Source organism: Sciurus vulgaris (genome assembly GCF_902686455.1).
Source record: "Sciurus vulgaris genome assembly, contig: HiC_scaffold_286_arrow_ctg1, whole genome shotgun sequence".
NCBI lineage: Eukaryota > Metazoa > Chordata > Mammalia > Rodentia > Sciuridae > Sciurus > Sciurus vulgaris.
Genome location: NW_027632766.1, coordinates 1 through 72,089, shown reverse-complemented (window position 1 = coordinate 72,089; position 72,089 = coordinate 1). Strand labels below are relative to the sequence as shown.

The 72,089-nt window shown below is 42.1% G+C and overlaps 1 long non-coding RNA gene across 2 annotated transcripts; it reads left to right on the top strand.

Annotated features, from left to right (window-relative positions):
• The first annotated feature begins 26,777 nt into the window (after positions 1-26,777).
• LOC306652559 lies at positions 26,778-56,933 on the top strand. 2 transcript variants are annotated; one of them, XR_013761453.1, is made up of 6 exons: positions 26,778-27,089; positions 27,710-27,826; positions 30,784-30,880; positions 33,652-33,759; positions 35,113-35,257; positions 56,477-56,933. It is a non-coding gene; the product is annotated as an uncharacterized lncRNA (long non-coding RNA). The 2 variants fall into 2 exon arrangements; XR_013761452.1 differs by lacking the exons at positions 33,652-33,759; positions 35,113-35,257.
• Positions 56,934-72,089: the final 15,156 nt, after the last annotated feature.

Sequence of the window (72,089 nt, the reverse complement as noted above, 5' to 3'; positions counted from 1 at the left end):
AGAGTGCAGAGCACAGAGCACAGAGAACATACACAGAGCCCAGAGCAATGAGCACAAAGCACAGAGACAGAGCCCAGAGCACAGAACACAGAGACCAGAGCACAGAGACCAGAGCATAGAGCACAAGCACAGAGACAAGTCCAGGGTTCAGAGACAAAGACTAGAGCCAGAGCCCAGAGCAAAGAGCCCAGAGAACAAAGCACAGAGCACAGAGACCAAAGCACAGATCACAGAACCCAGAGCACAGAGCACAGATCACAGAGCACAGGACAGAGAGCACAGAACCAGGGCCCAGACTGCAGAGTGCAGAGTGCAGAGTGCAGAGCCCAGAGAACAGTGCACAGAGTACTTAGCCAGAGCACAGAGCACAGAGCATGGTGCACAACGCACAGACCCAGAGTACAGATAGAGATTACAGAGCCAGAGCCCAGAGCCCAGAGACCAGAGACCAGAGCCCAGAGCCCAGAGCATAGAGCACAGATCACAGGGACCCCAAGCCAGAGCACAGAACACAGAGCACAGTCCCAGAGTACCAACACAGAACACAGAGCCCAGAGCCCAGAGCTTAGAGACAGAACAGAGTAGAGAAAGAGTGCACACAGCACAGAGCATAGTAACCAGAGAACAGAGCTTAAATCACAGAGCCCAGAGCCCAGAGCACAGAGCCATAGCCCAGAGCCAGAGCCCAGAGCACAGAGACCAGAGCATAGTGCCCAGAGCACAGGGTGAAGAGCACAGTGCACAGCCCTCAGAGCACATAGACAGAGCACAGAATACAGAGTGCAGAGCCCAGAGCATAGAGCACAGAGCCAAGTCTCAGAGCACATAGCACAGAGACAGAGCCCAGAGCCAGAGCCCAGAGCCCAGAGCACACAACAGAGAGCACAGAGCACAGTGTGCAGAGAACAGTACACAGAGCATGGAGCACAGAGCACAGAGCCAGAGTCCAGATCCAGAGCCCAAGGCACAGAGCACCAAGACAGAGCCTAGAGCACAGAACCCAGAGCATAGTGTGTAGAGCACAGACCAGAGAGCAGACAGCCAGTTCACAGAGCAAAGATTGCACAGCACAGAGAGCAGAGTGTAGAGCACAGATCACAGAGCCAGAGCACTGATCCAGAAACCAGAGTGCTCAGTGGACAGGTCAGAGCCAGATCACATAGCCAGAGCACAGAGCACAGAGAACAGAGCACAGTGCTCAGAGCACAGAACCAAGACCCAGTGTAAAGAGACAGAGCACAGAGCCCAGAACCAGAGTATTGAGACAGATTCCAGAGCTAAACCCCACAGCCCAGAGGCCAGAGCACAGAGCATAGAGCACAGAGCATACAGCAAAGAGCACAGAACAGAGCCATAGTCCAGAACCAGAGCCCAGAGTGCAGAGTGCAGAGCACAGAGTATAGAGTTCAGAGCCAGAACCCAGAGACAAAGCCCAGGGCCCATAGCCAGAGCACAGAGCACAGAACTGAGAACACAGAGTGCAGAGCACAGAGCACAGAGCAGGAGCCCAGAGTCAGAGTACAAGGACAGACCCCCAGAGCCAGAGCCCAGTGCACACATCACAGATCAAAGAGCACAGAGCACAGACCCAGACTACAGAGACAGAGTACAGAGCACAGAGACCAAAGATCAGAGCCCAGAGCACAGAGCAGAGAGTGCAGAGCCCAGAGTCCAGAGCCCAGAGATCAGAACACAGAGCACACAGCCCAGAGTGCAGAGTGCTGAGCACAGAGCATGGAGACAGAGAACAGAGCTTAGAATACAGAGGACAGGGTAGAGAACCAGAGCCCACAGTGCAGTAAACAAAGCATAGAGCCCAGAGCCCAGAACATAGAGCCCAGAGCCCAGAGTGCAGAGCACAGAGCGTAGAGCACGGAGCATAGAGCACAGAGCCATAGCCCAGAGCCAGAGCCCAGAGCCAGAGCCCAGAGTGCATAGTGCAGAGCACAGAGCACAGAGCTCAGAGTCAGAACACAGAGACAAAGCCCAGGACCCATAACCAGAGCACAGAGCACAGAACTGAGAACACAGAAAACAGAGAACAGAGCACAGAGCAGGAATCGAGTCAGAGCCCATAGCACAAATTGCAGAGCACAGAGCACAGAACACAGATGTAGAGCACAGAGCACAGAGCACAGAACCTAAACTTAGAGAACAAAGAGAGAGGACAGAGCTGGGCACAGGTAGGATGACACCCTTAAATTTGGAAAGAAAGGATTTCTTGGACCATGCATTGAGTGGGCGTTGGGTGAAGGGAGACCAGAGTCCAGTGGGTTGCTGGGCTCCCTGACTGCAGCAGCACTGTCCAGTGCCTCTCTATTTCTTGGTGAAGTTCCCCAAGCTGCAGCGCAACATCTGTACTCAGGAAGGTTCTACTTTCTGCACCACAGGTGCCCTTCCAGGGCTCCAGCCAGGCCTGCTCCCTACACTCCACCCAGGGCTCCTGCCTGGATCCTCCCATGGTGCCCATCCTTTCCACATGTGGGCACCAGCCAGACCTGGGAAGAGGTGCCAGACATGCAGAGCGTGAAGTGCACATTGTGAACACTGCAAAGAATCCACGCTGTGGCCAGTCCACATGGGGCTGGAGATGTGGGGCCTGAATGGGGTCTCAGGAAGGAGGAAGCTTGATCTGGTCAACCCCCTCCCATTGCCATGCTTCACTAGCCCTGTTCCCCTCCTGCAGGCCCTGGCAAGAGGATGCCTCTGCCCAGAACTGAGGACTGTCCTGTGAGGGGTACATCAGTTCACCCTCACTGTTCAAAAATGTATGATGCAATGTCTTGGAAGCTGTGAGGCTTAGGTGCCTGAAGCTGACCCTAAAGGGAGTCCATGTCTGTTGGGCAAGAAATGTGTGCAAGGCTCATGCAAAATCCTTGGGCAGAGACAGACGAGCACTGTGCACTCATGAAGGAACTGAATGAAGTCCCTGTATCTATTCAAGAAATCATTAATACAATATGGTGTCAAGGACTGGCTCCTGGAAGCCTGTTATAATTATGTTAAGGTGTCAGTTGCTGTTATTCGGAGTTCAAACAAATGGTGTGTTTCAGGACAGTGAGGGGTATCAGCCCAACTGAAATTGTTATAGGATATTTGGACAGAGACAGGAGACACCAGGGATGGAAGCAGGAAGCATTGTTCATATGTGTTAGCCTTGGCTCAGTGGATTCTTATCCAAAGGCTGGGACTTTGGCAGAAGGAACATAGCCTTGTATAATTTTGTTAGTTTCCTTTTAATACTAGTTCTCTGTCTCCTGTATGAAGTAACTGACATTCCCTGTTGAGCATTCTATTTGTATACTAAGACTAGCAGCAATGTTCCAACTGAGACGTGGAAGGATCACATCAATACTGATAGTGCCATCTTATCTTCTTCTTTACTATGAGAAAATCTCTACCCAAAATAAGTTAGTTATGCAGATATACATTACTTAAGTCACATAATTATACCTTAAATACCCCTGGGAAATATAATTTCATTAATGGATGTTTGTTTGCTTTTTGCTTCTCTTCACTTTCTTTTCATAAGAGAACTTTTTTCTGGTCTTCTATCTTTAGGCTTATTTTCAAGGAATGGAAAGAGAAAAGAGAAAGACAGAATTGGGATGAGTCAGATCAGGTCAATCACTGACCCATCCTACTGCTGGAGTCACCCTGACTTAGTGAAGGAAGGTGGGGAATCAGTATATGTAAATTTCTCACTCAGAAGGAAAACCTTCCTGGGAAGCCTGGACACTTGGTTGCATTAACCACCAATGAATTTAGAAGCTAAAGCATCCAAGGACCCACATTATTAATTTGAAATGAGCTCAACACATTTTATTATTCTGATTCATCAAAATAAAATCAGTTACTTATTTGTTTGCCATTTACTCAAAATATAAAATATTCCTAGGCCAGTGGTTACTGATTATAAACGTTTTGTTTGACCCACCCATCCTGTCTCTGAGCCCATGTGAAAACACTTCCCACAGGCCCTGCACCTTTAACTTCCTTTGACTGTGGCCTCCAAAGCCTGCATTCAACTCCTGTTTTTAGGTGTTGGGGGAGGGAGGTGTTGTGTTATTTATTTTGGCCCCATACTCCAGGGCTCAGGGGATCTTCCTGCCTTTGGTACTGAGGGTACACTCAGCAGAGAATTGAAGAACAGGGCACAAATGTAACAAACAAGCAGCATGTTTATTGCAAAGCAAAGATTACAAAGTAACAGACTCCTGCCAAGAGCGCAGTAGTCAACAGAAAAATTAGTGACTTGTTCTCTTCAGAGGCTTCTTCCTTTTTCTATCACCTGCCCCTCCACACTCCCCATATTATCACTCACTGATACCATCAAGCCCATGTGTTCTAGTCAGCTTGTTCACTGTTGTGACTATATAATCTGAGCATCACAATTATAGAGGAGGAAAGGCTTATTTGAGAGCTCATGGCTCCATAGAAGGCCAGCTTCATTCCTCAGGGCCCAAGGTGAGGCTGAACATCATGGAGGAGTGTGGCAGAGGGAAGCAGCTTGTATCATCAGGAAGCAGAGAGAGACTGTACTCTCCAGATACAAATCACATACCCCATAGCCATGCCCCAATTCCCACCTGATCCAGCCACACCTTACCACATCCCATAAGGGAGGAATTCACTGATTGGGTTAAGACTCTCACAACCCAATCACTTCTCCTCTGAATCTTTCTGCATTGTCTCAAATGTGAGCTTTTGGGGGACACCTCACATCCAAACCATAACACCATGCATCTTGGTCTTTCTCTTGGATTCCCCTTTCATGTCCACAAGCACTTCTGTCAGCTAGGCAGTTGACTTCTTGGTGAACCATCTTTGCTCTTGCTGTCTGGACCTGAACCTGCCCCTGCCTTCCTCCTTCACCATCCTGCCCTGGCTGCACATGCAATTCTAAATCTCCCTCACGTCTGCCCTTGAGCCAGCAACTGCCCAGGGATGGCCTTGCACCCTGAGTCACTGTAATGTATAAAGCTGCTCTCCTGCCCATCAGGTGCAGTCATTTTCCCTGCCTCCCAACCATTTGTCAATCTGTGAACATCCTAGCTAGCTATTGGTTCATCAGTCAGCTTGCAAGTATCCTTCTCTGATATTGGTTCCCTGTTAGCCCAGCAGAATTCAACTGTTTTACTATAGCTTCCCCGCCATCATTTCCATTTGTCTTCTGTCTGTCCTACTCACTTTTCTCTATCCTCCTGGCTTTCCACTCTCTCTAGCATGCAGCCTTTGTTTTCCTTTCTCTTTTCCTCTCATTTTCTCTCTTACCCTGCAGGGAGACACTCTATTTGCTTAATAAAGTCCCTTATGTTATTTCCCATATCCAGTGTGGTTCCGTGGAAATTTCCTTACATCTGGTGCCGTGACTTGGGATGGGTCCTTCCACTGTCTTGAGTGGAACCTCATCTAGCCCCCAGTGCCCCTGGATATAGCTCCACCTTCCATTCTGACCAGTAGCTCTGCTCTGCATTTATCACCAGACTTCAGGTTGGTGAGTAGGCTGGTTCCCCTAGGCCAATTTATACCCTTGAGGAGGCTGAGGGGTGGGGGTAACTCCAGCCACAACTTTTATAGTTACGGCTTCCCCCTATCATCGGTCTTATCTGCCAGGTGGATTCCTGATTTTATGGTGGAGATTCTCTCAGGGTGAGGCTCATCTCGCGCTCGTGCATTCACCCTCGAAAACCCTGATATCAGGTCCTCAACTCTTCTTGGCTTTTGCCTGACCCACATGGATGTTTGTGTGATGACAGCATCTATGTGCCGCCTTCTCGTCTCCAGTCGACTACCCTGTGGCCTCGAGACGCCAGGGCAAAGAGTCGGCTGTATCAGTCCCCACCATGGAATCTGGGTCCTCCAAACTGGCAGACTCAACCCTGGGAACCCTTTGCCCAACCCCAGGTACTTAAAGCCACCAAATCCGTTTGTGTAATGGCACACAGCTTCTGTGAGCCAAGTGAGCAGATGGAAAGGGATTTTTTATCTTCAAATCTCTTCTTTCTTGTTTCTTGGCTCTTCCTGCAGGCTCAAGCGCCTCCAGACCCTGCTTCTCTGTCTTCCCCTGCTCCCCCATGTAATATAAGCAGCCCCATTTGACAAGTAGCGGGGGATAATTGTTTAACAATTTTCTTCATCCAAACCTAAATTAATTACTAACCAGGAAAAAGAGTTAAAAGGACCTAAGCATCAAGTTTCTGCTAGAACATTTTAGCCCCTTTCAGATTCCTATCTCAGTCAAGGCTTACATTGAAATGTAAATGGAGGAAGGAGGAGTGGGAGATCAGTCTCAAACCCAAAGAAAAAAAGTGTCCATTTTAAATTTCTCCTGGGCTACAACTCAGAATACTTTTCTCCCTTTCACCTTTCTGTTCTTCTCATTTTCTCATGCTTTAATTAATAACCATTATCATTTTTCTTCTAGCACTTTTGTTTTTCTTAAATGCTATATTTTTGAGCTCACAATTTTGATCCTACATACCTAGGTTAATGATTTTTGATCAGTTCTTTTTATCAAACTCTAGAGTTATTTTAGAACATCTGCTACATTGCAATGGAGAAAAGTATTACAACGTCTTTGCTTTTGTGTTAAATATGTGTGCATAAAAATTAAAATTTTAAAAATGGATCCAAATATTTTTAATTCATGTGATTTAAGGAGGTTCAATTTAAATTGGGTAAACTAATAGAAGTAAAATGTCCTTAAAATTAACTCACAAGTCTCTAGGTGGTCAAACTAATAAAATGTTGATATTTATAAAATGTCTAACATCAATTTTTCTAGGACCTTTCTTCAACAGGAAAGAGACAGCAAATACTGTTGGTACACTTGTATGATATCTTGGTTTTTCTACAATAAGGTGAGTGAATTAGAGTCAACATGTATGGGATTACTCAAATGTGTTTGACACATTTGACATCTGATTAATTTATAAAGTTATTCCATGGAGTAACATACTTAAAGACATTATTCTTTGTATATTAAATGTGTTCATATTTTCCAGGTATACAAGCCTTTAAAGCAGAAAATTTATCAAGTTGCTATTCTCCAAATTAAACTTGTCTGTAATGGTAAACCTATCATTTAATGTTCTATTATAGGACCTGTCATCAATAGGGTATATGTAAAATTTGTTAAAGTTATTGAGAGCCTGATTTGTTTAAAGGTTAAGCATGAAAGCATTTTACCACTTTGCCACACAAAATGATACAATATTAAATTGTGTTAATTTATGTTCGTATAGACTCAGGAGTCAATATATGTAAACTTCTTAAAATGACATTTAAGAAAGAGTGTAATGCGCAGTAGCAAAAATGGGACAACAGTGACTGAAATTGGGGTCTCAGATGACCTCATGGCTGTGGCATGCCTGGTGCCTGGGAGTGCTCCTGTGCAGGGGCATGAGATGCCTAACTGCTGTGGCAGTACATTGATCTCAGGCACACAGCTCTTGGGCAGGAAGGAGTTCTTTTGCTAGATAACCAGTGTTTCATCAGCTCCCTTCTCTGGTTCCTGCCCACCTACAGTAACTTTGGAACCTAACATTGCACATATATTAAGATTGCTGACATAACTCTTTTAGATCCACATTTCCATCAAAGAACAGAGCTCCATCTGATCTCAGCTTAATCTTCAAAATCTGTGTTTATAACCCTTTATTTTCTAATACTCCTTTGCCCCTCACTGAAAAGCCCCACGCTACCTGAGATAAGGCTCTGCCTCACAACCCTGCTACACATTACAATGGCTCTGAAGTAAGCCTGACTTTAACTCATTTAAAGTTGTGTTCAAAAGTTTGATGTTTGTTGTAAAGATTCCTGTGATCTCAAATGGGAACTCAGCCAAAATTCAAGATAGCTATTGCACAAACTGAATAACTGTTGGTTATTCCATTTTGTATTTTCCTTGTAAACTCTAATTGTTGCCTGATCAATATTTTGCAGAAGTATTGCTTCAAGAGTGAACACCATAAATTAACTTGGAATAGTAAGCCATTACCTATAGAACAGATAATGTAAACCCCAATTAGATAAAAGGGGGTAAATAACTGTAAAGTCATAGACATTGAAGTTAAAGCCCAGTACTCTTACTTTATGACTGGTGAGACTGACTTGCTTGATGGTTAAGATCAAACTTAGAGAATGAGATTAAATACAGAGGTCAAGAAAAGTCCATATTTGGGTCTTGCCCTCAAAGTCAGCCTGAACCCAGGGAACGAGGACTTCTCTAAGGAGGTTTGCAACTCTGGGTCATACAACCTCCTGAGCAAGGAGATTGATGAGGCCACTAGAGGAAAAGCCACTTAGTGCACCTGCTGCAGAGGAGGGTCAAGGAAAAAGGGAGACATCCCTGGTGCTTTCAAGGAAAGCCACCTCATCGAGGAGACCCTGCCTAAACCATGGCAATAATGGAGCTAAGAAGCTGCTCTTAAGTTCTCTATGAGTAACCCCTGTGGAAACTCAGCTGACTCTTTAACGGACAGGAACAGATCACTTTGACCAACTTGATCTTAAACACCTAGCAAAACAGTTAAAACCAAAATATAGCCATTCTTAGGCATTTAAAAGAAATAATACTTATGTACACTTGTGTTAGCCCACTAGAATAAAGACTAAAAACTACAAAAAAGAGATTCTTAGGCAAATGTGCCTGATAAAACTGCCAGAGTCAGAAGTTTTTAGTCAGTTTAAGGCCTACAAACACAGGTAGGCTTATAATCTATGTTTGCTAGTATCTCTACTAAATGTTGTTTTTACATTCCTGATAACCTAGACAATGTTAAAGTTCCCAAATAAAAGCCTTATCCTCTCCAACCTTTGCTAGGCCTTGTTATGGGAACAACTTCTCAGTTCTTCCACCCCCTGGTGAGGAATTATTGGCTTCTGTCATCTTTATGACATTCATTGGCATGTTCCAGAATCTGCGACATTTATATTGTATCAATCTCATTTCAGTACTCATGTCTTTTTGTTCTTCTTTCATAGAAGCACCCATCCCCAATGCCTGTACAACCTGCTCTTCCCAACCGGACTTCTACCATGAACCCCTCAATTGACCCAATTTCTAAAAAGGGAACTCCAAACTGCTTGCTCCATGCTGCCCCCTTCCAGCTTGAAGAAGCCAGATCGGTCATCACCCCCTTTCCCTACAGCAGTGAAGGAGTTCCTAGAATTAGAGGGGTAAATTAAGTCAGAATTGGGGACAGGCAGTTAGCGTAGAAATAGGGGATCAGTCAAATCGAGGAAATGAATTCCATGAAAGCCATCTGCCTTTGGAAGTCTGGAAGGAGAATGAACTTTTTACATCTCACCTGCAAAACCAACCCCAGTCACTTAGGCAGGAAGGAGAGAGAAGGCTTCAAAAAGAACTGGAGAGCAAAAGATTTTCTTATAAAAAAAGAAATGGGGGAATGTAATGTATAAAGCTGCTCTCCTGCCCATCAGGTGCAGTCATTTTCCCCACCTCCCAACCATTTGTCAATCTGTGAACATCCTAGCTAGCTATTGGTTCATCAGTCAGCTTGCAAGTATCCTTCTCCAATATTGGTCCCCAGTTAGCCCAGTGGAATTCAACTGTTTTACTGTAGCTTCCCCGCCATCATTTCCATTCCTCTGTCCTACTCACTTTTCTCTATCCTCCTGGCTTTCCACTCTCTCTAGTGCATGTCCTTTCTTTTCCTTTCTCTTTTCCTCTCATTTTCTCTCTTACCCTGCAGGGAGACACTCTGTTTGCTTAATAAACTCTCTTATGTGATTTCCCATGTCCGTCATGGTTCTGTGGAAATTTCCTTACAGTCACTACCATGGGCCTGGCAAGGAGCATCCAGGAGGGTGCCAAGGCACACTTATCACTGCACCACAGCATCCAGCTCATTAGTCCTGCAAACTGAGTCATACCCATGGGCCTGGGGAGGTGCAGCTCCCTTTATCTCTTTGGGGCTTTAGCTCTGAGGACATTTTTCAGGAAATTCTGGGGAACAGGAGAAATAGACTTAAAAAGTGCGGAGGCAGGGAACACCAGGAGGCCTGCTGTTGCACCCTGGAGTAGCCATTCCTGCCTGTCTTGTCTTCTCCCCAGTTGTGGGAGCCAATCAGGTCCTTTGGACTGAATCCGTTCCTGCTGAGTTTTGAACTGATGAGGCAGTTGGCCAGGGCCCTTTTCTTTCTGTCTTTGGCCCCTGGGAACCCAGGGGAAGCAGGAGTTTCTATGAGAGTGCCTCATGCCACAATCCCTACCCCTTCCACTCCAGTCTACCTTTAATAACCCTGAAGACCAGGGAAGCTCTCCTGGTACCCAGTTGCCCATCTGGTTCACCCTTCCCCAGCGTCTGAGGTGTGGCCTGTTCAGTGACCACACTGAAACAATATTCTCTTGGGCACATGGTATGCACTCATTGAGAGCTCTGGGAGGCTAGGACCTGTCTGGTTTTCTTGGGGATGTACCCAGCCTCACATATCACTCGGGGAACCTTGAGCCTCTCAGAGACACCAGTCAGAATGAAGAGGTGTCCTGCAGGGGAGCTGGTGCAGGGCCTAGGTGCAGCGTGTAGCTTCTCAGGCAAGACTGGCCACTCCAGTACCTGCAGCCATACAGCCCTTCCTCCAGACCTTGTGCAGGCACCACTCCACCTCAGTCACCTTGTTCTTGTGCAGGTTCTGGTGCTGATTGTACTGAGTCTGCTGCTTTCTCCAATATGTGGCTGAGCGATTCTCCTACTTGTGTGGCTGCACCCAGTGCTTCCCCTTGTGTTTCAGGGCCTACAGGTGCAGGCACACATTGCTGCAGATCATCACACAGTACATCTTGCTCAGCCAGGTGGTCCACTTCATCTTGGTCTCCAGATCCTGGACCTGCCCTGCATCCTGCTCCCCATGCAGCTCTTTCAGTGGGCCTTTCTGTGACTGCTGGCACTCCAGCACTTGCAGGAAGTTCTGGAGTGTCACAGTTGTGAGGTTCCCTTCATCTTCTGCTACTTCTCTTCCCTGCAGTTGGTCTTGCTGGCCAGTGCTGCCTCACACACCTCCACCTTAATGAAGATGAGCACCAGCTCCATGGCTCCATGCAGGCCACCTCCAGGGAAGCCTGACTGCTTCCTCTATCTTTGTTGCCTTCTCTGTCCCACCAGGACCTCTTTGGTCCAGCTCCTGCTTTCTCCTTTGCCTTTTATCCAGAAGAACAGTGGACAGCTTCTTAGGGCTGCCCTGGTCCCTGCCCTGCTGGGTCTTTTCCTGTAGCACTGTTCCTGGGCCTCCAGGGCAAAGAGAGTCTGGCTCTGCCATCCCACTTCCTCTTAGATTGCTGCTGGCTTCTTGGCCCCAGAAGTCATTGAAGTCTTCTCCCCAAGGGGGTTGGCCTTGCTCCCAACCTTCTGTTCCTTTATTTTTTTAATGTGGTGCTCAGGCTCAAACCCATGACCTCATGCATGCTAGGCGAGTGCTGTACCACTGAGCCAAAACTCCAGCCCAAGCCTTCTGTTCCTCTTCTCGGAATTTTTTTTCCTTTGCTTTTCTGGGGCCCAGACTCCTCTGGACCTTGAATATTCACAGCTTGTGTGTGCCAGTGACATTGGCCAGGGCAGGTTGCAGGTCATCCTGACCAGATCCCATAGTTTGGCATCTGGGTGGTCTCCCAACAGGACCCTGCAGTGGCATAACTCATGGGTCTGCTTTTGAAAAATGTCTACATAGAACTTTGGTGCATTGTTTAGTGTGCTTTGTTTGTTTGTTTCTTGTTTTTCCTGTGGAAATGTTTAAATTCCTTAGAGATTCTGGGCATAATGAAAAGCTTACAAATATCTTTCCTCCTTTTGGAGATTGTCTCTTGACTCAATTGATTATTTTCTTGTATATTCAGAGGATTTTAATTAGATATGAACGCATTTGTCAGTTTTGGTTGATGTGCTGTTGAGGTTGTATCGAATAAATCACAGACTGGTTTTCTAAAGTGAGTTCTATACTGGGTAATCCACTCTGCAAGCAACAGTCAACCTAAGGAGAGACCTTCACCTTTCTTCTGGGCAGAGCTTCCCCATGAGCATGGTCTGAGGTAGGCTGTGGAGACAGGCCCAGATATAATCATCTATTTCTATGGAAGAAGAATGGAGATGGCGCTTCTAGTGCTCCACTGTGGAGGTGAGCCATGAGTCCCCAGACTGGAATCAGCCCCCTCAAACTGTCCACCTATGTCCTGGTTATCTTGATGCAACTGGGTGGATAGGATCTTAGGACCCATTGGTGATGGAATTGAAATTGGTTCAGGTCAATGGACCTGCCCTAGGCTGTCCTAGCTCCCTCCTCCCATGACCCACCCTCTCAGGCCCCAGATCCTGGACTCTGTGCAGATTGAACCCCTGCTACCATCCTTGGTCTGACACCTCAAAACCATATCAGCCCTATGGAAGTTGTAACTAAGTGTCCATACTAATAATTATGTGGCCCATCACTGCACACTGCAATTCAAAGGTATCACTCCAGCTTCCATAGAAATATCACCTGAAATGAAACTTGTCATTTTTTCATTCTTCTTTCTAGGCAGGGCCATCTGGATAAAACAAATTATGGAGTTAAAATAATTTATTGTTCAGAAACCTTTATAGAAAGATTGTTAAAATGATCTGTCTTTCAGTGTTAGGAGGTGATTGCTTTTTCATCTGACTTTTTCTCTTACTGGCAGGGTTTTTTAGGTACCCTGGTTCCTGTGTTAGCAACAGCTGTCATGTCAGGGCCTCATGCCCAGTTCTGCAGTAGTGTACAGGAATCATTGTTACCCTGATACAACTCCTTCCTGTTCCTCATGTTCACCCAGCTTCTTCCATAGCTGCCCATTGGTCTCCTTCCTCATCTTGATTGGTTGGCAATGGCTTCATTGATGGTAAGTTTCATCAAATAATATTTGCAAGTAGAAAGATGTAGAAACCTAAGTGGGACATGAGAACAGGCTTTTGTTCCATAATTGGCAGAACATACAACCATTTTGGGAACCCATTCTTCTTCAATGCTTCCCAAATCCCAAACCAGAGACCATGGTGAAGATGCAGGTGAGGCTTGTGGGGTCATGATTTCAGGCAAAACCTGAAAATCCCTGTCAGTGCATAGTATGGAGTAGATGGGAGCTCCATGAAGATACCATACCACCAAGAATAGCAAAGGCAGTCAGGAACCTGCTGAGGCCTCCAGGCCCTGCAGAGAACAACACCCCTCCTGCATCCCTGAGTATTTTCTGGATAGTTCAGGGAAACCCACAGAGGAGCAGGACCAAGATTAGGCTGTCACACACTGCACTGTGAAGCAGCCCAGTGAAAATGAGGAGCAGCCTTAGCTTTGACTGCTTTAATTGGTGACTAATTTGCTACATAATTCCACTAGACTGTGGGAGCTGGAATGTGCTGTCCATCTGAAGCAGCCACAACTATGCTCATTGAGGAGTCTGGCCTGAGGGCCAGGTGGGACCAGCAACCACACACCAGCCAAAGGGCTACCTTGAGTTCTGATAATAGGCTGTCAGAAATCCTATCTGTGGATTCCGTGGCATTGCTGGAGTTTCTCCTCAATCCTAACTCACAGCTGATGTGCCAGTGATAGCCTAGTTCGGGAGGTCCGGGGGAAAGGCCTGGAGAGAGCCAGATATGAACACTTGGAACAGACTGGACATTCTACGTTTTCCAGGAAGTGAGGGTGGCACATGGGACAAGTGTGAGATCCAAGACAGGAGTAGGAGGACCCTTCTATTGAATGGGGTTTCTTCCTTGGAGGGGTGAGGGCAATGGTGTCACCTACACACAGTCACCGGGTACACATTTGAGGTGGTGGTGAAGGAAAATCCATTTATTGTGTACAAAGCATTTGGTTACATAGACTATGCAGCTGCTTACGTGAGGGGAGGCTCCTTCTGCATCAACCAATGAAAAGGTCATTGACTCTGCTTATAGCAGATGTTCCCAAGGCTACAGGCAAGAAACACAAGTCCACTGGATGGCATTCCATTCCAGGCTGAGTGGTGGGCCTTTGCTCACACTGTGGACTCAGTGACTGCTGCCAAGTATGCCTGTGGGACATGACCTACACCATTCTCCATGGCACTCCTGTGTCCTGGCCACACAGCCTCCTGTGCTGCAACTGGGATTTCTTCTTCTCACAGCCTTCCAGTGCCTTCAGCTCCTCACACCAGAGAGGTGGCCCATTCACAGGGGCATTGCTAGGAAGGTAGGCATAAAGGTCTTGGGGTTCCAGTGCCCTGGAGCTTGTGTGGCTCCACAGTCTTGAGTGGCTACACAGTCCTTGCAGAGACCTCAGACATGTTTCTCCAGAGAGATGCCTGGGCTGGGAATGGCTACATCCCCTTGAGAGGAGCAAATCATCCATGGGGTATGACTCACCACTGATAAAGAGAACAGTGTTCCAGAATTAACCACCCTGTGGCCTGTAAGTCACCTTGTCACCTCCTTCCACAAGCTATGTGCTGCCCGAGACACTGAATCAGGATCTCTGAAGGTAAGTGGATATTTGTCTTTGTAAAGTTCCCCAGGTGATGCTGATGTACAGTAACACTGGAGCTCTAAGGACTTATTCCACATCTGGGAAGTGGGCCAGGAAGGTGACTCACCAAGGCCAATGGAGCCAGGTCTGGATCCTAAGCCTTCCAGGTGCCTGTCCAATCTTACATTACCCCCAGTGACTGTCAGTCTTCTGGGACAAGGTTGCCCCACCCACCCCAAGCTCCCTGGGCTTCCATCCTCACCAGGCCACAGGTGCTGAACTGTCCTGTGTGCCCATGGGTGCCTGCTGTCTAACCTGCTTTGCATGGGAGAAAAGTGTTCATCACTCTGGTTTCATAATTGGATGATAGGCCTACAATGCTGTAGCCCACAGTTCTTGAACAAGGCTGAGGGCCCCCCACAGGCTCTGGAGAAACAGAGAAGTCAAGTTTCTTCCAGGGTAGAAGATGACATGGAAGTCTCATGGAAGAAATCTACTTTGGAAGCAGGCAGGTGGGCATGCAGCCAGTTTTTGCATATGAGTGTTGGATCCTGGCCTTGCTGGACTTTTACTCACCTGTGAAATAAGGCTCCCAGTTGGCAGGGGTGATCACTTGAGTTAACAGATGGGAAGGCACCTGCTCTGTTATGATAGGTAGAATATTGCCTGTATGATAGTCAGGGGAGTTTAGGTTGCTGCTGTAACAAACACTCCCCAGCTCTCCACACACCAAGGCTTCATTTATCCCACATATTAGATGTTGGAGTAGGGATTTTAAGTGGGGTTGGTTGATAGTTGACCCTGAGAGTCAAGCTGCAGAGTCTCCATCACCAATGGAGCATCAGGTTTCAGGTTCACAGTGATAGGCAAGAGAATGTTGGAGAACCACTCACCATCTCTGAAGTGTTCTCCCCAGAAGTAACACATCATGCCATTCACATGTGTCAGCTATAGCAAGTCAAAGGACATATCTGACTTTGAGGGCAAGTTTTCAGAAGATGAGAATGAGAGGCCTCGGTGATAATGACCAACATGTACATGATGTAAGGACTTAGCATCATCAGAGTGGCAGAGATACATTGGCAAACAGGACTGACAAGAAGCCAGGTTCTCCTTGGTCACACCATGCAGCCACCAATGGGTAGTTCTCTACAGAATGACCATGCCTTCTGAGTCCTTGACCTCTCTCTGGATGGCCACTGAAAAAGGAGATTTCCAGTGGGCAAGAAAGACATCTGAGCAAATGCACTGCTGTCAAATCTTCCTGCTGGAGGACAGTTCCTTCTCTCAGGTTCATACCTCCTGCCATATTGCTAAGTGGCTTACACATGTCAGCAGTAGTACTTACATAAGCAGTGGGATTTCAGGTATGACACATGGAAGGCATCTCACTCCTCAGCATTGCCTTTGACTTCAGTTGTGGGTTCACATCCTGGTTCCTGTGGTCACCCACAGTGAGCCCCTATTTCAGCCAAGCTCTGCAGAGGCTCTCCAGCATGCTCACAGGGACCTGGATGAGGAATCTCAGGTCTGCAGTAGCTTCTGGGACAGGAGGTCTACTGAAACTCTGACACACTGCAATAAAGTCAGAGGGCCCCATGGGAGGGGAGAGATCCAACAGCAAAAGCTCTCTGGTTCATACAAGGTTCTTCCTTATGAATCTACACCAGAGCTGGAAGTTCCTTAGTTCCTTAGTTCCTGAGGGCACCAGAGAGAGGGCTGGGCCTTGGCACATCCAACTTGGGTTTCATTCTGTCTCTACCAGTGACCGTGATGGGCATTCAGGAAAATAACTTCTTAGGGTCTCAATGGCCAGAAAGAAATGTGATCCTACTGTTGTGAACAGAGCTGATGAGAGCTTTCCTGTCTTGTCACTTGGAGTACTGGAAGAAATCTTGGATTCCAGGTCACATTCACATATCTCTTGAGGAGCTATGCAACAGGAACCAAGAAACTGCACTTCTGCTTATGGTCCTGGAGATAATGGTGTTTTGGAACCAGACTCCAAGTTTTGGAGAAGCTTTGCTCTAAAATTGTAGGATTTCCATTGAACGTTCACAAATTGATCAGAAAGAGCACTTGTATTTTCAAGATCAGCCTGCTAAGTGGCAGACTCCTTGCAATTCAATTGAGATCACTGTTCTAAGGGCAAAATTAAATCCAGGGAAAAGGAAAATGCTAATATTGGCTGGAGTGAAAAATTTAGAGTGTAATCTGCACAGCAAAATGCTGCATGGACTGCTATCTGCTCCCCACAGACCCCTGGAGAGGGGCTGGAGGGACGACCTCCAGATCCAGACATACTGGTGATATGACTTTTGCTTTCCACTGCTCCCTTATTGGTTGGCAGATTCCACTTTTCTCAATAGGGATGACAGGACTGTGACCTCCTCAGAGTTGTGCAGCTACTGAACAGAGGGAGATTCGAAGTGAGGTATTTCTGGTGTTTGCCTTTATCCTGTTTATCGGGTGACACACTGCTTTATGTTAAAGAAGCCCATGAACATGCATCTGCATTCTCCTGCAGGCTCAGCAGCAGTGGAGTAGAAAATGAAACAAGAAACTGCATAAAAAAGAGAAAAAATTGGAGCAATAAAAGTAGAATATTTGGAGAAAGAAAAATTAAAAAAGAATCATATGAAGAGGATCATTGGACTTCTGGGTTGCCATGGATCCAGACTTGGTGCAGCAGAACACTTAGATGGGGGAGGTAGTGACTTTGATTTGGGACTTAAAATCCCCTTTACTCCCCAAAATCAGGGACTAATCTGAGGTTAAGAGTGCATCTTTTCAATGCATAAGTATAGATGAATGATGGGTTTCAGGCAAAGCCTGACAGACCACTGTGTTCTATCAAGGAAAACAGACAGAGACAGAGGATGCATCCATACTGTGGAATTTCAGGACACAGTACACTGTCAGAATGAGCACAGTGAACTTCTCACAGCACCTTAGTGAAAGGCAGAAGTCCCATGGCCTAGGAGACTTCCTGTCACCCCAAGCACAGGTTAGACACTTCTCCAGAGACAGGCTGATCTGTGAGGTACATGCTAAACATTTGAGATGTATTCTGAGGTTGGAAGCAAACTGACCTCAGGCCAGTGTCCTCAACCCATTTCTTCCCTCCACTCTGTGCTTGCATCCCACAGGGGCAGAACCCTTCTGTTGAGCAGTCACAGGTTCAGCGAACCTGAGAACATGACACATCCTACAGCTACCTGCAGCACCTCTGTGTGACTGCTCACCTCTACAGTGCTGTCAGTAAACATCCTCACCCATACAAGTTACTTTCATTTAGTGGACAACATCTGGGAGCCCTACAGGTCTGGGGTCAATGACTTCAGCAGATGGGGTCCATGATCCCTTGAGAGGGGCCCACAGGGAATGAGTCTTTCACCTTTTGTCCTCTGATAGGAGAAGGTTTTCCCTGCTTTTGATCCATCCCTCTGCCCAGGGATTATGCTCAGAAGATTGTCATCACAAGATGCTTCTTCAAGTTTGAACATGGAATTGGAGACACATCTATTTCTCCCATTCCTACTGAAGTTTTCTTTCTCAAGTAGTTATTGAACTTCTACCATAATTAGTACCCTACACCACCAAGAAGTGTGGGTCCTCAGGAGCCACAAATGATCAGGGGAGAAGGAGGACTACCAGGCAAATGTCATTCAGCATGCTAAGCAGAGAGGGGACAGGATGCTGTGCAGACTTAGGGCAGTGTTCCCTGCACTTGATCAGTTGGGCTGTGTGTGGGCTGTGTGAAGGACTTTTAGAAGAAGGGCAGAGCAAAGTGGGGAGAGTGGGGAGAGGAGTATTCCAAAGGACACCATGGGAGAAGCCCAGGGGCCTGCTGCATGATGGAGGAATTCCAGGGGCTCAGCTGTAAGAATGGAGGGTGGGTGTTGGAGGGTGGGGCAGGAGCAAGGCAAGAGTCTCAGAAGACTGGGTCACACTCTGAGTATAAATCCTTAGGGTGAGTCAAGGTAATTACAGGCATTTGCTGAGTTGCTTGCCCATCACAGGGAGTGTAAGAAGGTCCACCTGGATCACTGGGTCCTAGGTGAACATCAGGTTGCCCTGTTCCTAGGTTCAGGAAGGTCTGACTGAGGACAGCCCTGGAGATGGGCTTCAGTCGTGATTCACATTCTCCTTCAAGGGTCGTGAGCAATGAGGTACCATGACTTAACTATGAGAAAATAATACAGAACCAGAAGTAGATCCTACATAGCAAGAAGGGGTACAGATCACTTTGGAGCTCTGCACAACCACAGGATTAAAACCCCAGTTGTAGTGTACCTAGAGGCTCTTCTGGGATGAAGGGGGCACCATGGCCAGCCTGCCATGGGAGGTTCTATTCTGACACAGGGGATGGTAGCCCAGAAGCTGGTCTGAAGTGAAAATAGGCACACCCCACACTTGGGTTACTGTCATGGCCATGGGCAGCCCTGGACCCTTTCCCCTGAAGCTGATCCCCACAGCTCAATTTGGGAGCACAGCTGTGCCACACCCTATGTTTCACCAAACATCACTAGCATACTGGCTGGGTCTAAACCTAAAGACTTAAAAACTGTCTCATTTTCTCCAGAAAATAAACTTTTTTTGAGGCTGTGCTGGGCCTTATACAGACCTTTGTCTCATGCCTATGGTAGAGCCTATTGATGGTGGAAGATGAGTAGATGTGGGTGGTACTAGGAAGGAAGCAGGAAGGCAAGGAGGAATGGAGCAGGGAAAGCAAGAAGGCAGGAGGGACAGGAAATTGCCTGGTGGCCAGCTGTAGGCATCAATATGATCCACGATGCTGAAAAACTACATACACACTAAATGTGCAAAGGAGAGAAAAGTGAAATGCATCCTGGTTCGTCCACCATGAGCAAAATTTCAGAACAGAGGAAGCCAATGAAAAAGCTTATGAAAGATATGGAAAAAATTAAAATATAACCATATTTCATGATAAGATGGACTATAGCCATCTCTGCTGCAGGCCACATGCTCACTACACTGCACTGAGGATTCTGGGTAGTGTGGTCCATCTCTCCTTTACTGTTCTCACACAGAGGTTCCTGCAAACTCGGACCACATGCTCATAAGGCACCCCTGAAGATTGTGGCCAGTGTAAACCATTCTTCCTGGGCAAATATTGCCCAGAAAATCCATGGATCTGCATGGCCCATACCCCTAGATAACCCTGATGCTTATAGTGTAGCCTATTTTTTCTGCTCCAGGAAGCTGCAGGACATGGTCTTACCAGGTACACTGAGGATTCTGGGTAGTGTCCCATTTTTCCTGAGACCTTCACTCAGAAGTTCTAGGGAGCTGTAGACCAGATGCTCACCACACACCCCTGAGGATTCTGGGAAATGTAAGCCATCCTTACTTTTCAGCCTCACCCAGAGGATGCTGGGAACTTCAGGACAGATGCTCACCAGGAACCCAAAGCATTCTGGTTATTGCAAACCTCACCCAGGTGCTACTGGGAGCTGAAGGCCACATGATCACCACACACCCCTGAAGATTCTACATTGTGAAACCAAATCATCTTGGCAACCCTCAACAAGAGTTTTCTAGGAACTGCAGTTCACATTCTTACCTGGAAGATTTAGGATTTTGGGTATTACAGTTAATTCTTCCTTTGCAATCATAATCCATGGATTCTGGAATCTGCAGGGAACATACTAGCCATACACTCCCAAGGATTCTGTGTACTGCAACCCATTCCTCCTGTGGGGTCCTCATGTAAAGGCTTCTGGGAGCTACAGGCCACATGCTCATAAGGTACCACTTAGGATTGTGGGCAGTGTAACCCATCCTTCCTCAGCAAGCCTCACTCAGAAGATCAAGGGAGCTGCAGGCCACATACCCCCCACAATCCCATATGTTTCTGGGTAATGCACCCTATACTTTATCTGTAGCCCTCACCCAGATGCTCTTGGGACCAGAAATCCTCATGTTCCCAAGGCACCCTGAAGTTTCTGTATAGTGCAGACCATCCTTCCTTTGTAGGCCTCGCCTGTAGACTCCAAAGAGTTCTGCACATCATCATGATTTAAACAAGATTTAAATTCTTCTGACATTAATCAATAAAGTATCTTTAAATAGAAGAATTTATGATTAGCTAGAACATCAAAAATAACTTTACATGGATATAATAGTTATAACTATTTAAATGAAATTACATAACCAGCAAAATAGGTTTCTTAATAAAACACAGTTTAAAAATTGGTATTTATAATTTTATTGGAACTGTGCAAAGTTAACCTAAGGAAGTCAGCCAAGGGAGCAGACCTGGAATCCTCCCAATATGCCTTGGAGAGCTAGGCATGGAGTTGAGTGGATGATGTTGTCAATGAGATTTATGCAAATGAGATAGCCAGGGGTGTAAACTACTTTTGGGGAAAATGAGGATGATAAAGACACTGAGAAAATTGGTGTAACTAGGGAAATATTTAGGGCCAGGAGTGGCTCTATTTTTGAGTCTCTATATGTTTATGAATATTCATGTGTTTGTATTTTGAGGATTGAAGATATTGGAGCATATTCATTATTTGGATGACAATACCAACTTTATTTAGGACCACAGGAAACCAAAAGTTACTGCTGGTGGGGAAATTCTGCAATTCTTTATTTTTGAAGATACCTGCAGTTTTTGAGAACAGTGTTGAGAAATATAAATGTGAGACAAGCATGTTTTAAAATACATATTTCCTGAAGTTCATGGGGCCTTGGTACTACAGGAAGGGGACCACCCTTCCCTTGGCCTGTACTCTTGAAGCTCACAAAGAAGCAGCCTTTTCTCTTTGGTCCATTGTCTCAATACTAGCCCTGTCGAAGCCACAATCTTCTCTTGTGACCACTGTAGTCACATCCTCTCTGGTTCACCTGCTTTCCCTCTAGAGTGTCCTCCAGCTCCCACTTTTCTACTGAGAAGCCGGGAAAGGCAAACCCCATCTGGGCTTTGCCCCACTTGAAGCCATTCTATGACTTTCTATTGCAGTCAGAATAAAATGTGAAGTGCTGGCGAGAGTAACAGATGGGACCTAACTCCCCAGCATCTTTTCTATTGTCCTCATCTCACTTCAAAGTTCTCCTCAGAGATGCTTTCTGTGGCCATCTGGACTAAAATAGAACCCTGCCTAGTTCCTACCATCCCTGTCACCTTACCCTGTTTTACTGTCTTCACAGCTTCAATGATCACATCTTGTGCCCCTGTGCTATCTCCCCAATGAAAATTAATTGTCAACCTAAAATGCAAGGTCCTATTTGCTACAGTCATCTTAGTACCAAGAACTGTTCCCAGCACACTGTAAATGCTCAATAAATACTGCTAAGTTAATATTCTTTCACTTTTCAATGCCTTCTCTAGCTAGTGTTCCATGTCCTCAGTCCTACGGTTTTACAAGAAATGCTCTCATTTAATAACCATGGTTTGTGGGGCAGGGTGTCAACATAACTGTAGCAAATTTGAAATGGATAAAACTTAGTTTCTGGCAGGCATGCAAAATATGCAAACTTAAGGGGAGTTTTATTAGGCAAAGTGGAACATCCCTTTGCTAACTGGGCTGTTCACCTTGTCTCAAATGGACAAGTGCAACATTAGCTTTGCTTTTGAAAGATGAACTAACTTAAGGGACACACTGATGCAGAGTGGAAGAATCCTTCAGGAAACCAGAAAGACATTCCCTTGAGAGTGAGATGTCCTTTATGTTTTTTTCTTTTTTGTATGTGGAATTGAACCCAGGATGCTTTACCACTGAGCCACATCCCCAGCCATTTTTTACATTTTATTTGGAGACAGCATCTCACTGAGTTGCTTAGCACCTTGCTAAGTTGTTGAGTCTGGCTTTGAATTCATCATCCTCCTGCCTCAGCTTCCCATGTCACTAGAGTTACAGGTGCACACAACTGCATCCTCGAAGATGTCTTGTTTGATCCATAGTTGCACAGTAAATTGCAGCCTGTGACTCTTCCTTTATACTAGTGACAGTGAGTTTCAGAACATTGCTAATTGCAAGTACAATATTGGCAAGTTAATTTGACCACAGATCTTAGATCAAACCTTCCAATACACTTTATAGGTAATAAAGATCATATTTAGACTTCCATCTCTTTGACTTCTTATTAGTTCTCATATGACCTTGTACTTAGGAGAAGTAGGTGTTATTTTTTGACCCTCCACCATAAATCCCCAACAGATGTATGAGTCAGTTGGATACACAGGACTTTTAGATAGGTCCCTATTGATTGCTTTATTTTCAAATATGATTCTTCATCATTATGGCTACAGTCTGACAACATTAAGCCAGTCAAACAGCAAGACTTTTAAAAGAAATATCTAAAGTACATTTTGCAACACTGATATGTGACTTTGTTTCAGGTACTCATTTCTAAATACCCTAAATACACTTTTAGCTTGGAGGTGGAACCTCCCAGGTGGAGTGGGACCATGTTCACAGAACCTGGAAGCATACTTCTCCATTTCTGACTCAGCTACTGAAATCACTCTTGTTGACTCTTCTCAAGCCAAAGGAAGACTTCCTTTGTCCATGTCAGTGCTGTGTCTGAAGCACCTGTTTGTATCCCAAAGGGAAGCAGGAAGCAGTTAAAATCATTCAGGCAGGCGTGGCCCAGTGGTAGAACATCTGTCTGTATGCATGAGACCCTGAGTTCCACTACAAGCACTGAAAAAAATATGCTCTTCCTTATAACCAGGAAAGATGATATTCTACTTTATTTCTTTTTCCCTGAATAAATTTTAGAAGAAGTTATCCCAAAAGATGTTTTATATTTTTATTAAAATTACATCTTAGAAAAGTTGATTGTTGCAGCAACAGTTTGATGTAACAATTGCTTCAAACACAAACTGAGAAGCTGTTAGAACATGATGTTAGACTGATGTTTTTCCTAATATTTAAAAATAAAATCTTTACATCTTGAGAAGAAATTTATAGTAGTTTTATGGCACTCCTAAGTTACCACCAAAGAAATGGTACATTTTCTAAAGAAAGAAGTAATATAAATGGATAATCCTAGCATATTTTTATAATTAAAAAGAGGGAGATTTTTTTACAGCAGATACTTCAAAAGATCACCTGCTTCATCATTAGTCTCTCCCATTACAGTCAGAAATAACTGACAGAATATAATAAGACAAAATGAAAAGCCTTCTGCTGCACTGACAAACTTATCTATCTATTCTGTGGTATGCTGGTAATGTTAAACTGACCCTCCAAAAAAGGAGGCAGGACCTTATTTATGGCATTCTTCAGTTTTTGTGTTGCAGATAAAATCAATATGGCTAATTTCAGGTGATCAATGCATTAAACAACAAGCTTGCAAAAACCTGAGGATTGAGTCATGAGCTTTCCCAAGCTGTGGCTAGATGGATCAAGCACACTACTGCACTTAGCTTTTACCTTCTTCTTTACTTCCTCATTTTGTCAGAGTGACATTTGTTGGAGTGACAATTTGTCCAGATTAAACAATTTAAAATGATATTTCTCAGCCATCCTTGCAAACAGTAAAGACCACAGAAGTGTTTTCACCCAAGAGTTGTAGGCAGATGTTGTAGTAGTGGTCAACGCTTGCCCCAGGTGGTGATGGTGAGTGGCATCTTCCTCCCAGGAGTTTCAGGCCATTCACTTCTTTTGGCCTTGTCCTTTCCTTTCTTCTCTCTGGAATGCAGATAGGATGACTGAAGCTGCAGCAGGCATTTTATAATCAACATTGAGGTAGAAGATAAGAGGATTGCAGAGACCTTGGCCCTAAAACCTTTGCATTATCTCACCACCTCAGGAATTCTTATTTCTGACCTTCTTTTTATAAGAGATTAAATAAGTTCCTATTTTGGTTAATCAGTGTTATTTAGGTTCTGTGTGAATTGCAGCCAAAATCAGTCCTTCAATGTGGGAAATTTGACAATGGATGTATGTCTAGTGGAGAGAATTTGCTAACAGAAGTAAAACAATTGAAGTTTTTTTTTTTTTTCTGGAAATCATGTCATCACTTTCAAAAACTGACTACTCCATTAATTATTCTGTTGGTATGAATTTACCTAAGATATTTGACTTGGAAATAGAAATTTTATTCTCAGCACAGCACCACAAACATTCAAAGAAAAGAATATCACTAACCTTTGTGACACATACAAGATGCCAGGTGTCACATCCAGTACTTTCTAGGCACCAGCATACTTGCTATGTGACCTTGGTGAAGTCGCATAACATGTTGGTGCTTCCATTTCTGCATCTTTAGAGAAAATAGTGTCTATCTCATGGTGTTTTTATCAGTGTATATTAATTACACAGAATAGTGGGTTTCATTGTGGCATATTTGTACTTGTATATAACATACTTTGATTATATTAATTCCCTCCCAATGACTCTCCCTTAGTCTCCTCTCCCCTTCCCTAGGCCCTCCAAGTTTTCTAATCCCTCATTGGATTGTTTGAAGGATAAAGAGGTTAATAACATATGCATAAGGCTCAAAACAATTACTCACAAATTGCAAACCCAAGTATTAGATAATATCATCACCTCCACTATCATCATCATCCCATAGAAGACCTAATTCAATAAGCACTGCTATCATCTAACAATGAGGATGATGGTGTATACCTTGTTGGAAGGTTCTGAGACTATAAGCAGAAGATACCTCTCAAGTGTTAGCATTGTTACAACTATATAATGCCAATTTATACCTTTTCTCTCATTAGGATCCAATCAAGGATCATATACTGCATTTAGTTATATCTTCCTTTTTTCCTTTAACAGCTTTGTTGAGATAAAATTCACATGCCATATGATCCACTCATTTAAGGCATAAAATGCAATGACTATACACACAAAGTTGTGCAATCACTACTGGAAACTGATTTTAGAATAAAACCTTTGGCTATCATCCCCAGGTTGCTCAATTCCAAATTACTTTCTATTTCAGTAGTTTAGTCTCCTCTAGATATTAGAAATAAATGAAGCAAACAAAATGTGGTCTTTAATGTTTACTTTCTTTCACTTGCAACTAAACATTTATGGTAATTATTCAAGATTCCATTCTAGCTTTCAGAAACTGGCCATAAAAAAAGTTGATTCTTAGACAAACATCTTTTCAGTGTCTATGTAATTCAGGTAGACAGAAGTTTATTTATGTTCTGAAGGCATTTGTGACATCTAAAAGGTTGTAAAAATTGGACCAAACAACTAGAGTATGAACTGCTATCTCTTTGTGGCTTCTGTCATTATTTGAAGCAGCAGGGCCCTACTCAAACCATTGAATCCTGAGTTGAAAATGTGTTGAGAACAGGGTGATATCTGTGCAGCTAACTGTCTTAAGCACCAGGATGCAGGCAGTTGCAACTGCACCCTCAAGAGCCAATACAGCGCAAACAGGACTGCTGGGCCCCCATGCTTATCGAGGTTGTTAAGAGACATTTGTCTGAGGAATGTGCAGCTGCCTAGAAACCTTATCTGTCAAGGACAGGGGGGCCTAACTCCAACTCATCTCCTGCATAGTTCACCCCTTCCCTCCTCCCTTCCTCCTCTAGGACCGTTCAGTTCTGGTGGGACTCAATGAGAATCAAATAGATTGGCAGGACCCAAGCAGAGGAGGACTAATGTTTAGCTGTTCAAATGTTAACCAGTTAAAAAGAACACTGTAAAACTGTTTGCCTTTCATTATAAAAGCCTGCTGAACAAAGGCTCAGGGCCTCTTAGCAACACTGGTTACCGAGTGCTCAGAGGACCAGGCTTGGGCTTGCTAATAAATGATTCTTTGTTGCTTGCATTGATCGTGGTCTCTGGTGGTCTTTGTGGGGTCTTGAGCCGCTGGGCACAACAAATGCATCTATGAACTCGGGGTTTGCTATAGTTAATAGGCTATCCAATTCTGGACACAAGCAACTTTTGGGGCTGCAAATTTTTGTGGAGAGAATGAGGGGAAATGAAAACTAGACATAAAAGGGGAGAGAGAAAATGTGACCTGCATTCTAAGGAAGATCAGTGCTCAAGGTGGATGTGATGTGTTAATGACCATGTCATAAATAAACACACAGCACAGCGAGCCTGATTTGCACAAACTGCATCAAACCTGCTCCACCCGGACTAGAGTCGCGGCTGGGAAAGCCAGAAAGCCAGAGTGCTTTTGCTACCCCTTGGAAGGAGCTGATCATGAGCATGGGCCTGGGAACTGGGGGAGTTGGCTCCTGCTGCTCCCCTGCGCTGTCCGCTGGGCGCGGAATTTGGAGAGGATCCCTGGTCCAGCGACCTGCAGCACGCGCAAGTGCGCAAGTGAAGGAGCAGTGGGCAGCTCCTACTCCCAGACGCCTGGCAACCAGATCAATCCAGGCTCTGGACCCCGGCCCGGAGGAAAGAGAGACTCAGCGGCTGATCCTGAGTCCAGGCGAGGGGAGGGACCCCGCTTGCCCGACCACTCCAGCGTCTGCCCTGACGGGGCGCCTCCAAGCCGGTAAAAGTGAAAGGACCCGAACCCTGCTTTCCCCTGCGAGCGTCCCAGCAGTCTGCTCCGCGGTCTAGGCCTCCCAGCGCCAGGTCTCCCCTAGGACGGTCGTGGGCTGCGCGGGAGGGGCGCTCCCCTATGAAGACGCCTCCAGGCTGCTCCAGGTACAGACCTGCCAGCTCGCCTCCCCTCCTGCCCCGCCGCCAGCTCCCTGCGCCACTATGTCGGTTTGCAACCCCCTCCCGGTCCATGTCTCTCTTTCCCTTTCTGCAGCCCGACCTAGGCCCGCGCTGTCTATGGCCTGTGGTGTCCCGCGCTGGTCCGTGGACCCTCGCGCGGGGGTGGGAGGACCTCCGCAGGCACTGCCCTTTCCGCCCAGGCCAAGCGGTGTGCCCAGGAGGGGAAAGCCTGGTGCCCTGGTCCTGGGTGTCCTGCGCGGGTTCCCTTCCGTGCCCACCGGCCTCTTTGGGGTCCATGTCCTGGAAAGCACGCACTGAAATTCTCGATTTATCCAAAGGGTTGGCGGCGGCGTGCAATACGCCCCTCTTCCACCGACAACCCCCAGTATCTCCTAGTCCTCTCATCCCTTCCCATTACCAGATTCCTTGGTCTCACTGCACCTGTGTCCATGAGTTCCTTTACTCTTCGTCCTTCTTAGTGTTTCTCAGGTTGTTTCTGGAAGAAGGCGGGGCGGTGGGTGTGAGAGTCCTATGGGGACATGCTTTTCTGGTTGCTGAATGCCTGTGCAGGCTTAAAGGGAGCACATTTCTTTGATGTTCTTCAGGGAGGCAGCAGGAACCGATGCCCACCAGATCTCAAAACTACTGCCCGCACGCGATTTTGAAAAATACTCCCTGGAGATAACCAGCGAGATGCCATCTCTGGAGAAAGCATCCTTTTCGTGAGTACTGACAGCCTGCCCTTTCTCTTTCCTTGGTTCCCCCCAAAGTATGGAATGATAGAAAAGGTGCATAATTTCTCTTCTGTCTTCCTGTTGCAGAAGCTCTCAGTGGCCGAATCACAGAATGCCCTTTTTTCTGAAAGAACATCTTTTGCTCAAATTGCATAGGTTGGATAAGGTACTCACACCTCAGGAACATCAGGAGAAAACTTCCTGGCCCAGGTTGATTTAACCTGTTGTTTATTACTGCAACCCAACGTTGTATTGGTGGCAGATGAGCTGTATTGGAACGAGTGTTTTTTAAAAAGAATCAAGGCAAATCCTGTGTTCACTGCCCAGCATTTTCAATGAGTGTAAATGTTTTTGCATTAGCGTTGCTCTGATGTAGGTGCCAGGCTTAAATATGATGTACTGATCAAAGAGTTTGTCCTCCACTCTCCCTCATTACCATTTGCAGTTATTTGGTATGTATGTGCAGGTGTACCATTCAGTATAATAGTGCAATTCTTAGGAAACTGTAACTAGGATCTTGAAAGGTGATTTTCTGGAGATGGTGATGCCAAAGTATCCAGAGGGCCTAGACAGGATCAGATTTCTTCTGAGGGTAGGGATTTGTCCTTGATTTAGTTTTGACCCCTATTACCATAGGTATGTAACCAAATGCATTTTTCCTTTTGCATTTTCCTTTCCTTGCAGAGCTGATGATCTTTGTGTTTTAGAGAAATGACAGTTTTTAGGCAATTAACAAGGTTAACCTCTTAGACCTCTTGAGACTTAAGTAATTTTTTTTCCTGCTAAGTTCATTAAAGAATTAGAGGAAGTAAGTCTCATTTTTCAAGCAATATTTACTACATTTTTAGTTAAAAATAAAAATTCAGTTTCTAATTTTTATTTTTAGCAATTCTGGGTTCAAGATAAAATTTAATAACTTGGTAGACTGGAAAAAAGCTGCAGTAGCCTACATAATTAAGTCCAAGTTGTATGTGTATAAAAGATCTCATTTGTGTAGTCTTACAAGGCTAATGGAGGCACCCTGAAGTATTATAAATAATGTAAGTTGTGTATGAAGTAGGGTCTACAGAGATGGCAGAGAAAATATCATTACCAGTCTTTTCAATTTGCTTGAGATCTTAACTGATTTACAGCACTGAAGTGGTACAGAGTGATACATCAGGTTGACATGGGGTCAGCCTGTGAAGCTGTATGATGTCAGCTTATTAGTTCAGTTATCATAATTAAACCACATTACAGGGGCAACTAAGCAGGAGTCTGGCATTATACTTCAGACATGGGTGGTCCATTTATTTTGTTCATAATGAGAAGGCCAAGATAGCCAAGAACACTAGTGTTTCTAAAGGAGGGAAAGACTTACAGAACTATGAATTTCTGAGGTAAAAATTGAAGACAAATGCAGATATGTTCAGTGTGCATTGATCAAGTAGCTTTCCACTTGGTGGTATAGAAACAAGTGCTTTGGTGCTGGCCCTTTGCAGATCTGGTCTGTGTATTGAATCATGCTTTACATGAGCTTGAATTTAACTTGGCTTTAGGGTCCTTTTACAGTATCAAAGGACCACATATTCTTTATCTCTGATCCTTCCATTAGCACTGAGTTTGCACTGTATTGATGCATGAGTTGACATGTTATTTCTCTAACTCATCAGTGACCAGATCTCTGTTAAACACAAAGATATTTGCATTGAACACATGAGCAATTTTGGAAAAGAATATCCTTGCTTTTGCTCAAATTACTTAGGTTTCTTTTTTAGTTTATGGATCATCTGTGGCCATGTAGTCTAGTAAAGTAGCCCCATAGTCACATATGGTTATTTGTTTAAATGAATTATAATTAAATTTAAATTTTTTCTCAGCACTGCCAATATTTTAAGTGCTAAATAGCCACACGTGACATGTGGCTTCTATATTGAGCAGTGTGTATATAGGATAGTTCCATCATCATAGAAAGGTCTAGATAGTGCTTCCTGAGAACCTTCCCTTCTCTTCTCACTTGTCTCCTATAGCTACTAGTGAATTTGGGAGGTTGAAGGAGACAGACATATATTGGTTATTTTAAGTGCTCTAGTTAACACATAGTTTGGAAGTGACAGTTGAAGCTATTGGATAAAATGAGATTGACTTTCCTGTAGATCTTATTTGTCATTAATGTCATGGATTCTAATTGGATTTACAGCATGGGATAAGAGAAATAATGGTACTTTGTTTACAGAATTTTTACCAAGTGCCATGCCAGGCATTATTTTTAATAGTTTTTAGCCTCAAAACTTCTCCTAAGGACTATTGTCACATTTTACAGATAAACTGAGGACAGAGTGGTATGTTGTCTTCCCTCAGGCTCATAAATAGTGAGTGATTATGATTTATTATCTTAGCTGGGATCCAGACAAGGCAGCCTGACTCCAGACCCACATCCTTAGCTGAGCTTTTGGTTTGCATCTAGAGCACCCAGTTAGGCATTGTATGGCGGTGCTTTACTGTGCCAGTGTAGACAGTGTACAAAAGACAGTGTAAAAAGTCTTACTTTTTAGGCCTCTAGACTTATTTTCCCTCTTGTTCTTTTTTGGGGCTGTCTTCTATTTGTCCCCTTGTAAATGTATAAAAGGGAATAGTAATTTTAATATTTATCTAAGGAACACATAATTTGAAGAAAATCTGACATAGAAGTAATGCATTTCAAAGCCCAGTTAGTTTTTCCTTTCACCTTTTCTCTATAATTCCTGCCACTTTTCTTGAGTTTTATTGTATAATCACAAGGTAATGGGTACTTATGAAGAAAGTTCTAGTAGTTCAGTTTATCTCATTGACATTACCCTGTTTTTCCTGAGTGGTTAAACATGCATTGTGAGGTAAGACTAGTTCATTGCAAATTCCTTGGGGATTTTTTTGGTAAATGTTTGAGTATTCTTTTGTTCAATGTCTTACCTTTCACTTGTTCTCAGCTTTTTGAATGGAGTGGTGGACCATTTAAGAATCTGATAAAATCAAGAGTCCTGTATCTTCTCTTCCATCCTCCCATCCAAAAATGTCCATGTCCTGGTGAGTTTGTGTATATACTTATGCAACCCCAGGGCATGATCCTTCAGGTGAAGTACATCCTTGGGACTGTCTTGCCAGGTGCTTTCATAAAAAATGACTCATGACTGCCTATTTAGAAATGTTTAATGTTTAACATTGCTCTAAAGACTTTCTAATCCAGATGGCTCATGTTGAGATGATCAGTGTGAGGCTGAGAGAAGATGATCTGCTGGTCTAAAGTTACCCCCATAGTGTTTGCAAGCAGAGAAGCCAACCCTGGATCCTCCTAGTGTTGTTAAGCATTCTTTATTTTTATTATAATTATTATAATTATTATTATTTACATGATAGTAGAGTATATTTTGAAATATTATATATACATAGAATAACTTGTTCCAATTAGGATTCCATGATTGCAGTTGTGCATGATTTTGGTTTGCATCTAATGCACCCAGGCAGGCATTGTGTGGTTACCTTGGTGGTGTATTTATATATGAGGACAGGGTGTTCCTCTTGTTTGTTTTTCCCTTCCACACTCCCTACATTTCTGAGGCTTTGGACTGAGCATGTCCAGTAGAGCTTGGGCCAAGAGAGGGGAGATGAGTTTTTATTTGGCATCATACTGACAGTTTATATCTTTTGTTTGAGCTAAATAGAAATCAAGTCTGACAGAGAGATACTTGTGTCTCCATGTTGAAATTGATATTTTTCTTTCATTCTAGAAATGGAGAAGAAAAACCCTATGTCTAATTTAATCAATGGGACCTTATTAGAAAATGAGAGTTCCAAGATTGTACAAAATTCAGATTAAACTAGACAGTTCTGACATAGGGATACATGAAACTCCTGCAGACTCCCCAAAGCAGATCACATTCTTCACCAAAAGCTGAAGTTTGGGTCTTTAGAGAAGGGCTAGGGGGCACTAGGGAGAGAGTTGGAAATGTGTGAGAAGAATAAGGATAATTTAATTGTAAAATGGTAGAGAACATTGGTATGAAGTCATAAAGCAACTGTGAGGTAGAAGTGCTCTGGTACTTCTCTGTATATAGCTTTAATTGTTGGTATGATGATGGCAGGGTATTCTTTGGAAACAGGGGCATTGCCTCTGGGCCTCAAACTGAAAGCTCTTGACTCTGCATCTGCCTTTTCTGCTGTTATCTGGTAGACAAATACTCAGTCTGATGAGGTGATCTCTTATTTGATTTGAGGGAAAAATACCTAAAGTATGTATATGTATATATATATATATTTTTTTTTTCTTTTTTTGCGTTACTGGGGATTGAACTCAGGGCCTTGTGCTTGCAAAGCAAGCACTCTACCAACTGAGCTATCTCCCCAGCCCCTCTAAAGTATTTTTAACACTTAAAACTTATAGCATTCTTTAAAAAGAAAAGAATGATAGCGCTAAATAGCATGTACTACTTACCATCTAAGTTAAATTCTTCATTGATGTATGCATTAAGGTAATGTCAGTTTTATATCAGTTAGTTTTATAGGCAAAAAAGTAACATTTACTTCTGTTGCTGGCTGACTTGCAGAAATAAGCAGGCTCTAGAATATTCGATTGCATAAGGGACTTATATCTTTTGGATAGAAAGAGCAAAAGCTTTCATAAATGGTACCTCAGAAGTCACTGGACGTGCAGTATTGGAATAACTGAGCATCTCTGCCAGTTTTGTCATCAACTAATAACTTTAGAGAAGACTCTCTTGAAAATAAAGCTTCCTACCCTCTTAAGGTCTGAGGAGTCTACCTGGTGTGATTCTCCCAAATCTCTTCTGCTTGGTTCTTGGTGTTTGGAAAAGGAGCTATATCCTTTTACAAGAACCCAGTTCTGTGGTATAGTGGATTGGTTTCTTAACTCTTTTTTGGATAAGAGAACTGGATTTAAAGAAAGAGCACATATACATACAAGAATAACTTATGCATATGTGTGTTTTTGAGCTCAAGATGTAAATATTGTCATATTTGAGAAGTGGGATATAAGAGTCTGCCTATTGATTTGAATATATATTTTATTTATGTATGTTTATATATATTTATATATTTATAAATATAAATGTATTTATTATATATTTTGAAAATATATTTTATACAAAAATTTTAAAGCTATATTTATAATTTCTCCTAATTTTAGGGCTAGTCTAATATTGATATTTTTTCCTACAATCTCAGATTGTTAGAGTATATTTACTCATACTGTTCATTCATTTTCCTGTCCTGATCTATCTTTTGTGGTTTCTTTGTGGTACACTTATGTAAAGTGGAGGTATTTCAAACCTTGTATAGCTTTTTCCTTTCAATTCCAAACACCATAAAACAAAGAACTAACTATCTTTGAACTATTATATTTGGGCATTAAATTATTCATTTAGCTAAATGCAAGTTCATTTTTTTAGAGCAAAGGAAAACATCATTTTTAATGAAGGAGGAATATTAAATACACCCATATTTGGTAATTTTGGTGTGGTATTGTAATAAGTACATGTTCTTAATTAATTCAATGAATATTTGTTCTAAGAGGCACAATAATTTAAGACACAATAATGAAAACTTAAATGCAACAACATTGTAAGAATTATAACAAATTAATGTAGGAATGAGCTGTGCTGCAGCTCATGAGAAGATCACTGTGGTATGGAAGAACACATGGTTTTGCACAGGTAGGATGGAGACACTGCTGGGTACAGAGTGCTTGGAAGATCAGCACAGGTGCTGAATAGGCTGGAGCAGCACTCTCCGGTAGAAGCAGATGTTCTGAGTCTGTGCTAATAAAATATCTATGGCTACAGGAGGCTACCAAGCACTTAGAAAGTGGCCAGGACAACTGGGAGCTGCATTTTTTTGTCCTACCTTACTTCTGTTTCAGTAACCATGATGGCTGTCATGAAGCAGCCCAGGTATGGTGACTGGTGAACATCTCCACCTGACCTCTCTGGTGTTCCCAGTGGAACCCAGCAGGGTGAGGCAGAGGAGATGTTCAGAATGGATGGGTTGGTATGACAGTTTGAAGCCTTGATGTGTTAGAATAGGAAGCACTGGGAAGTCACTGAAAGTGTTGGGGTTGCAGTTGGGATTGAAGCAGGTAGAACTTAGATACCAGGAGATTTATAAGAAATCTATTGAATTATCTGTGTGGTATTAAATTTCTGGTGAAAGTAGAAGTGGAAAAATGAAAGTTTTGCAGGCAAAATGGCAGAGACTGGTGATTGGCTGTACAGTAACAAAAGAAGTCAGAGGTGGATCTTAAATTTCCAACCTTAGCAGGGGAGAAATGGTTGTGGAAGGAGAAAGCCTTGTATGAATGATAAGTTGGGGTTGACTAGAAATGTTGAATTTAAGGTGGGGAGACTGAGAGTTCTTCAGGTACATTGCAGGGGCATACCTGAAGTTCAGGGAAGAGTTCTGAGCTTTGTGTGGGTTCCCTTGGCAGCTGCCTGCTTCTTATTCTGAGGGACCCATGAATAAACATCCAGTGCTTTGACTACATTGGAGCCCACAGGAGTTAGTAGAAGGAAAAGGCCTGTGTGAAATATACAAAAAGGAGGAACTGGAAGAAAGGTAGAGAGTCAGAGGAGAGCTGAAACCAGGAAGCTGTGGGAAGAAACACCAGAGTAGATCTAGAGAGGGAAGTTTGAGATTCAGGGTGAAGGAATGAAGGTCACATGACCAAATGAATGCATTGACAAGTCTTCAAAAGCAACAGAATGGAAGTCGAGGTTAGAGGAATGCACACTGCAGGGCTCATGCCAGCTACCACTCTCCCAGGAGGCAAGTAAGTTCCTGTGTCAGGGTGGACAAATGAGGGAATCAGCAAATGGCAGGGGAGTTTAAGAATCTGGAGAAGTTTTGTCAGAACTGTTGTTGATAGTATTTCAGAGAGTTGAGAGAGGATTCAAGTTCTAAATAGTGGATGAAAAGCCTGGGGTGAGCAGAGGTAATCACTGCCTTCTAGTGTCACTCTGGCATGGTGGACCTGGGGATAGCAAACAGGTTCAGAGGTGGGACCCTACAGTCAGGTTGCCAGGGCTTAAATCCAGACCCAGCACTTGCATTTGCAAAGCTCCAATGTCAGTCTCAGAATTGCTACAGAGATGAAATTATTCTTCCATATTTTATCTAATTTGAGGTGGTGCTAATTATGAGACATTGTTTCTTGTACCACTGAGAGGAAAAACTGTCAGTAAACACAAATGTACCACAAATTTTGTCATTGCTGCCCTGGTAACATTCTTGGTTTTTACACATTCTAGGAAAGTGGGAAGGTGTCATGAAGGAAAATGACAAAACAGAAACAAAAAGACAATGGATTAGTACCATGCATCCATCATGGGGCCATGGTTGTAGAGGAGAAGACAGTGCAATACTAATCTCTACTTTAAAGAATTAATCTAACTGGTAAGAAGAGATGACAGCAATATAAAAAAGTTAAATGACAAGCCTTTTTTACTTGGTCTTAGATCACTTGGTCTTAGATTGAAGGTATTTCACTTCTAAGTGGGATAGGGCTCCCGATCAAGGGACTGGGAAAGAAGCTTGATGTAATTGGTAGAACTTTCTCTTCCTGCCTGCTTTTCTTACTTAGTTCATTGTCAGCAAGTGTTTGAGTGTATGTTTATACTTGTATTCATAGCATATCGCGTATACAGCTTGATAAAGTTGGGATACAGAATGTAAATGTAGGATCTTGTAACTCTGAGGAACAGTACAAACCTGCTTGTCTAGTCTGGTTTCTGTTGGGACACCTAGATTCCAGCTATTGCACTAACTATGGACCGAGTCCCCTGAGGGTATGGGCAGAGTCTTCTGATCCTGGTGTTGGTACCATGTGGAGCACAGTGCTCCCCACATCTGCATGTCAGAGTCTCATGAACAGTCTGCCAACCCAAGGGGACCCTCTTCCAGGGTTATATTGGGAAGCTTTTAAAAAGTCCCCCTGGAACTACACTACACCAGTTGCTCACGGCTTGCATGTTTCCATTTTGATGTTTTTAAAAACATGCCCAGAAATGTGCTCTGGTGCCTGTGAGTGCTGTGGGTATGAGCCATTCAGGTCTTCTCTCACAGGAGCACTTGAGAGACAGAGGAGCCTGTCCTAGGTGCTCAGGCATGCGATTTAAGAGCCAAGCTGATTTTTGTTCCCTCTTTTTCCTTTGAGAAGAGAGAACAGCTCTGTCTTTGACATGTTCCCCTTTTCCCTGGAAGCAGCCAGCACTTCTTTGATTCTGAGTCTAGAATTGCAGCTACACAAAGCTGCTGAGGTTACAGAGAAAGGAGAGGAAGAGTGTGGAATAGAGTTGTTTGCCCAGCAGAGCCCAGGAAAGGTTCTGACTGTCATACTGGGGGTGAGTGGGTAGGGGGAGGGACCTCACTGTTGGCATCTGGTAGGTAGGGGCCTGTGAGGCTAGTTGGTCTCCTCATGATGCTGAAGCCAACAGAGCTGTGGTGGAGGGTAGAGAAGGGGTCAGGAGGCAGGTGGCTAGCTGACCATGTGGCTGCTGTAGCTTACATGTACACTTTCTCTCCCTGCACTCATTACCCCTCAACCCCAGTCCTCCAGAGTCCTGGGAGCACTGCAATGTACAGCTGTACACCAGGCATCACAGTGGATACTGTAGTGTTTTACACTACAAATGGGATATTTGATAAATATTACCCAATATGAATATTGAGCCACTAATTTTTTGTATTATTTTGTTTTCCATAAAATAATCCATGAGAATGTAAAGAAACTGAATTTCTTAAAAAGAGTTTAATTTCAACATTTCACAGTCTCATCATAAAGAAAGGATATTAAAAGTTCAACACAGGCATGAGCTATGGATGTGAAGCCGAGGTCTAATTTCCTCTTGTGAAATTATAACTTAAGTTTATTCTAAGCTCTTTAGATGAAAATGAATTTAATTTTTCATTGCTGCCCTGGTAACATTCTTGGTTTTTACATATTCTAGGAAAGTGGGAAGGTGTCATGAAGGAAAATGACAAAACAGAAACAAGAACACAAAAATGAGTTGGGAAGGGAAGCATAGAGGGATGAAAACAAAACTAGAAGTGAATCTTTGCTTGTGGGTCCTTCAGCTTTATCATCAAGAAAGGAGGAGGTTTCTAGGAGGTAGGGGTGGGGTAGGGCCTAGGCACAATTCTTAGCTTATCTGACCCTCACTTTTGTCATCTCTAAAGTATTGCTCACAGTAGTCTCATCAGGATGGAGAGAGGTGGCACAGGTCAAGTGCCTGCATGGTGGTGATGGTGGGGAGGATGTGGGGATTTTCATTCTTTTTGAAGACTTCAGCTGCGTTCAAGATTGATGGGCACTGGCACTGGCCCTGGTGATGTTCTCCATAGATTGATTGTCACAACACTCTTTCCCTTTGAAATTAGTGACAAGAGTGACAAAAGTGTCTTCTCAAGCCAGAATGTTTCAGATACTCTCTAAAAAGGCCTGTTTCTTGCTGATACTGTAAATTCCAAGAGGAGGATAGAGAGAATCACATGTTAAAGGTTTTCATAATATGAGAAAATTGCGAGGGTTAGCTGTCATCCACTTACATATTTTCCACAAGTTTTGGATCTCCAACAGGAAGTTCTGTCAAATTTACTATCTGCTGTCTACATAGTAGCTTTATTGTCATTCTAAGACAAATAGAAGTAGTTAAAAGATTTTCTTGGTTAAATCATAATGCATTCCAAAGCAGCAATTGATTTTTGCTGAGGCTGCTTGGGAATATCCATTCCATTTTTCATATCCCATAGTGTGACTAGTTGATAGTTAATTGAACTCATTTAGATTTCCATTGCAAGGTGAGTAACATGAAGCTAGGGATGCATGGGATGCAATGGTAGTAAAGGCAACAGCACAGGCTGTTGGCCATCATGCCTGAACATGTGTTCCTCCATAGATGAACAGCCCAATCATACTGCTGTGATCTTACCACAGGGCACCCTACTAGATGTTTCCCCATGCATCTCATGCACACATTTTGGTGAGCATGGTGGTGGTAGGAACAGTATCATTCTCCTCTTCATTCTGTACATCTTTATGTTGGTAGTAAACATTTAGATAATATTTTCAGTTATAGTTGGTGTCTTAGATGTCGAACCCATACAAGAGGAGAACTTGAATTCTCAGGTCTTTGAAGTGCAGTGCATGGTTGTTTCAATTCTGATTGGTAAGTCTGTCACTGTAGGGAAGTTATGGGATAGAAGTGGACTGAACTTGACATCGAAGGCACCAAAGGCCTAGATTTATGGTACAGGTCCACCTGGTTCTGTGGACAGTGCTTACCTATATCTGAAGGGTTATTTCTCTAAAAGCAGGGGAGAACTCTCTTCTTTTCGGTCTTAGCTCAAGGGAGCTCTTACTACTCAGGAAGAGGGCTCCTTTGGAGGTGGTCAAGTGAACAATTGTTAGTCCACTCCAATTTTTGGCTGGTTGAAAACTGGGTGTCATTGATTGTCACATAGGGTGATATTTGGCTGATCTTAATGTCCCCTCCCCCCAGAGGCTATATAAATGTTGATTTATAGACATTTTATTTTTCCAAGTGCCGATTTGTATACTAGAAAAGAATTATGATCAAATTACTCTTGGAGATATTTGAATAATATAGAATGTTTTTTCTTAGAAATGTATGCATTAAGGATTTCAATGGACATTTGAATTTTTAGCAGAAAGAGGACCTGAATGGGAAGGAAACTTTATTTTTTCTCTTTTGTTAAATGATGTATTTAATCATGTAGCTGAACTGCTTAATGAAAGAGTACACTCCCATCCATTATCCCATGTACCCAGAATTGGGTCACATGTTCCACCACTGGGTATAGGATACAGTCCTGTGAGAATCCTCATTGTAGTCTTGTCTTCTGTTAGTGTGTGGTTTCTGTGAGTGTCAGGAATTTTAGGATGTCTCTGGAAAAAACTTCCTTGGGAATCATAATCTGTTTTGACAATTCTGCTTTTGTTAGAAATACACAGCTGACTTCAGTACCTAAGTGAAATCAAGCAGTAATGGAAGTTGCATTACAGGTCCCTTGATATGTTCCTCTTTGACCCTTTTTGATGTTTTAATCTAAGTATCTTAGGAGGCAGGAATTAACTTCATCAGTCCTTGAACCCTGTCTAAAATTGGATGCTAGGCTAGATCACATATACCTTTCCACAGTGCTAATTAATATCACCACTGATCACTTTGTGCAACTTACCTCCTACCTCCGAGGTGTTTAACATCTGTATGGCATCTAGTGAGCATAAGGCAGAATGGTTTTAGGTAGTAAAAACACTGAACTCAAAATTCAATAGTTGGCTCATTAGCACTGTGAAAGCCCCCTTGTGCATCTGCTGTAGGAGGCTCAGGTCTTGCTTTTTCTAGATAGTTGTAAGATCAGTCTATCTGTTTAAGAAGGTAGCTCCCTGGCATAAGCCTGAGCATATGTTTACAATTGGTTTATTGAGTTAGTATGAAGTTGTCTTTTTTCTTGAATAACTTATCCAGCTGGTAAACAGTTTCAAAGCAAAGTAAATTGATAACATGTGTTTTTGTGTCTTCTTTTGATCTTTATGCCATGATATTTTACTCTTACTTAAGTCAGAGTAGTGAACCAAAGAAAAGTGAGGGGAAAGGCGAGCCCCTTGCCTCAGTGACTGTAGGCCACTTGTCTTTGGTCAGTCGTCTTTTTTATAAGGTAGGGGTCTGGTTTTTGTTCCCTAGTCATATTTTGGATCTAAGTTTTATCTTACTGAATAATTGTGTACTTAGTATTTAATGGACTCATTCATTCTGTATAGTTGCCTGGTTTCCATTGCCAGTGCAAGAATCGTAAAATAACCTCTTAATGAAGCTGATAGAGTGTTGGCCATTTTTTGCCTTCCTCTCCCCTCATCTTTATCTTAAAGCTTCATTCCCATCTGTGGGTGGTTGGATCCAGGATCCCCAAGGATACCAAAATATGCATGCCTGAGTCCCTTATATAAAATGGCCTAGAATTTGCACATAACCCGTGCACCTCATTCTCTATGTTTAAATCATCTCTGTGATACCTCATTCAATGTAAGTACTGTCCAAATAGTTTTATTGTTTAGGAAACATATAAGTTGAATACATGTGCAGTTTTTTTTTTTTTTTTTTTTTTTTTCTATCTACCGTTGGTTGAATCCACAAGTACAGAACCCATGGGCATTGAGGGCCAACTGTACCTTCAGACACAAGCTAGAATAATTGTCCTTTAGAATTTCCTTTGGGAAGCTGGGATCTGTAACATGTGCAGTGGTGGAGAGTGTATCATTGTCACTCACACAATTGGATAATTACATGCTTCTTTATTTGATGAGGCCATGGTAGAGAGAATGCCATGGCTCATTAGGTGTTCTTTAAATGTGAGGCTGGTTACACAGCTCTTAGAAGTATTTAAAAATTCCTTGATTTTTTTCTTTTTAAAAATAAGGAATACCATATCTAAGGAAGAGTATTATAAGGACATCTTCTAGGTATTACAATGATGTAGTCTAGACCTATTAGAAATCATCCTCTTGGGGGCGACTTCATAGGAAAGGCTTCTGAATTAGAACCCAGCCTTAAGCTTCATCGTTATTACTTCCAGAATTGGAGCACAGAGGAAATCAACCTGACTTCTGAGTACAGTGTATATATGACTTTAGCTCATGAATTCCTTTGTGTGTGTGTCTTATAATTATCAAATGTTGGCATAGAAGGACTTAAAAAAAGAATCATGATTTTTCACTAAAAAACTTGGAAAAGTTTAGAAAAATAGAGAGAATTGACCTCCCAGACTCAGCTACTGTTATTTTATTATATTTACATAGTTGTTCATGTCATATATGCCATTTTATATTTTGCTTATAGTTTTTTCCAAGTTATTTATTTTAATTTTTTGGTACTGGCAATTGAAATCCATGGGTGCTTTACCACTGAGCTATACCCCTAGTCCCTTTATTTTTGTTAATTTTGAGCGGGAGGAGAAGGACTCATTTGATTGCTGAGGCTGGCTTCAAACTTGTGATTCTTCTGCCTCAGCCTCCTGTGTTGTGAGGATTACAGGTGTGCACTCCCAAGCTTGGCTACAAAGGACATTTTTTGTTTGTGTATGTATGGTGCTGGGGATGGAGGCCAAGGTCTCTTACATGCCAGGCAAGCACTTCATCACTGAGCTACACCCCAAACCCTTTTAAAAATTTTTATGTAGTTTTTGTGAACATAAGTTTAAGGGCTTCATAGTATTCCATTGAGTGGATTCACATAGTTGACAGCTATTTTCTGATTGTTGGAGTTTCCCTTTTCTTCTGTTGTAAATCATTCTCTCATGAAAATCATTGTGTGAAACTTTCTTTCCTTTTCACTTTATAATATTTCCTTAGAGTAAATTTCTTCTGAAGAAAAGTTCCTTATATTTTTTAAGGCTTTGGGGGTGGGGAGGTGGTGGTTCTTTGATGGATGGGTGCTTTCTTTTCCATCCATGTGAAGTGTTTGTATTTGGACAAGAGGGAAGGAAATCTCTGCTTGCTGAATCATGTATTTATTTGGCACTTTAGACTGATAAGGCCTCTTCCCTCTTGACCTGAACTAAGTCAGGAAGTATAAAAAGGAACAGATAGTATTGACTATCTTGCCAGGGCCAGAGTATCATGGACTCACTTGAGTCCCTTATGTAAGGTAGGTTTCATATTTGATTTATTTATAAAACATGCTTAAATCAAGTAGGTAAAAATCAGTCATCAGTCTATATTCTATTTTTTCTATGCATGTTTATATACAGGTTTATATGAAGGTTTATGTTTTTTCACTTTTAATTTTGTAAATGGCATTTAGCTATTTACTGTCCAGGTGGCTCCTCCAGTTTTGTGAGGTGAAAATTTTAATTTTTTAAAAATTTTCCTCCTTGTGTGGAAAAGTCTCTCTGTATTGAAGAATTGCCTTACCTGTCTTCCTGAAATGTAGATTGAATCACACTGGTACACTGATTTAAGACCTCTACTTGTCCACAGGCAAGATGCATCACAGACCCCTTCCAGTCTCGCCCCTGTCCTTCATATTAACTTTGTATCATCTCCACCCAGATTAAGCCTGTCATTGTTATCACCTGTTTGCTGGAAGGTAGTGGGTTAGAAAGGTGGTTTAAAACCCCAGGTTCTAGAGTCAGGTAAAATGGATTCAGAAATTGGCTCTGCCACTTACAACTCTGTATGTAAATATGAACCAGATATTTAACTTTTTAATATTTTACTTTCTCTATCTATAAAATGTGGACAACAGCAGCCTTTGCTTCAGAGTTTATTGGTGAGGCCAAAGGAGTCAGTAGATGTGAGGTATGAAACCGTGTCCATTGTCCACTGAGTTCTGTTGCTTTTGCAAAATTGTGCTCATCCCTTAAGGCCTGCCTGTTACTATCCCTTTGGAAAAACTTCCTAGAATTAATTGTTCTTTTCTTTTCTGCACCATTTTAGATTTGCCTTAGTCCACGTGGGCTCCTGTAACAAAATGCTTTGGACTGTGGCTCACAAACAACAGAACATTACTTCTTGCAGTTCCAGAGGTGGAAGTCCAAGATTAAGGTTCTGACAGAGTGGGTGTCTGGTGAGGCACCCTTCTTTCCTTCTAGGCAGATGACCTCTTCTCATTACAATTTCACCAAGTGGAAGAGTGGAGACATCTCTCTGGGGTCTTTTGTAAGTGTAGTCATCCCATCTAAGAGGACTCTACTTTCATAACACCTTCCAGGGACCCCCAACTCACAGAGTATCACCTCAGGAGTTGGAATTTCAGTATAGACATTGTGGGGATGGGGGCACAAACATGCAGACCTCACCTTTGTTTGTACTTGTTTTACAACATTTATCACACTGTATCATTGTGAGAAGCATACAAATCCACAGTACATGGACCTTTTTTTCTGTTTCTATGCCCACGGTTGACCTTGGTACTAAAAATGTCTTCTGGCCAAGGTCCTGGGAATGGCCTGATAAAACTTTTCAGTACAGCGCTTTGGAGTCAGAAGGCAAGTTAGCAGTTTGCTTTGTGGAGTCAGTTGTTCACACATGGGCTCTTCCACTGAATCATTAATTAGCTCCTTTAGGATGTTGGATCTCTTTATCTCTGTTTCTTGCAGGTACTTAACACAGCTTTGTGATTCTCAATTAGAATACTTAAAACAAGGGACTGAAATATTTGTTCTTAATACATCACCTCCAATAGACTCCCTTCATATAATCACTCCCATCAGAATTGGATATTGCCCTAAGTGATTTTGATAATTTACCCCCTCTATTTGAAAATCATTGATTAAAAAGCTATTTGGGGATTAAAAAACAAGGTACAGTACAGGAAGAAATATAGTTCCTCTATGAATTATTACTGGTGGCTGAAGAGAATTTGTCTTTCTGGTTCTTGTGCAAAACCAATCTATAGTAAAAAGTAAATTACCATACCAGTAGGTACACTCTGAACAAGTGTGACTTTTGATACTAGCCTGATTTTTTTTCTCTTTCTTGTTAAAAGCAACAGTACCAGCCTCAGAATAATTCATAAATTTGGTAAAGTTCTTTTCTTTAAAATAGAAAACTAACCTCCTGTAACCTACTGAATAAAGTTGAGCCCTCACATTTTGTTTTCTTAGTTCTTTAGAGAGCTAAAATAGTTCATCAGACATTTATTGAGAATCTGCTTTGTGCCAGGTACACTTTCAGACTCCAAAGAAAGGGGAAATGGTAGAGTACCTAAGTCACCTTCTCCAGTGAGGAAGGGATGTGTAGATTGTCACCCTGTAACAGACACAGGGTTGCAAGCCTACACAATTATGCAATTTAGAGTTGTTCATAATTATCTTGTTAAACTTGGGACTCAGTAATGATTTCTGCCATTTTATTCCTGTTATTGGTAATCTGTGCCTTATCTTTTATTAATTAGTCTTGCTAAGGATTTTTCCAATTTTATTAGTATTTTCAAAGAACCAATTTTGATTTTAACAGGGTTCTTTTGTAGTCTATTTTAAAAGAAAATTTTCTGTTCTCATTTACTTCTACTTTTTTAGGTTTGATTTAGTATTCCTTTTTCCCCTTGGTGGTAGATACATAGAATACTGAAAAGTTTTTTTTTTTCCCTAATGTATGCATTTAAGCTGTAATTTTCCTCTAATAATAGCTCAATTCACATCCTACAATTTTTGATGTCATTTTTATACTCATTCAGTTAAAAATATTTTGTCTCCACTTTAATTTCTTCCTTGATTCATTGGTTAAAAAGTGTGGTTGTTTTCAGTGATAATATTTTTGTTGATTTCTTAAATTAAGATTAAAGGAGCCTGGTGCAGTGATGCACACCTGTAATCCCTGTAACTGGGTAGCCTGAGGCAGGAGGATTGTGAGTTCAAAATATGCCTCAGCAACGTAGGGAGCCCCTAAGCAACGTGGTAAGACTGGCTTTAAATAAAATATAAAAAAAGATGGGGACGTGCCTCAGTGGTTAAGTGTCCCTGGGTTCAATTCCTGATAATAGAAAAGAGAAAAAAGTTAAAGAATCTTAGTAATTAAATGATTTTACTTCTTTGATGCATATTGAGATTTGCTTGATATGTCGTCAATTTGGGTAAGTATTCCATGTATATTTGAAAATATTTTGTATTCTACATTTGTGGTGTATAGTGATTTTTTAGTCAACATTATTATCACTGTGACCAAAAGACCTGACAAAACTGTTTTAGAAGAGGAAAAACTTATTTGGGGCTCAGGATTTCAGAAACCTCAGTTCATAGATGGCTAATTCTATTGCTTTGGGCCCAAGGTGATGCAGAGCATCATGGTAGAAAGGTGTGGAGAAGGAAAGCAGCTCAGAACATGACAACCAGGAGGCATAGAGGGACGAAACTTGCTCACTAAGGACATAATATACCTTGGAGGCACTCCCCCAGTGACCCACCTCCTCCAGCCACAACCTGCCTGCCAACAGTTAACCACCAAATTAATCTTTATCAGCAGATTAATGCACTAATTGGGTCAAAGCTCTCATTACCCAGTCATTTCACCTCTAAAATTTTTGCATTGTCTTACACATCAGTTTTTGTGTGGGACATCTTATATCTAAACCCTAACAGTGATCTACATAAATGAAGTTGATCAAGTTTTCAATCATGTCTCTCTTCTATATGTATCAAGTTTTGTTTGCTTGTTTTCTCAGTTAATATTTTAATCTCCCTCCTGGATTGTGGGGTTATCATCTTTCAGGTTTTGCTTTATGTTTATGGATGCCATTATAACTTGCATATAAATTGGAGGGTGAGATGACTGTGTGGTGGGTCAACCCTTAACATGTTGTCAAATGTGGGTTGGCCTCTTGGGAAGGGAGTGAGTGCAAAGGTGCCCCTTAACTCAGACACCGGGAGCCAGGTTCTGTGACACAGACTCAATTTATTCAGGAAGTGCAATAGTTTATATATGGAGTGAGAACCAATCATTTTAATGAGGTAGCCAGGTCACTGCTCAGGTTACATGTTTACAATACTGTACTGCAGGGAAGAGCAGACTTCTACTGGGGACCAGGAAGGCCCAAGAGGCATTGTGTCATCACAGAGTGTACTCATGTGACATGAAGAGAACCCAGTGTTCTGTGCTCAAGCCCATTCCATACCTTGAATCCATGCCTGGTACAATCCAGAATTCTCCTCATTTTCCCACTTTTTCTTTTTTGCCACCATAACATGAGTTAACATGACCTGTCTAGTCTCAATTTTTGAGGCTCTGTTACAAAGGTGGTGGATATATAGAAATGATATTACAATGCCAGCAAGGGAAAGGCCAAATAGCACAATATTTACAGTATCAAATATGGAGGTGATTTTGTTCCATAATCGTGTGGAGAAAGAAGCATTTAGTACAAGTTGGGCTCATGTTTCATTGATTGACATGATTGCATGACCTAGTTTGAGTGTTAAGTTCTGAAACCAGGTGTTCCAAGGACCCCTTAAATCTGTACTTAATTCTTGCCTCCACTTAGTCACATTGTCAAGTGTAGCCATAGTTTCACAAACATAGGGTAATGTGGAATTACATTGCAGAGGCATTGTCATTTGCATAATATCTATTCTTTCATTTGTGAGATCTATTTGTTGCTGCAAATTTAGGATACCCCTTGTGTTAGTGTATTAGTTTGGCGTTGAAGAGCAAAGACTTCACTGACTCTGGTAGCCTGTGCATTTAGCACTGCGGCATTAGCACCAGTTTGTACTAAGGCTATCATGGCAGCAGTTGAAGCAGATAGGACAGTGATAATGATACTTGAAAGCAATGCAATAAGTCCAAAATCTCCTATAGCATGTATTAACTGTACATTTTTAGTAAGAACTATTGGTTAGATAGTATGAGTATCATTTGATATAGCCCAAATGTAAGGAGGTACTCTAGCTAACAATGCAGTTGAAAGCCCAGGAGACCAACAATTGGTCAGGAAGCTCTGTGTAGAATCATCACAATATATAGATATATTGGTGGTTTGATTAGAGACAATGAAATAAAATGATGCTGAGCACAGTGAGGCACATTAAACATTTGTGAAGATGTTCCATTAAAATGAGTCCCAATGAGGAAAAGTATAGTTGCTTTATCTTAACATCCTTTCTGATTACATAATAATTGAGTACCTAATAGTGAGGCACTTCCAGAAGAATTATAATATATTTTCTGTGATCTTGGGGCAGATTCTGAGTCATTTATTACTAAAGATCTGGCAAAGGATGAAAGCTACTGAGTAACTCTAAAGGGAGTGTGACTTTGCACACACTGGCGGGGATGGATGTCTGCCAATGGTCTAATTCTGTTTACATTTTTAGTGATATTGGCAGGAATCCATGGGCAGACAGGCAGGCTGGGGAAGACATTTGTAGAACTATTCTTAGGTACAGAAGTTAATTTAACTGGTCTAAGACCTGTGATGATTCCTATAGTATGATCTAGGAGAGTATCAAGGCATAAACAGATCACGTGATCACATAATGAGAGTTCAGAAGTGAATGAACAGTTGGACAACTTCATGAATAGTCAACTGTCAGTAGTGTTAGCAGTAGTATTAAATTGAGCTTGACGAGGAGGTGCTGAAGTGGCAGGAATGCCTAAGGAAATACTAGAAGTTAAGACAGAAGGCAGGATTTCTGCATCTAAGCCTAATGGCAGCACCATGGATGGATTGGGGATTCCAATTATCATTGCACCAGTGCACTGTGAATTGACAGTGATAACAGCACACTTTAAGAAAAGCAAAGTGGATGGGGAAGTATCAACATCAGGAGCCATTTGTTGAACCTCCTGAGCTACCCTTTTTGATCACCCCCCAAGTTTCTGGAGGTACATGTTGACCTCTTTCCTTTCTTAGTTTTCTTGTTGTTTTGATGATTGTCCTTGCCTAGTTGAGGAGCCCTCTGTGTACTCAAGGCGGAGTCTCTTCATTTCCTCCATCGTGGTTTGCCAACATTTTTTTCTTGTTCCCTCCATATGACATAGCGTGTTTGATTGATCTGGCTGGTTTCCAAATTGGTGTAGATTCAGTTTCTAGGAAAACACAGGCAAAACCTCACCCCTGAGTTAGTAAAGGGTGTGGTTCATGAAGGCAATTTGATAGGGGGTCTTTCCAATACACCAATGTCAGAGGAGTGTTACCAGGAAAGGAACCCCAATGTTTCATGGCCGGTGAAATACTGTGGTCATCAAAGGATAAGAAATTAAGAGTGAACAGAATGTGATTGAGAGTGTATGATGGGGGCATATGTGTTCCTTCCTTTCCCCTTTTTCCTTTTTGTAACTGAGTTTATATCGCATGGTGTGTTCTTTGTATAATTCCTTGCCCTTGTGGATTGTATGGGATTCGTGTAATTACTCTGATATTCCAAGGAGATGCCCAACTTTTGAATTTGTTTGAGGTGTATGCAGGTCCATTGTCTGTTTTGATGGCCCAATCGGGGGCAGTTCTTTATACTCCTAGGTGGTCAGAGTGGAATGCTCCCCTCTGCAAGTTTACATCCTTGAGACATAACTGCTGTGAGCCAAGAACTAGGACAATGGATTCCTTCAGGAGGACCTCATTGACTTGAACCCTTATGAGTCTCTTGTTGAAAATGGACCACAAACATTTAAGGACTGCAAGTTTTATAAGGAAGAATATGCAGGCTAATCCTAACATTGTAGTAGGATTCAGCATATTAAGCAGGTTCTACTTAAAGTTGATAACACAGACCTCTCCTGGGAGGGAGAAGGGGACCACAGTTGATGTTCTAATGTCCCAAGAAGCAAGCACACCTTACATCCTTTATAGGTTAAGTTCTCTTTTGTTCTCCAGTTTTGTGGGGGCCAGCAGGGCCTCTAAATTCCAGAGGCACATGGATTTCAAGTCCTCAGTTTCCTCAATTTTATCCCCTATTTCTACACTAACTGCCTGTCCCCAGTTCTGGCTTTATTTTTCCCTTTTTGCTTTAGGAATTCCTTAGTGCTGTAAAGACAGGTGGTGATGATGGCTCTAGCTGCTTCAAAGTGGGAGGAGATGGTGTGGGGCAAGCAGTTTGGAGTTCCCTTTTAGAAATCAGGTTATTTGAGGGGTCCAAGGAAGAAGTCTGGTTGGGGAAGAGCAGGTTGTAAAGGCATCTGGGGGTAGGTGCTTCTGTGAGGGAAGAAGAAGAGAAATGAGTACTGAAATGAGATTAATACAAAATAAATGCTGCAGCATCTGGAACATGTCAATGAATATCATGATGATGACCGAAGTTAATAATCTCTTACCAGGAGGTAGAAGAACTGAGAAATTGTTCCCATAATAAGGCCTAACAAAGACTGGAGAGGACAAGACCTTTGTGTGGGAAAATTAACACTGTCCAAGTTATTAGGAGTGTAAACACAACATTTAACTTTCAATGTCATTGATGTCCCCAGAAAATATAGCTAAGCTACTTGATGTCATCTGATTTTTGTAAAATATCCTTTTATTGGTATACCTGTGTTTAGTAGAGATCTCTATAATTTCTGTTATTTAGGGCTAGATAATTATGGTAGTAAAAATAGTTTAAGCCTACCTGTGTAGCTTACAAAGGATTCTGGGCCTTAAACTGACTAAAACTTTCTGACTCTGGCACATTCTCTTGAAAATTATATAGGCACACTTGTCTAAGAATCTGTCTTTTGTAGCTTCCAGCCTTTACAAATTCTAGCATGCTAACACAAGTGTATTATTTAAATTGCATTTAACTATTGCTTCTTTTCGACTCTGTAACGTAGTACAATACTCTATAACAGTTGCTGTTTAACCATAATTGTATAAACCCTAATTTTCAAGAGTAATTGTTCTAAAGAAGAAAATTTAATAGACATGATGTTAAGAGTATATTTGTGTTTCTAAGAAATCCTTGTCATTTTAACATATAGATTGAACATTGGTTTATATCAGTACATTAGTATTTGACCTTAGAATAAATCTTAAGTAGCTTTAACTGGTTGTTTCACATACATATAACCAACTTAGTTACACACAAACTTGTTGAAATTTGCCCTTTACTTACACATAGACTGTTTTAGCACTTACTTAGACCCTCGTGTTTACCACATAAGCATTTTCTTACCCAGAAACACTTTGTTGTTTATAGTACTCTAATGGAAACACAGTTAAAACATTTGGAGCCTTTTGTATACAGAATTGTGCCTGTAAGGACTTAACTCTTAGTTACATTGTGTTTAGTGATAACACAAAGCAATCTTTAAACACTTTTTATCCACCAATCTACAAAAATACCAATAACGTTTAAGTATGTTATCCCCTGAAATTTAAGGAGTTATGAGTACTTGATGCTATTTAATAATTAGCATTTTAACTTTGCAAATCAATCAGATGTATCTAACAAACACATTTGAGTAATCTTATATGTTAAGCCTAATTTATTTATTTTACTCTAAAACCAAGATATTAGACAATAGTACTGAACAGTATTTACCAGCTCTTTCCTGTTGAAGAAAAGTCTTAGAATCAATTGATATTAGACATTTATAAACATCAACATTTTATTAGTTTGACCACCTAGAGACATGCGAGGCAATTTCAAAGACATTTCACTCTTATTAGTTCACCCAATTTAAATTGAACCTTTTTAAATCACGTGATTCAAAAATATTTGGATCCATTTTTTAAATTTTAATTTTATGCATGCTTAATTTTGAAATCATGTACATGATTTTTAGCAGACACATGACATATACATAACACAAGAATAAAGACCTTGTAACGTTTATCTCCATTGCACTGTAACAGATGTTCAAAAATAACTTTAGAGTTGAATAAAAATAGAACTGATCAGAAAATCATTAACCTAGGTATGTAGGATCAAAATTGTGAGCTCAAAAAATATTGCATTTAAGAAAAACAAAACAAAACAAGAATCCTAGAAGAAAAAATGATAAAAGCTATTAATTATAGCATAAAAGGCTGAGGAAGAGGAAGGCAGAGAGAAGGGGTGAGAGGAAGGGGTGGGAGAGAGAAAGTGATTTAGTTCCTTCTTTGCTAGGGATTTATTTTTAAAGCTCGCAGGACACATAAGTGCACTTGATGGAAATACTGAGGTGGGCTTTGAGCCTGAACAGCTGATGAAGCATAGATTCCTTCTCCTTGTAAACTTTCAGTAATTAACTGTACTCCTGCTCTATTATTCCTTTCAGCTTGTTGTTCACATTGATCATAGAACCCTGCTCTCCATAGGAGGTTCTCACCAGAGTCCAATATCATATGACACAAATCTTTCCAGTCCTTGGGAGGGTTAAGATCTAGACTAAAATTCTCTATTAACTGAGTAGCGTAAGGGGAATGAATACCATCTTCTTGAACTGCTTTCCTAATAATGGTAACTGTCTTTTGTTCATGAGGATACCAATGCAAATGTCTCTGTGCTGTTTGATTGACATTTACTGTAAGTGCTTGTAAGGGAGCTCCCCAATTACGATCCCTAGTTTGACATAAATCATTAAAATGTGGCCCCCAAGGTTTATTATTTGAATATGCTGGAGGAGGAGAAACAGATTCTTTAGCTACCCATGTGATTCCCTACTTTCATTTGATGGTAATATAGAACTCTGGCCACAAGAGGCAATACAGGATAAAGCTGACTAGGCCTTGGCTGTGGGTGATCCTCATCCTCTTTATCTCTAAATTCCTGTGGTTTTTCTAGCTCTTATTTTTCCCTGTTTTGTACTGGTGCCTGTTGATCGGCATTTATTGTTTCATCTTCTGTCCCCACGCTCTACTTGTGCAGCCAGAATATCGTGTAAGTCTAAGTGCTTTTCCTCAAGAATCCCCCTAAGACATGCTAAAAGAGCAGTAACAAATGGATAAAATGTGAGAGGGTAGGTTTTACCCTCCTGTATCTCCTTTATATGGGCTAAATGTATAACTCTCTCCCATGATCCAGGATCCCATATTCTACCTAATGCCACCCATGGGGCACAATTTATAACATTGTCCCATATCTTTATAGCCTCCTATTCCAAGTCTTTTACTCGCCTACTCCTTAACAGCACTTGTAACGCTCGTGCATGGGAACTCAAAGTGAAGGCGGTAGATTCCCCATAAGGAGGTCACTCACCCAGTGGCTCTGTGGGCTTTGTCTTCCTCTGAGGCCCCACATTGGATGCCAAAATGTTGTCAAATGTGGGTTGGTCTCTTAGGAAGGGAGTGAGTGCAAAGGTACCCCTTAATTCAGACACTGGGAGCCAGGTTCTGTGACGCAGACTCGGTTTATTCAGGAAGTGTAATTGTTTATATATGGAGTGAGAACCAATCATATTAATGAGACAGCCAGGCCACTGCTCAGGTACATGTTTACAATACCATACTACAGGGAAGAGCAGACTTCTACTGGGGACCAGGAAGGCTCAAGAGGCATTGGTTCATCACAGAGTGTACTCATGTGACATGAAGAGAGCCCAGTGTTCTGTGCTTAAGCCCAGTCCATACCTTGAATCCATGCCTGGTACACCCTAGGATTCTCCTCATTAATGTATGAAATGTCATACCCTCCCCCTTTCAGTCTTGGGTGAGATGCCTTATGGTTTTATTTTCTATGAATGTATAACTGGCTGTGCCATCTTTTGGGTTAGAATATACATTGTGTAGCTTTTTCCATTCTTTGGCTTTTAACTTCCTGTGTCCTTATGATTAATCTGTGTCTCTTGTAAGCACAGTACCATGAAGTGGTGTTCCCCACCCAGCTCCACCTTTTAGTTGCTGTAGTTTAGTCTGTTTGTATTTAAGTAATTATTGATACTTTGGGTATTGGACCTAAATCATATTATTTTCCATTTGTCATCTATTATTTGTTCCCTTTTTCTCGTATATGCTTGGATGATGATGATGATGATGATGATGATTATTTTGGTACTGGGGATTGAACCTGGAGACACTTTGCCACTGAACTGCATCCCTAGCTCCCTCATTTTCATATTTTGTATTTTTTAAAATTTTTTCCTAGTTTTTGATGGGCCTTTATTTTATTCATTTATTTATATGCAGCACTGAGATTTGAACCTAGTGCCTTCCACATAGGCAAGTGCTCTACCACTGATCCACAACACCAGCCCTCCCTTCTTTTAATTTTTTTTTTTTAGTTACACATGACAGTAGAATCCATTTTGACATAATTATACAAGCATGGAATATGTCTTATTCTAATTAGGACCCCATTCTTTTGGATGTACACAGTGGTGAGATCCACTGTGGTGTAGTCATATATGTACGTGGTAAAGTTAGGTCAGATGCAGTCCACTGTCTTTCCTTCTCTATCCTCTGTCCCATTCTTTCATTCTCCTCTGCTTAAACTGTTCTGTTCTCTCCCCTCCTTGTTTTACATTAGCTTCTGAAAATCAGCAAAAACATTAGGCCTTTGGCTTTTTGGGACTGGCTTATTTGACTTAGCATTACAGTCTGTTGCACAGGGTCTGCAACTATGGAGGGGACCCACAGCTGATGCTAGCAACTATGGGGGACTCAATCAGTGATTCACACATCAAGATCTGAGGAGAACTTTATTCAGGAGAGATGGAACACTTGTCACATAGGAAGCTGCTTCTGTATTTACCGCGTATAACACTGTCTTTTATATGATCGCAGTTAAGCGAAACACACACCTTAAAGACTAAGCCTTGTGTAAGCAGTTACTAGTTTATTTTTTGGCAGATTATATATGTGTAGCAGAAGGTAAAACACAGCCATGTGAATGCAGAAGGTGACAGTTTCTCAGACCACAGAAGAACTGTCTTACAGCCCACAGAAGAACATTTTGTTCACAGAACACAGGAAAAGGGTGACGGGATCCAAGTCCCCTAGTGGCCTGAAAGGTGCATGCCATGTTGGCCTCCTTCCATGGGGCATAGCAGAGCCCTAGTCCCCAAGTGGCCTGTTTGGAATGTCTGTCTCCTGACAGAATGCCACATAGGCTTACTTCCAGAAGGGGCCCACAGTAGCTTCTAGATCAATTATCTGACAAACATGATAAAGTCATTCTTCTTAATGACTGAGTAATACTCAATTGTGTGTGTGTGTGTGTGTGTGTAATATATATATATATATATATATATATATCACATTTTCTTTATTCATTCATCTATTAGAGGGCACCTGGTTGTCTCCATAGCTTACCTATTGTGAATTGAGCTGCTATAAAAATGGATATGGCTGCATCACTGTAGTATCCTGGCCCTTTTTATTTTGAGGCAGGGTCTAAGTTGCTTAGGGCCATGTTAAGTTGCTGAGACTGGCCTCTAATCTGTGATTCTCCCTCAGCCTCATGAATTGCTGGAATTATAGATTTGTGCCAGCATATCCAGCAGTCAAAGTATTTTTTTAAATTCTGTTTTTGTTTCTACTGTTACCTTGTGTTTTAGCTTATTCTTTTAGTTGTTGCTGTATTATGAATTTATAACTTTTAGTAGCAGTAATAAATAATGCTTTACCATGTTACAGATAATACAAGAAGCTTAGAGCACTGACTTTACTTAACTCGTTTTGCTTTCTTGTTTGTTTTGCTTTTTGTATTTTAATTCTACATATATTTTAAATAACAAAATATTTATATCATTGTTGTGTGAAATTAGTATTCCTTTAGACTTCACCTTTATTTACCCTTCTGGAGGTCCTCATTCTTTTCAGTAGTTCCTTATTTCTTTCTGAATTCTTTTTCCTTCTGCCTCAAGAACTTCTGTGTTTCTTTTAGATCTAGTCTGCTAGAAGCCAGTTTTAAGTCACCTACTATTTATTTACATTTGCCATGCTAACGATGTCATTTCGTTGTCTTCTTGTTTCCATCGTTTCTGTTGAAATGATAGCTGTCAACCTTATTTGAAATATAATGTCTTTTTAAAGAGTTATCTTAGATTTTTAGGTATTTCATTGTGAGATGACACATTGAAACATATGGACTTATATTTTTGTTTCATGCATTTATGACTGGAGTCTACTATCATTTTTGGAAAACCCTTGGAGTGCTAGACCTTTTTAATGCATTCATTATATATCTTTATTTTCTTATTTTCCTTCTTAAACTCAAGACTTTTTTTTATTGAGCTCTCAGATCACTAACCCTGTTTTCTTTGGTAACTAACCTTAAATCTTCCTGTTTAAAGTCTTCACTGATTATTTTTTAGTTCTAGAATTTTTAATTGCTTCACTTTTTATGAATTGGAGTTCTCTGCTAAAATCCTCACTCTTGTCTTCTATTTCCTTGGCAATAATTGTTGATATTTTAGAGTCTGTATTTGGCAGTTCCAGTGTCTGAAATTCATTTGTTTGTTGGCCTCACAGGTCAGTTTCTTTCCTGTTTTGTTTTGATCATTTGTTCCTGCCTCCTAGATGCCTGGGTAGCTTTTGATTGATGCTGTACACTGTGAATAAAACCTTGTAGAGGCTGAAGATGATGTCCTCTCCCTCAGGAGGATGTATTGCATTCTTTGTCCAGCTGTTAGAGGGTGATGTTCATCACCTTTACCCAGTCAGGTATGAGGACATTCTGGGCTTCTGATGCTGTGCAGACTGCTCCTGTTCAGTTTTGGCTTTGCACTGAGCCTTCACCTGCAGGAGACTCCATTGGAAGCCAGAGTATTCACCAGGGCTCCTCTTTTCTGGTGGACACTCATCCACAGGTTTTTTAATCTCAGATTTACTGGGCTGTTGGGGGCCCTGCTTAGTTTTTTAGCTTCTTCATAGATGCTTTCTGCTTACATGCTAGTTCTCTAACAAGCTTTGGCTTTTCCTCCTGGGGAGGAAAAGTAGAGAAGGTATTCAGCTCACTTCTTTGCTTATTCCTTCTCTCTAGGATCTTAGCTCTTTGAATTTTTTAAAAAAAATTCTTAACGTTTAAATTTTTTCTGAGTTGCTCTGTGGTGCCTTTAAAAAGCTGGACAATTTGTTTTCTGATTTGGAGGTATTTTGGGAAATGGTGTGTCTGGTACTAGCTGCTACCCCATCTCAGCCAAAGTGAGTCTCTTAACATACCTCAACTCTTCTGTCTTCTTCTGGAGCAGCTTAGATGGAAAGTTCAGTGAGACAATTTGACTGAAGACTTTGGCGTAGCATGTCAGCATGTGCTTCATTCTTTTTCATGGCAGTGTCGTTTCATGTCAATGTGAAAGCAAAGATTAATTTCCTATGTCACTTGCTCTATTGCCTGTAGACAGAGACTTGTTTACTGAAAACAGCCTAATGGGCTAAATTTATATAGCAGAAGTGTAATTACCTTCTGTTTTAGTTTAAGAAATAAATCAGAGGTTTTAAGGTTGATGTATTTTTACTGCTTTCTATCGAGTTCAGTTTTTACTGATTGAGGTATGTATATTTTTAGGGGTTACAAATGAATCTCAAGAGAGACATCACAATATCAGTTGAGAATTTAAACTTATTATACTAAGGCGTAATTTGTTTCTATCCCAATGCTTACATAAATAAATTGACACACTACTTTTAAACTGCCTTAGTTTACTCATCTGTAAAATGGAAACAGTTCCATCACCTATTTCAAAGGATTGATAAAAGGATTAAATATTGTGTATAGTTCTGCATTGGTCTCTATATCTTAAACAGGGTGGTTTAAACAGAAATTCATTTTCTCTCACTCCTGGAGGCTGGAAAGTCCAGTATGGTGTGGACAGTGTTCTGGTGAGGGCTGTCTACCTGGCTTGCAGATGGCTGCCTTCTTACTCTTTGCTAAGAAAGCCCTTCCGCAGTTCTTGGGCACAGGCATTGAGGATCTCCTTCTTCCTCTTATAAGACCTTCAATCCTGTTGGAGTATGGTGCCACCCTTATGACTTTATTTGTCCTAAATACTTCCTTAGTGGCCCATATCCAGAGTCCCACAAGAGGCTGCGGCTTTAGTATGTGAATTTCAGGGGAATGCCATTCAGTCCTTGGCAAACTGGGACAGATGCTCCCTGACTTAGAACGGGCTCCTTCCCAGTAAAACCATTACATAGTAGAAAAGCTGTAAAGTTGTAAGCCAGGAACCTTCTGTACATAAAAGTACTTAAAATAGTCACCTGTCACATAGTAATTAAATTAATTATGGTTGTGTGATTCTAAACATTTCCCCCTTTTTTTCTTTTCTAGTTGCTGACTTTGGATTACATTTTAGAACAGCAGGAATAGTGATTTCTACCCATCAGGACTGCTAACTAAGAAGCTACAGAGAATCCTATGTAAATGAAGGGTGATCTCCTTTGCTGCCCCTTTACATGGTGAGACCCCCGTATTTCACCACATCCAGGAGTGCTTATCCAGCACCGTCATTATGAGTGTGATGAGTTTGTTTTCCTTCACAATTCCAGCCATGAAGAGACTTCTTGGGTGGAAACAATGTGACGAAGAAGAAAAATGGTCAGAGAAGGCTATTACTGCATTGGTGAAAAAACTGAAGAAGAAGGAGGGAACCATGGAGGAGCTGGAGAAGGCCCTGAGCTGCCCTGGGCAGCCCAGTCACTGTGTACCATCCCCTGTCCACTGGACAGCAGGCTGCAGGTCTCCAACCAGAAGGCACTGCTTCATGTCATTTACTGCCACATGTGGCGCTGGCTGGATCTTCAGAGCCTCCATGAGCTAAAGCCCCTGGAGTGCTGCAGGTTTCCTTTTCACTTCAAGCAGAAGGTGTCTGCATCAATCCCTACCACTATAAGCGCATAGAAAGCCCTGGTGAGTGTGTCTTTCTGTGTTGATTGCTTTATGTGCCAAGCCACAGATTATGCATAGTCTTTGAAACAACAGAATTTTTCTCTTTGGTTTAATTCAGAAGTATCAAGGCAACTTGTGTGCATGTTTGTGTGAGAGAAAGACAATGTGAGCCCATGTGTTAGTCTGCTGGCTCTCTCAGTGAAACAAACACCTGAGATAATCAACTCTTAAGGAGAGAAGGTCTGTTTGGGCCACATTTTAAGGAATTTCAGTTCATGATCAGTTGGATTCCTTGCTTTTGGGCCTGTGGCCAGGCAGTGCATCATGGTGTGGCATGCATGACAGATCAAAGCTCCTCTCCAGTATGGAAGCTGGGGTTCTACTCTGCCCCTCAAGGGCATGCCCTCAAGGACTGGAAGACCTTCAGTAGGCCCACCTTTTAAAGGCCCCACCACCTGCCAATAATGCCACTCTGGGGAATAACCTTTTAACACGTGGCCTTTGGGGTGCATTCCAAATCCAAACCATAGCAGTCCATAACTGTTTCCTACATTTTAACAGCTTAGAAGTCTTTAATCAGCTATTTTGGGAACAGGCTGTGAAAATTGTCACTGTAGTACTGTAAAGATAGAAAGAGCCCGCACCTGTGTAAACAAAAGCCTCTTCCCTAATTGCCCTCAAACCCCTCATAAAAGCTGCAAAGAATCTTCACCTCTTATCCGTAAAGGCCAGGCAGCTGACCTTGCCGGTGCCAAGGCAAACTTAAAAGATAATGATAACACTCCTCTCGGAGACTCAGAACTTAACATCATATATATAATTTTATGTCAGCCAATTAAAAAGAACACTGTAAAACTTTTCGCCTTTCATTATAAATAGGCCTGTTGAACAAAGGCTCGGGGCCTCTTAGCATCACCGGGTTACCTTGTGAGCAGAGGACCAGGCTCGAGCTTGCCAATAAATGACTCTTTGTTGCTTGCATTGATCGTGGTCTCTGGTGGTCTTTGTGGGGTCTCGAGCCGCTGGGCATAACATATGGGGGCTCGCCCGGGATACCCCAAGCCCACCTAGACACCTGATCATAGAGTCATAAGTGACATCATTGGCCGGTGAGTAAGGCATTGCCGTATTTCTGTCTGGATTGCCTGCAGGTTCTGGTTCTGGGCTGGCAAAGTCCTGGCGGACGCGCTATAGAACCCCAGCAGGGTCTCAGGAGACGTCCCCTCGACTCATCTGGGCAGCCTGTGTGCTGCATCTGGGCGACTTTGTCACGTCTGGGCAGCCTGTGTGCTGCATCTGGGCGACTTTGTCGCGTCTGGGCGGCCTTTGTGCTGCATCTGGGCAACCTTTGTGTTGCGTCTGGACTTTTGTTTTTGTCGACAAAATACCAACTAGCCAATTGTAATCTAGCGCGCAATATATATATGTCTGTCTGTTTGTGCATTTGTGTATTGTCCTGTATGGTCTTTTCTCTTGCCTCCTATTAAAATTCTTCGGTGTGTTAGTCCACTACTGTTCTGTTTCTCATTCTTAAACTTCTCATCTCCAATCTGGAGGAAGATGGGTCTATAAATCTCCTGACGGAGAGGAGAAATACTAACCAATGGTCAAATTCACTTCATCCTTTTGGAATTATACAGGAAACAGGATTTCAACCGGATAGACAACCAGCGGAGGCTGTCTGCTGTAACAACATCTCCAACCCACGCCGGCGTCGTCTGATTCAATTTCTTTTTTATCTAACCTTTACATTTCTCCTCCTCTCCATAGTGGGATATCTAGTTGCTGTAGAAATGGGCCAAACTCAGAGTACCCCTTTGGCCATAGTAGTCAGCCACTTTGGGGAGGCTCAAGCCAGAGCCCACAATTTGTCAGCTGAGATCAATAAAAAAAAATTTGTAACCCTTTGCAGGTCGGAATGGCCCACCTTCCAAGTGGGATGGCCCCCAGAGGGAACCTTCAACCTTCCAACCATCCGAAAAGTCAAAGAGAAAGTCTTCCAATCAGGGAAAATTGGCTACCCAGATCAAATTCCATATATTCTGACCTGGGAAAGCTTAGTAGACAGTGATCCTCCAACCTGGCTTTCTCCCTTCCTACCGCCACCGCCCTCCCCCACAACTGAAATGCTTGCCCTAAAGAAGTTAGGCTCCTCAGAAAAGCCCACAGCTCCTCACCCCATTCTCCCAGAGGAAGATTCAGACCACCTTTTCTCTAACCCCCCTCCGTATATGCAAGCCCCTATTCCTCCTCAGGACCCAGGACAGGAGGCTGCAGAAGAAAGAGAAGCTGCTGCAGCCGGAAATGAAGAAGAAAGAACTGGCTCGGGAGGGCCAGCAAGGAGAACGCGAGGCCGAGTTCAGCGGGCAGCCTACCCCTCCCAACCAGAAGCTCCAGATTCTATGATCGCTCTGCCACTCCAAAAAACTGGGCCGCCAGACAATGCTGGCAATACCCGGCTTCAATATTGGCCCTTCTCTACGAGCGATTTATATAATTGGAAGAATCAAAATGCTAAGTTTTCTGACAATCCTAAAGACTTAATTTCCCTTTTAGATAGTGTCATGTTTACTCATCAGCCTACTTGGGATGACTGTCAGCAGCTACTCTGGATCCTGTTTACGACCGAGGAGCGTGAAAGAATCCAGATGGAAGCCAGAAAGTTGGTCCCAGGGGACGACGGACAGCCTACTGTAAACCCTGACATAATTAATGCTTCTTTCCCCTTGTCCAGGCCGCCACAAGATGAATGGGACTACAATATGGCTGAAGGTAGGGAGAGGCTCCGGGTTTATCGCCAGACTCTAATGGGGGGTCTCCGGGCCGCAGCTCGTAAGCCCACCAATTTGGCCAAGGTATACTCAGTAATGCAAGAAAGGCAGGAATCACCTTCAGCTTACTTAGAAAGATTAATGGAAGCATTTAGACAGTACACTCCTATGGATCCAGAGTCACCCGAGAATCAGGCAGCAGTAGTAATGAGTTTTGTTAACCAGGCAGCACCGGATATAAGGCGTAAGTTACAGAGAATAGAGGATTTAGAAGGGAGAAGTATTCAAGACTTAATGAGAATAGCCCAGCGGGTATTCAACAACAGAGATGCACCAGAAGAAAAACAGCTTAGGGCTACTAGGGAAATGACTAAAGCATTAGCAGTAGCAGTGCAGGGCGGGAGGACAGAGAGAGAAAGAAACAGACTCCCGAGCAATCGGCCACCACCTGGGGACTCCAGGGCACATGAGCTGGGTCAGAATCAGTGCGCCTACTGTAAAGAGGAAGGTCATTGGGTTAGAGAATGCCCTAAAAAAAGAAACCACAGATCTAGAGATAGTAGAGGAACGACTAGGAGATCATCAGTCCTGGTCACCCGAGATGAAATGCACGATTAGGGGCAACGGGGTTCGGAACCCCTCCCCGAACCCAGGGTAACTCTGAAAGTGGAGGGGACTCCAGTGTAGTTTTTGGTGGATACAGGAGCTCAATATTCAGCTTTGACTGACCCTCAAGGAAAGATTTCAACAAGCGCCTCATGGGTACAAGGGGCTACGGGGATTAAAAAGTGCCCCTGGACGACCAAAAGAACAGTAGACTTGGGAACGGGAAAAGTGTCCCACTCATTCTTAGTCATACCCGACAGCCCCTATCCCTTGCTGGGAAGAGATTTATTAACCAAAATCGGGGCCCAAATTCATTTTAATCCCAAAGGCGCCCAGGTAACAGATGGACAAGGAAAGTTGTTACCTATGCTAACTCTTACGTTGGAGGATGAGTATCGGCTACACCAGCAGCCGCAATCCCCTGATAAAAACATTAAAGACTGGGTACAGCGGTTCCCAGACGCTTGGGCAGAGACTGGAGGAATTGGGCTAGCTAAACATCGGCCTGCCCTCTATATAGAGACAAAACCAGGAGCTAACCCCGTTAGGGTTAAACAATACCCCTGACCAGGGAGGCACGGACAGGAATAACCCCCCACATCAGGCGACTGCTGAACCAAGGGATACTACGACCTTGCCGGTCGGCATGGAACACCCCCCTGCTTCCAATACGGAAGCCCAACTCAAATGAGTACCGCCCAGTACAGGACCTAAGAGAGGTAAACAAAAGGGTGGCGGACATACACCCTACTGTGCCTAATCCGTATACACTTCTGAGTGCGCTTCCTCCTTACAGACAATGGTATACGGTTCTGGATTTAAAAGATGCCTTTTTCAGCTTGTCTCTAGCTCCAAAAAGCCAAGAGCTATTTGCCTTTGAATGGACGGACATTGATATGGGTATCAATGGACAACTCACCTGGACAAGATTGCCGCAAGGATTCAAAAATTCTCCCACTTTGTTTGATGAAGCTCTACATGAGGACTTGGGTGAGTTTAGGAAAAACCATCCCAACCTAACCTTGTTACAATATGTAGATGATCTCCTTGTAGCCGCTGAAAACTGGGATGAATGCATCCGAGGAACAGAAAATTTACTCCAGACACTGGGCAACCTGGGATATCAGGCATCAGCAAAGAAGGCCCAAATCTGCAGACCTGAGGTAACGTACTTGGGCTATCTCTTAAAGGGAGGAAAACGATGGTTAACTCAAGCCCGAAAAGAAACTGTTCTAAGAATCCCAAAGCCTCAGTCCCCACGTCAAGTAAGGGAATTCCTTGGGTCAGCTGGCTTCTGTCGACTATGGATTCCAGGGTTTGCAGAATTAGCCAAACCACTGTACGAGGCCACAAAAGACAAGCAGCCCTTTAATTGGACAATAGAGGCAGATAAAGCATTTCAACAAATCAAGGATGCCCTCTTGTCAGCCCCGGCCCTGGGACTCCCCGATGTTATTAAACCGTTCTTTCTCTATATAGATGAAAGTAAAGGGATAGCAAAAGGAGTCTTGACTCAATACCTAGGCCCCTGGAGGAGACCAGTAACATACCTGTCAAAAAAACTGGACCCGGTGGCTGCAGGCTGGCCCCCATGCCTACGTATGATTGCTGCCACAGCCCTAATGGTAAAAGATGCTGATAAATTGACTATGGGACAAGAATTACATGTGATTACTCCACATGCTATTGAGGGAATCCTGAGACAACCTCCAGATCGATGGCTCAGTAATGCTCGGCTCATACATTATCAGAGCCTATTGCTTAACCCTCCCAGGATTATTTTTCAGGCACCCTCAGCTCTCAATCCTGCTACGCTGCTGCCTGACCCTGACCTGGACACACCCATACATGACTGCTCAGAAGTCCTAGCCCAGGTTCATGGGCTTAGAGAAGACCTGCAAGATCATCCGCTGCTCGATGCAGATGCAGTGTGGTTCACGGATGGGAGCAGTTTTTTACATCAGGGTCAAAGGTATGCGGGCGCAGCAGTAGTAACTGAGACAGAGGTGATCTGGGCTGAGACCCTACCAATAGGCACCTCTGCCCAGAAGGCAGAATTAATAGCTATGACTAAGGCTCTGACGATGGGAGAAGGAAAAAAATTGACCGTATACACAGACAGCCGTTATGCCTTTGCAACTGCCCATATTCATGTGGCTATTTATAGAGAAAGGCGAATGCTAACAGCAGAAGGGAAATCTATTAAAAACAAGGAAGAAATTGTGTCCCTGATAGACGCCCTTTGGTTACCCAAGAAATTGGCTATCGTACACTGCCCTGGGCATCAAAAACCAACTGATCCAGTATCTAGGGGCAATTGTTTAGCAGATAAGATGGCACGAGAGATAGCCCTTCAGAGAGACTTGATTATGGTTGCTCAACTCCCAGACTCTGGCCCACGAACCCTTCCAAAAGACCCAACCTACACAGAAGAGGACTTATCATGGATTCGCCAGCAGCCAAAAGCCCAATACTTAGACGGATGGTGGAAAGACTCTGAAAGCCGGATAATACTTCCAGAACTGTTGGGATAGAAAGTGTTGTGCAGGCTCCACCAGACCACCCACCTGGGGACAAGAAAATTACAGAACTTGATGCAGCAAGCAGGAATTAGAATTAAAGGTGTGCAGAATAAGATAGAACAGATTGTCAAAAGTTGCAGGGTTTGTAAGTTAACAAATGCAGGATATAGTAAGTGGGAATCAGGAAATAGATTAAGGAGAGATAGGCCGGGGGCATATTGGGAAGTTGATTTCACTGAAGTAAAACCTGGAAAATATGGGTATAAATATCTATTAGTCTTTGTAGATACTTTTTCAGGATGGGTCGAAGCCTTTCCCACCAAGCGAGAAACAGCGCAAATAGTGGCTAAAAAGATTTTAGAAGACCTCCTGCCAAGGTATGGATTTCCTGTAATGATAGGGTCGGACAATGGGCCAGCGTTTACTTCCCAGGTAAGTCAGGGGCTGGCTACAGTACTTGGGGCAAATTGGAAACTACATTGTGCTTATCGACCCCAAAGCTCAGGACAGGTAGAGAGAATGAACAGAACTTTAAAAGAGACCTTAACTATATTAACCATGGAGACTGGCGGTAACTGGGTAGCTCTCCTTCCCTATGCCCTGTATCGGGTGCATAATTCTCCCTACAAGATGGGACTCACCCCTTATGAAATCATGTTTGGGACCCCACCTCCAATACTCCCTGATCTGACTGAGCGGCTCCTAAAAGAAGAAAATGTAGATGATTTTGAACTTTTATTTTCCCTCCAGGCCCTGCAGAGGGCCCACAGAGAAGTTTGGCCAAAGCTCAGAGGCCTGTACGAGTCAGGCCCACCTCCTGTTCCTCACAACTTCCACCCAGGGGACTGGGTCCTAGTGAAGCGACACCGACAGAGTAACCTGGAGCCTCGGTGGAAGGGCCCCTACATGGTCATTCTGACTACACTCACCGCTCTCAAAGTCGACAGCATCGCCTCCTGGATTCATCACACCCACGTTAAGCCGACTGAACCCCTTGCTGACATTGTGCTTCCTGCCCTAGACGACTCAACGTGGAGAGTGGACAGGTCCAAAAATAACCCACTAAAGATCAAGCTTTGCCACCACCGACTGTGATTATGTTCTTACTTTTGCTTTGTTATTTTGCCCTGGCCACAACCATGGCTGTGGCTCCAGTTTTTGGAGCCACCAACCTCAGCCCACATCAGCCTTATGAAATCACCTGGGAAGTAACCAACCCGGCGGCAAGAGTTCCCAGCCTGACTGTGACTGAATACCACCCTTTATGGACATGGTGGCCTGACCTGCAAGTAGACCTTTGCACTTTAGCAAATGGGGCTTTTTCTGTGGGAACAGGCACTATTAGCGTTAATGAAGAATTACACCTAAGTAAACGGGCCCTTTCAGATACAGTAAGTGGGAGAACAAGGAGATTTAACTGTGTTTATACTCGGGGGAGGGAGGAACTCCAGCATCTCCCCTTCTATGTGTGTCCTGGTTATTCTCACCAGAAAGAATGTGGAGGGGAAGAATCGTATTTCTGTGCTAAATGGGGATGTGAAACCACAGGGCAGGCTTATTGGATAAAAGCCTCTCGTGATTTAATTGAAGTCAAGCGAGGTGAAAAAGCCTCATGTAGCAGTAATTGTAACCCCCTGTTAATCACCTTCACTGATAAGGGGAGGCGGGACAAACAATGGACAAGAATCCGGTAATGGGGGTTACGCCTCTATGCTGAGGGACCTGATTTAGGGGTTGTGTTCACTGTTCGGATGATTATAAAGCCATTCACCCAGTCATTAGGGCATAACCAAATTTTACGCCCCCCAGCCTGAAGAATTCTGGTCATCCCCCCTACCCGAGGTCCAAAAATTATTAAATCAGTTACCTCACGACCAACCACCCGCTCCTTAAGTGCCCCCTACTTAAGGATCACACAACCCCACAAACAGTTGATTGTAAATCCAATTCAAACAGAAGTTCATCCCCTTCTGAGTCTTTTGTCTTGGTCCTTCATGGTGCTCAATGCCACCCACCCTAATATGACCCGGTCCTGCTGGCTCTGCTATGACACTGTTCCCCCGTATTATGAGGGAGTAGCAGTACAAGCGCATGTTACTATCTCCACCAGCCTCCAGGACTGTCGTTGGCGATCCAAACAGTCCCTAACCCTAGAGCAAGTGTCCGGGCAAGGGCTCTGTTTAGGAAAAGTGCCCCATGTCAGCCGATCCCTCTGTCACTCGACTTGGGGAATCCAACCTCAGGCAGAAAACTCTTTTATAATACCCCACAATGATACCTGGTGGGCTTGCTCCTCTGGACTCACCCCCTGTGTCCACTGGAGTGTGTTAAAATGGTCAAAGGATCACTGTGTTCTAGTCAGATTGGTTCCGCGGCTAATTTACCATGAGCACCAGAGTTTTATGACTATGATTGAACAAGGATGGGGCACGAAACAGAGCCCCATTCGACAAAAATGGGAGCCTATTACTTCTCTAACTCTCAGTCTGCTGCTCGGAGCTAGCCTGGGAGGATTAGGAACTGGAGTAGCATCCTTAGTCACTCAGAGCCAACACTATTCTAATCTAAGAGCAGCAATAGATGAGGACATAGAGCGTTTAGAAGATTCAATCTCTCATTTAGAGCAATCTTTAACTTCCCTAGCCGAAGTGGTCTTACAGAATAGAAGAGGTTTAGACTTAATATTTTTACAACAAGGAGGCTTATGTGTTGCCCTAGGGGAAGAATGTTGTTTTTATATAAATCACTCTGGGACAATCAAGGATAATATGGCAAAAGTCAGAGAAGGACTCACAAACAGAAAGAAAGAACGAGAAGCTCGTCAGAACTGGTTTGAATCTTGGTTCAATTTTTCCCCTTGGTTAACTACTCTAGTGTCTGCTATAGTGGGACCCCTAATATTGTTGCTACTAGTTGTAACTATAGGACCTTGTATAATCAATAGGTTAATTGCTTTTGTTAAACATAGAATAAATACGGTACAACTAATGGTGCTGAGGGCCCAATATCAGCCCGGGAAGCAGTAAGGGTTAAAACTAGAGAGACCCAAGATTGGCTCTCTAAATCTTGGAAAGGGGGGAATGTAAAGATAGAAAGAGCCCGCACCTGTGTAAACAAAAGCCTCTTCCCTAATTGCCCTCAAACCCCTCATAAAAGCTGCAAAGAATCTTCACCTCTTATCCGTAAAGGCCAGGCAGCTGACCTTGCCGGTGCCAAGGCAAACTTAAAAGATAATGATAACACTCTTCTCGGAGACTCAGAACTTAAAATAACATCATATATATAATTTTATGTCAGCCAATTAAAAAGAACACTGTAAAACTTTTCGCCTTTCATTATAAATAGGCCTGTTGAACAAAGGCTCGGGGCCTCTTAGCATCACCGGGTTACCTTGTGAGCAGAGGACCAGGCTCGAGCTTGCCAATAAATGACTCTTTGTTGCTTGCATTGATCGTGGTCTCTGGTGGTCTTTGTGGGGTCTCGAGCCGCTGGGCATAACAGTACCAATACCACTAATTTTTAGTGAATGTTGCATTTATGGATTAATTTTTTGTTTCACTTTGTTCTATGCATTTCTATAGACAGATTTAGCTATGAAATATATCACAAGAGGAGAAAATTAGGAAATAATATGCTGTTGCATGCCATCGACATACACGAGGGAAGTACATCATGGTGGGCAGTTGGGACTTACCAGTTTGTCTACAAGAACAGCACTTATCATCATCTCTAGTGGAGGACATGAAGGAATTACACTGTGACATCATTTGTTACTATTATAAGATATTCCTAGCTTTTCATGTGTTTTCCTTTTTGGAAGTAAAATATATCCAACTGACCTTCCATACCTGAGGATTCTGCATTCATATATAGAACCAGCTGGGGATTGGAAATATTCAGAAAAAAATACATCTCTACTGAACACGTATAGTTAATTTTCTTCCCATTATTCTCTAAACAGTAGAGTATAACAACTATCTACATAGCATTTGCATTGTATTAGGACTTATAAGAGATTCAGAGATGATTTACAGTGTGGACAAGGATCTATTTAAGTTATATGCAAATCCTACACCATTTTTTATAAGGGACTTGAGCATCCACAGATTATAGAATCTGAGGAGAGTCCTGGAACCTGTCTCCCATGGACAGATGACTATCTTTATTGTTTTATTTTATTTTTTAATTTTTAAATATTTTTACAGACTGTATTTTGATTAATTGTACACAAGTGGGGTACAAATTTTAATTTCTCTGGTTGTACACAATGTAGATGCACACCATTCAGGTAATCATACATATACATAGGGTAATACTGTTGGTCTCATTCTACTATCTTTCCTTCTCTCACGCCCCCACTCTCATTTCCCTTTACACAATCCAAAGTTTCTCTATTCTTCTCTTACCCCACATCCTACCCCAAGGCCCATTATATATCATCATCCACTTATCAGAGAAAATATTTGGCCTTTGTTTTTTGGGATTGGCTTATTTCACTTTGCATGATATTCTCCAACTCCATCCATTTACCTGCAAAGGCCATAATTTTATTCTTCTTTATGGCTGAGTAATATCCCATTGTGTATATATATATATACCACAGTTTCTTTATGCATTCATTTATTGAAGGGCATCTAAATTGGCTCCACAATCTAGCTATTGTGAATTGAGCTGCTATAAACATTGATGTGGCTGCATTACTGAAGTATGCTGATTTTAAGTAATTTGGGTATTAACCTAGGGGTGGGATAACTGGGTCAAATGTTGGGTCCATTCCAGGTTTTCTGAGGAATTTCCATACTGCTTTCCAGAATAGCTGCACCCATTCGCAACTCCATCAGCATGGATGAGTGTGCCTTTTTCCCCACATCCATGCCAGTACCTATCATTGCTTATGTTCATAGTAATAGTCATTCTAATTGAAATGAGATGAACTATTAGGGTGTTTTTGATTTGCATTTATCTAATTTCTAGAGAGGTTGGGCACTTTTTCATATATTTGTTGATCACTTATATGTCTTCTGTGAAGTGTCTGCCCAGTTCCTTAGCCCATTTACTGATTGGGTTATTTGTATTTCTGGTATAATGCTTTTTAAGTTCTTTATAAATTTTGGAGATTAGTGCTCTGTCTGAAGTGTGTGTGTGGAAAAAGATTTCCTCTATTCACATTATTGTTTTGTTTGCTGAGAAAAAGCTTTTTACTTTGAATACATCCTATTTAGCGATTCTTGCTTTCATTTCTTGTGGTATGGGGATCTTGTTAAGTAAGTCTGTTCCTAAGCTAACATGAAGAAGATTCGGGTCTACAGTTTCTTCTACTTGGTGAAAGGTCTCCAAATACCTAGGTCCTTGATCCATTTTGAGTTGAGTTTTGTGCAGGGTGAGAGAAAGGGGTTTAATTTCATTTTACTGCACAGGGATTTTTGTACCATTTGTTGAAGAGTCTATCTTTTCTTCTAAAATGATAAAAATGGGGAAAAAAATCCCTAAACACTTTAATTATGAAATGCTAGAAGTTAGGTTTATAACATACACAGTTAATTTTGTATGGTCTGTAAACCTTGTGATTATTTTAAAATATATTCTGCATTTGGGATGGAAGGACTTACTTTTCATTGAATTCTAAGGTGACTATTCCCCCAAAGTAGTAAAAAGTCATAGTACAATTTTCTCTTAGAAAATTTGGAAGAAAATAAGAATTCTGGGAATGTCATTACTTAAAGTTGTTCCAGAAGCTCTGAATAGTGTGCTCAGAATTTCAGATGCTGGAAGTCAGCCAAGATTATCATTACTTGCAGATGATATGATCGATTTAGATAACATTCATGAGGTACATTCTTGAAACGAAATTGGTAGGCAAAAAGCTCTTGATATGTTTTGTCAAAGGATTTCCAGAAAGCCCATATTAATTCACAGTCGTGCCAAAAGCACACTAACCTTCTCCCTCACCTGTGCCCATATCATGGATGAGCACTGTGTCTGTTCACAGGAAACTTTTACATAGAAGCCCATGGAGAATCTATTTTTTGAATTGTTAGATTCCCTTAATCTGTCAATGTCTAGTTAAAAAGTATAAGGGAGGGAAAAGTCCCAGTCCTACTAGCAAGAGAAAAAAATAAATTTCTTGAAAATAATCTAAACTGTACTGAGTATTATATGAAGGTAGTAAAGCTTTACTGAGAGAGAATGAAAATTCAAATAAACAGGCAGTGTATGTTCCTTAAAGGGAAGGCTTAATATTGTGAAAGCAGTTTAGGGTATTTTCTTTCCTACTTTAATTTGTAGTTTAAAGCAAATTAAATTAAAATGTGATGTTTTCTGAGATTTGAATAATGAGTTCTGAGTATTACCTGGAAGAATAAAAGATGAGAATAGGTAGCTAGAAGAGTTAATGGAAAATAAAGAAATTTTTGACACCAGGGTTAATAAAATGTTACAAAACAATGAGTAAATCATAAACAAAACAGGAGAATAAACTCAAACTGCATAAAAAATTTAAGGTTGTTGAGCAGCATATCAAATCCAGAGATTCTCCTAACAGTCCTCAGTAACACAGTTAGCTGTTGGGAAGTGTAGGATACTGACCTTGTACCATATGTGCAAATGGATTACTGAGTATTTTTTAAAGGCAAACAATTAAAAAGCTAGAAGAAAATGTATTTGATCAAAAAGGTAAAAATTTTTTTTCTAAGCATAAAAAGCAACATAATGGATTTGAAAAGTATTTCAAACTTCCTTAGGGTAAAAAATATATCATAAGCCAAATTGAAAGACAAAAAATTAACAGGAAAATAAGATATAAATTATTAATTTCCTACCTCTACATGCACAGCTCTTTAAAAAATAATAAGAAATCTAGAACCACAGTAGGATAAATAGGTAAGAACATGGACAGTGAGTTCAGGGGAGAAGCACAGAGGGCCACATATGCAGCCTCCCACAGATTAAAACATTTACACCATGTTTCAGCAATCCACTAGAAAACTTTTGCTTTTAATGATAATCCATTTTACATGCCTGTGTGTGGCCTTATTGGGAGCATGATTTCCATATTATAGTATCAAAACTTGATAAAATTGCTACCTGGTGGCCTTGCATATTAAGATGTTTTCCATATTGTAGCATGTAAAAATGATAAAATAGATGACCTGTGGACCTCAGTACTCATTTGAAATCTACCTTGTGGCATTGAAAACTAATAAGGAAACTGCCATGTGACCCTCAATACTGACATGCTATCCATATTGTAGCTTTAAATACTGATAATGGGGCAACCTTGTGGCCTTTTGCATGAAAAAGAAAATCCATGTGGCTTTAGTTATTAATGCCACTTTTATTCATGCAGATCATATAACATCATATATAGTGTAGCCTTTAATGTTAATATGTTAACAATATGGTGGCAATTGTTACTACTAATCATTCCCTGCAGGCCTTTAGAAATAATCTAATATTCACATAGAGCTTCAATTCTCATATACTAACTGCTCTGTGGCATTAATGCTACTAGGACATCTGTATTTGAAAACTGAAATTGATGTCACACCTCCCTGGGACTTTCCAAATTAGTAAATTATTCTCCTAATGGAATTTAAACTAATATCACAGATGCACTGTGGCCTTCAGTACTGACCAGATACCCATTTTATAGTATCTATAACTGATCAAATAGCTGCCTTTTGGACTTTAGAGCTGAAAAGACATTCAAATTATAGCATGAAGAAGTGATAAAATTGATACATTTTGGCATTTAATATTGCTATGTTGCCCATGTTATAGTATCAGAACTTGATCAAAGAGCTTCCCTGTGTCCTATCATTTATATTTTCTTTGGCTAGAACTGTAACTCACAAATATGATGCCTTTATCTAATCCAGATCCAATAATTTTATAGAAATAATTAACTCACATTTGGCTTGGAATAGAATAATTATATTGAAAAATGGGATAAGTATCAGAGTAATTTTGATTAATATTGAAATGATATCAGTTTAAAAGATGAATGAAATATTGAGATACTATTTTAATGTATTGCATAAATCAATGAAATCATTCAGACCAAAGGTAAGAAAAGTCTCAAAATGTGGAATTCACAATTTGAGAACCAAGTCGTTTGTTGTCTGCACTGTCCCAGGAAACATGGGGCATGATCATGGCATTTCACTGCTAATAATTAACAATTTTATAAGCAAAATATGCATAGTTTCTCAGCACCTTAACTCACACTTCAGTTACCCAGTGGCATGTCACTGTCCTGTGTAGAACTTAAAGTGCTGACAGACATGCTGCTCATGACATCTTCATAGGGTAAATGAAGATTGCATATTCTTAACTTTGCCAGTGGAACACTGGGACATGGAATATGCAGTAGAAATCATAACCAGGAAGAGTTCAAACATCCCTCCATGTCTTATTCCATGTTCAGAATACTCTGCCGCCTTGGACTGTGACCCTTCTTGTTAATGTGCAGTGTCTCTGTGGGTACCTTCAGGCAATGACCCTGTGTTTTGGAAATCCTGACACTCCCACACTCACAATGATTTCATTGGATTTTGAATTACTTCCCCTCCTCTCTCTAAGACAAGCTTGGTGGAGCAAGTTGATTTCAAGTTCTGATCACTACGCATCACTTCTCCTAGAGTCACAGTATTGAAAAAAAAGAAAAGGATTGGAAAAGTGCCATTTTATTATGCTAGTTTTCATCCTCATGTCTTCGATAAATGTCCCCTTGAACAAGCAGACCAAGTAAGAAAAACTCCATTTCCTGAATGTAAGTTTCAAATTTAAATTCTAACACTATTCCCCCAAATGCATCATGTGTGTGTGTGTTTGTGTGTGTGTGTGTGTGTGTGTGTGTTTTGAGGGGACTGCTCAAATATATACTATACTATTTAAACATGACCAGAAAATATACATATTGTGCAGCAAAATAAAATAAAATGATCAGTGTTACTGATTTTATGCTGTAGTTACACTGTGTAGTGAATAGTTAATGAATTAATTATTCCACAGTTAGCCATTGTTGCATCCAAATACAGTCACATTTATCTAGGATTAGGTTTAGTGTATTGCAAAATGCAGTGGTTATTTTAATACATCATTTTTATTCATGTTGAAATGATGGAAATCTAACAGATAAAATATTGAAATGTCATT